The 67,408-nt window shown below is 33.2% G+C and overlaps 1 pseudogene; it reads right to left on the bottom strand.

Moving 5' to 3' along the window:
* Nucleotides 1–60,847: 60,847 nt before the first annotated feature.
* Nucleotides 60,848–66,578, bottom strand: LOC116125001 (annotated as a pseudogene).
* Between the last annotated feature and the right edge of the window lie 830 nt (nt 66,579–67,408).

The following is a 67,408-nucleotide window of genomic DNA, read 5'->3' as shown; positions in this document are numbered from 1 at the left end:
GTATTTCAAATCTTGATAGTAAGAACCCTATGATTACATATGGTGGCCATTCTAGAAATGTTCGCAGCCCTAGTATTATTTTGACTAAGGACACATATAATATGGTAAGACTTGATAGTGTTGAACGATCTTATCGAAAGGCAGTGACTAATCTGACTTGTCAAGGTTGTTTGCCGACAACCTGGTGCAACACATGGGTGCTTATTGTAGGCAAGTTCACTGGATTGACCCACCAGAGGATTCCATATAGATGGTAACCCTAGTGTCTATGGAATAAATCCTCTAATGAATGGTGGTGCATGTGATCTTTAGACTTGAGATCACCGGAGCGCCTTGTGCACCGATTGATGTAGTTTGACACTAGCCTAACGTAGTTCTATTTAGAGATATCAATACGGTAGTGATTGGCTACATCGAGGAGTGTATCAAGAATATGGTGGATCGACAAAGAATTCATCAATCTCGGGTATGGGAGAAGTTATCTCATGGCGCAATTCATTATATGGTAATGACACTAAAGTTGTGGCCATGGTGGGATTGAGTTGTTGCCCAATCCAATTTATTTTCAGGTCATTGGTCTAGTAACTGAATACAAAGGTATTGAGGATAACTGAGGTTGACATTATTTATATACCTCAGTCTTGATGAGATAATAAATGATGAAAGGATTTGATTGCACGGTAACCATATCGTTGATAGGAAGCTGTTTCGCTGAATCCGAATCTATCGGGTGGTCATGATGCCTTGCTAAAGGCCAATCTTAGTCTATGTGTAATGAAACGATTGATTGATGTCAATCGCGATACTACTCACTGTCGATATGATGAGGAGCCTATGGGTCACACACTTAAAAGACAGTTTAAAGATGGTAAATTTTGGAAGGGCATATTTGTCTTTTAGACGAATGGGCATATTGGTAATTTTGCTATGTAATTAAATTTACTGAGGTTGTAGCCTATGTCCAATTTTATTATTGGAGTAATTTAGCAAAATTACAAATTTAATTATTAGAATTAATATTAATATTTAACCAAATAATTAAATATGGACTAATATGTGATTCCACAAAAGTTTGTGTTGTTGCTAAACTTTGGGGGTGGAATGGAAATTTTGCTTTATTATATAAAGAAAGCAAAAAATAAGTTTTGAGAGATATTCTCTCATTTGAGTCATGGGTGACATTTTAAGAGAGAAAATTTCTCTCTTCATCTCTTCACTTTATCATCCTAAATACCATCCTTAAAGCCAAGAATTGATTCTAGCAAAATCAATCCTTGGTCTCTGACGTACTGTCTTCGTGTGGATGACGTAAGTTCGATTCCATTCTCGAATCGGTAGCGAATCTCATTCAGAGACACTAATGGAGTCTCCAAACACTGGTATAATTTAATCCTTGTATGGATTTTCACTGTTTCAATTTGAGCATGTAAAATATATATATATCAGACACTGATTTTGGGCTAATCAAAGTGATTGATGGGAAAAAATTTTGTTTTCCGTTTCATTTACCCCATCGATTTACTAACACCTTTCATATGTAAGATTCATACTTAGTCCTTTCTAGAAATGTCATCGGAATCTAGGGTGAATTTGGTATTTTCAATTTAAAAGAAGGGCATTTATGACTTTTCATCAGTCATAGGAAACCTTAGTATTTTCTCTTTTCTTGCTTCCCCTATTCTTTTTTCTTCTTCCTCTATCCGACTTCTTCTTTCTTTTCTCTTTCTCCCATCTTGTTCCTCCCTTCTCACCGTTGGCAATGCCTTAACAAGTTGACCCGAGGCCAAATTAGTTCTCTAACAGTTGAGTAAATGCTAAAGAAGGGCTCTAATAGTGTTAAGAGGGTCGAATCCAACCCCTCTCAATGACAAAAGGCTAGATTCAGCCTCTTCGGCATCGTGAGCCTGAACTGGCCTTCTAGTGTTGGTAGAGGCCAAGTCAGGCCTCTACAATGCCAAGTAGGCTAGATCAGTATTATTCTAACCAAGGGTACGTATAATATAGTAAGACTATCATAGTGTTGAACGACCTTGTCGAAAGATAGTGACTAATCTCACTTGTCAAGGTTGTTTGGTGACAACCTGGTGTAACACATAGGTGCTTACTATATGCAAGTTTATTGGACAGACTCACCAGAGGATTCCACATAGATGGTAACCCTATTGTTTATGGAATAAGTCCTCTAACGGATGGTGGTGCATGTGATCCTTAAACTTGAGATCCCTGGAGTGTATTGTATATGAATCGGTACTGTAGTTTGACACTAGCCCAACGTAGTCCCATTCAAGGCTATCAGAACGGTAGTGATTAACTACATCGAGAAGTGTATTAAGGCTATGGTGGATCAACAAATGATTCATCACTCTCAGATATAGGAGAAGTTATTTCACCGCGCAGTTAAGTTATATTGGCAAGGACAATAAATCTGTGGCCATAGTGGGATTGAGTTGTCGCTTAATCTAATTTATTATTTCGGTTGATTTGTCTGGTAACCGAATACCAACATATCAAGGATATCTAAGGTTGACACTATTTTGTACCTCAGCCTTGATGAGATAACAGTTGATGAAATGATTCAATTGCACAGTAACCATATCGTTGACATGTATCAATACTTCACTAATCCCTATATGTTAGGTGACCATGATGCTTGGTCAGAGCCCAATCTTGGTCTGTGTATAGTGAGATGATTAATTGGTGGTTAATCACGATACTACTCACTGCCAACATATTAGGGAGCCTATGGGTTACACACATAGGAGGTAGTTTGAGGATTTTGGTTTAAGGGGCATTTTCATCTTCCTGGATGTGAGGGCAATTTGGTAATTTTGCTGTGCAATTAAATTTGCGGAGGTTTTTGCCCATATCCAATTTTATATTGGAATTTAATTAGCAAAATTACGTATTTTAATTTAAGGGTATTTTGGTAATTTGTTGTGCAATTAAATTTGCTAAGGTTGTTACCTGTATCCAATTTTATATTGGAATTAAATTTAGCAAATTACATATTTATAATTATGTTTATATTAATGTGAATATTTATATTATATTAATAATTTTAATTAAAATTAAAAAATACCTTTAATGCCATTCCACTTAGGAATAGGTTAACCCTATTCTACTCTGGAATAGGGTTAAGGTTTTGCTATAAAAGCAAAACTTTAGCAAAAAATATTTATTGAGAGAGAAAAAAAAAAAATAAAAAAGAGAGTTGCTGCTCATTTTTGCTCAAGCCGCTCTTCCCTTTGTGAGAATTGTTTTTCAATTCTATAGTAAAATCCAAAGAGCAATTGAATTAATTTAGTCAATTAATTCAATTGTGAGGGTTCCTACCCTCGTGTGGATATCATATGTGCAGTCCTCTTCTTGGATTGATTAGCGAAGAGATCAGAGACATTAAAGGAGCCTCTATCGTTGGTGTGATCCATAATCCTTGTATGAATTATTTATTTTATAAATACATACATACATATATATATATATATTTATTTATACATATATACGCACACACATATACCTGACCTTGATAATGGGATTTGAGCAATCTATTAACCATTTTTTTTTTGTCTTATTATGTTGCCAAGGTTCATCGTTTACTTACAATAGTATCAGAGCCTAGGGTTTTGATTATATATTTTTTAATTTAATTTTAATTGAATTGATTGATTGATAACTTGTATTGTTTGCTAGAATTGCATGATTGGGTTTTCAATATGTTCAATTGATTTAATGGATTAATTTTTTATATTGAATGTGTGTTGGTTCATGTTTTTATTTAAATATAATGTTTTTGTTGAAATTGTTGTTTTGGCAAAAATTTTGCTATTGGATGTGTGTTGTTACAAGCGTTCCAGTTCTAGTCATGCTCAGGTGCATATGGTTTATTTTGGTTTCATATCATTGCGCATAAACTTGTGTGTTCGCGAATTAATTTTGTGAAATATGCGATTCTTGTTGCGACCCAACATGAGCTTCGTGAAAAGGAAATAGTGCTAAAAACCAGCGCACGCCACGGCGAAATAAGTATTCATTGTGGTGACGAGTTTTGGAATCAAGACAACAATAAAAACCTGTGCACGCCGCGACATAAGTTTTACTACCACGTCATGAGCACGAAAATTCTTTGCACATGCCCCGACAAAACAAAACTTTGTCACAGTGTGTAAACGTCATGAGATAGCGAGTTATTTGACTCCATCGCGGCGAAATAAAACTGCATCGTGCACATCTCTGTTTTCGTCAATTCGCCATGGCATAATAAAACTATGCCACAACGTGATAGGTGTTGTTTGGAGCATATCTCATTGTTGCGTAATGGCACTTAATTGCAGTGTTTTTAAAAGCATTGAAACAATAAATAATTATGCAATTCAGGAGGGTAATTTTAATTTCATCCACCTAATTCAAAATTGTTTGTTTTCAATGTATGTAATGATTCTTGTTTGAAAATTGCATGGTACCCAGTACATGAGCCTTAGACCTTTGGTTTGTTTAATTTTGGGTATGTTTGTAATTTTGAATAAAATAGGACTTGCATGTCCTGCCTTTCTTGTAAGAGTAGGTGCCCTAGAGTCAATCATATTGTTGTATATTGACTCTATGGATCGTGTTTATTTTATTTATAAAAGACATCGTTTATATTATGTAAAGCATATTCCATATGTATGTAATAATATATGCCCTTAGAGTGGTTGAACTGTGACGAGGGAATTAAGTAATGATAAGTCTTAATTGTGAGATCCATCTTATCACATATGATGGTCATTCTAGAAATGTCCGTAGCCCTAGTATTATCTTGACTTAGGGTACAAATAATACAGTAAGACTATCATAGGGTTAAACGACTCGACCGAAAGGTAGTGACAGATCTCACATGTCAAGGTTGTTTGGTGACAACTTGGTGTGACACATGGGTTCTTGTTATTCACGAGTTCACCGGACTAGCCCATTAAAGGATTTCATATAGATGGTAACCCCAATGTTCATGGAATACATTCATGAGTTCACAAATATTGATGTAGTTTGACATTAGCCAAATGTAATCCTGTTTAGGGTTATCAGTATGGTGGTGATTGGCTGCATTGAGAAGTACATCATGATTGTGGTGGATCGACAAATGATTCATCACTTTTGGGTCCAGGAGAAATTATGTTGGTGAGATATTCAGTAAGAGACAACGACCTTGAATTTGTGGCCACAGTGGAATTGAGTTAGTGCTCGATTGGTCCGATAACCAAATCTGAATATTTCAAGGTGGTTTATACTTGAAGCTGACATTATTTCTATGCTTTAAACCTTGATGAGATAATAGATAATGAAATGATTTGATTACACGGTAACCATACTGTTGACAAGTTGTGAATACGTTGAATCCAAATCTGTCGAGTGGCCATGATGTCTTGCTAGAGACCAATCTTGGTCTGTGTGTAATGAGAAGATTAATAGGGTGTTGATCACGATATTGATCACTGCCAATAAGATAAGGAGCCTACGGGTCACACACTTAAAAGACAATTTAAAGAAGATAACAAGTGAGTGGCATTTTTTTCATTTATTGATGAAAGGGTATTTGGTAAATCTTACGGAGCAATTAGATATGCTGGAAAGGTTGTTGCCTGGATCCAATCCTGTATTGGATTTAATTTGTAAGATTGATTATTTATTTAAATATATATATTGGTGTATATATGTTTTAAATATTGAAAGATCATTATTATTCTTGGATTGACTAACAAAGAGACCAGAGACATTGAAGGAGCCTTCATCACTTGTATGATCCATAATCCTTATGTATATGTGTGTGTGTGTGTGTGTGTGTGTGTGTCATGGGATTTGAGCAATCTATGAACCAAATTTTTGCTGCCAAGGTTCATTGTTTACTTACAGGTCGATGCCAAGAGGCTTTAAAATAATGACCTATATCCGAGCCTCTACACAGTTGTCGTGAGGCTCCAAGCCTTTGGTTGCTGTGGTGAGGTCTTCAGTGGCCTCTAGCGGTTCCCATTTAAAATGCAGTTTGAACTATAATTCTCCTTTCCACTTCAAGAATACTTTGGAAATCTTGAATTTGTATAATTCACATCAAATTAAGATGAATTGTTTCCAAATTTCTTTAATGGATCATCATACATAAACCTTGCTTTGATACCACTAAGGGTATGATTGGGAGTTTTTTTCCAAGTGGTTTTTTTTTTTGGGGGGGGGGGGGGGGGGGGGGGGGGTGTGGTTGGTTAATTAGACTTATTTTGAGGTGTTCTAAAACCATTACTTGTCAAATTTTTTATGTAGGTTTTGACTGGCTCAAAAATCTCCCAAAACCAGTGTAGTGTATTTTTTAGGGGTAGATAAAACCCCCCAAATCAAGGTGTTTTGGTTGGTTTAAAATTTTTTATTCCACAAATACCCTATCCACTACAAAGCTATCCCAATTATATCCAAAAATCACTATTACTGATAAAAAAAGGCACAAAATAGAAGGAAAGAGAAAAAAACTTGACTTCTTTTCATTCGATTGTTCGCTCTTCAGCTTCTTCAATTCTCTCAACAAGGTCTCTCTTTCTCTCTCGTTCTTTGTTTGGGTTTAATGGCATATCTACCATGCTTAAATGAAGGAAGGATCCTTCATTCTCTCGATAGAATCATTTAGGTTTTCCTTTTTTTTATTATTGGGTGCTTTATAATTGACTAAAATGATGGGTTATTCTTGATTTTTTTGGGCATTTACAAGCAATTTAAATTTTATTTCATTCCTGATACTACTTTGATTTGCCATAGATTTGCAAAAAGTTATTCTTTTTTTTTTTTTTTTACTCTAGTTATTTTTTCTGCATAAAGTTTCTATGGAGTGGTGGCTTGAAGGGTTTTGTATGCACTTTAGCTAAGCATTTTATTAGAATGATGATTTGATCATGTTACATACTTTTTGATAATAGCTCTTTTGTTCTGTGCTTGTTCTTATTTATTAGACGGTTGACCATGATGACTTCGATAATGATGATTTGATCATGTACGTTATCATTTGTATACATCATATTCATATGATGTTTCTACTACTAGTTGGATGTGTTTTAGCACAACAACCCACAACACGAACTACTTCACGTTTGAATAGAATTAATCATGCAATACACTTGCAAATTGAGCAAATTCAGGATGAAATAATGCAACGTATTGTTGGACCAAGTGGTCGATATTTGATTTGAATGGGTCCCACATCATTTGTAGAATTTTAGCAACGAAAGGGGGGCTTTGTTTAACTCAATAAGCTACAGTTGAAGAAAAAGTTGGTAAATTCCTTTGGATTATAGGTCAAAACACTAGGCATAGTGCTTGTTCATTGCTTTTCCATTGGTCCGGTGAGACGGTTAGTCGCCACTTTCATAAACTGTTGGAAGCAATCATAAAGTTAGAGGATAAATACCTCTTACAACCAAATGGACTCCAAGTGTCACTTGAAATACAAAACCACAATAGATTCTATCTATACTTTAAGGTGTACATTGCAAACACAACACTTTAAATACTTATACTATTACCTTCACCTAATTAGATAAATAATGGCAAGATTGTGTTGGGGCAATAGATGGCACGCATATTCGAATTAAAGTATCAGTTGTACCTGCTGCTAGGTACCATGGCAGGAAGGAATATCCAACTATGAATGTTTTGGCTGCTTGCACATTTGACTTAAAATACACATGTGTTGATTGGGTGGGAAGGAACTGCTTCTGACTCTAGGATAACGAAAAATGCCCAAACACGAGATTATCCAGTCCATATTCCAATAGGTATTAGTTAGAAACTCGGTTTGTTTTATATTTGAAACTATTGTGTTGCCGATATATGTGGTAACATAGGAATATTTTGTTGATATGGGTTTCATGCTTCAAAGTGGTCTCATCACACCTTACAGAGGAGAGCATTATCACATTAAAGAGTAGTTACAACGAAACCCTCCTAGAAATGCTCGTGAGCTATTCAATCATCGACACTCTTCATTGTGCAATGCAATAGAGAGAGCATTTGGTATACTCAAGAAACGCTTCCCCATTATTGGAAGTGGGACTGAACTGATGTACAACATTCAAACACTAAAACTAATTGTGTCTGCTTGTTGCATAGTTCATAATTTTCTGATGGGAATGGATCCGGGTAAATTTCTCATTTCCGAGGTGGATGTGAAAATTGCTAGGGAACCTACAAAGCATACAAACCATGACCATAATTTAGATAATCACGAGGATGTAAGAAAAGGAGAGTTAATTTGAAACTCAATAGCAAATGCAATGCGGGCAGCATATAATTTGAACCAGCATTGAATGCCAATTACATATGTGTTGTACTTTTTCAATGTAATTCTTTTTTTGTTAACATTAACTAGTGTGATGTGGTGTAGTGACTTGTTATTACTGCTTTATATTAAGTGTTATCATTTGTATTGTATTAGGTAAGATTTGTAATCCTAATATAAATTATGTTTGTTTATAAACTTTTTCTTTTTTGGATAACTATTCCTTACAGGAAAGTGATGTCTCCCAAGGTGAAGAAAGATCCAAATATGTGCTAGATGTTGGAGTAAGTGCCCTAGAGCTAATCAATTATTGTGGAATTGACTATTTGTAATAATGTTTATTAATCAATAAAAGGTATTTTCTACTATATCATGTAAATCATAATTGTATGTATTGATATATGTCCTTAGGATGGTAGAACATGACGAGGGTATAAAGTGTTTCAAATCTTAATAATGAGAACCCTATGATCACATATGGTGGCCATTCTAGAAATGTCCGTAACCCTAATATTATTTTGACCAAGGGCACAGATAATACGATAAGACTATCATAGTGTTGAATGACCCTGTCGAAAGGCAGTGACTGATCTCACTTGTCAAGGTTGTTTGCCGACAATCTGGTGCAACACATGAGTGCTTGCTATAGGCAAGTTCATTGGATTGACCCACCAGAGAATTCCATCTAGATGGTAACCCTAATGTCTATGGAACAAATCCTCTAACGAATGGTGGTGCATGTGATCCTTAGACTTGAGATCATCGGAGCGCCTTGTGCACCTATTGGTGTAGTTTGACACTAGCCTAATGTAGTTCTATTTATAGCTATCAATACGGTAGCGATTGACTGCATCGAAGAGTGTATCAAGACTATAGTGGATTGAAAAAGGATTCATCACTCTCAAGTATGTGAGAAGTTATCTCACGACGCAATTCAGTATATGGCAATGACACTAAAGCTGTGGCCACAGTGGGATTGAGTTTTTGCCCAATCTAATTTATTATTCTAGTCATTGGTCCAGTAACTGAATACAAAGATATCGAGAAAAACTAAGGTTGACACTATTTCTATACCTCAGTCTCGATGAGATAACAGATGATGAAATGATTTAATTGCATAGTAATCATATCGTTGATAGGTAACTATTTCGCTGAATCCGAATCTATTGGGTGGCCATGATATCTTGCTAGGGGTCAATCTTGGTCTGTGTGTAGTGAGACGATTAATTGGTATCAATTGCGATATTACTCACTGTCGGTATGATGAGGAGCCTATGGGTCAAGCACTTAGAAGACAGTTTAAGGATGGTTAACTATGGAATGATATATTCGTCTTTTAGACGAAATGGCATATTGGTAATTTTGTTGTGTAATTAAATTTACTGAGTTGTAGCCTGTATCCAATTTTATTATTGGAGTAATTTAGCAAAATAACGAATTTAATTATTGAAGTTAATATTAATATTTAATTAAATAATTAAACAGGGACCTGTGTGCGATTCGACCTAAGTTTGGGTTGTTGCTAAACTTTGGGGGTGGAATGGATATTTTGCTTTTCTATATAAAGAAAGCAACAATAGGTTTTGATATACAATTTCATTTTATGTGTGCCGTGGGTGAACTTTTGAGAGAAATATTTTCTCTATTCTTCTCTTCACTCTTTCTTCCAAACCTTCAATATTTAAAGCCAATGATTGATTCTAGCAAAATCAATCTTTGGTCTTTGTCGTACTGTCTTTGTGTGGACGACGTGAGTTCGATTCTTCTCTTGGATCAGTAGCAAAATCGCGTTAAGAGATATTGACGAAGCCTCCAAACTCTAGTATAATGTAATCCTTGTTTGGATCTATGTTATTTCAATTTAAGCATGTAATATCTCTCTCTCTCTCTCTCTCTCTCTCTCTATATATATATATATATATATATATATATATATATATATATATATATATATATATATATATATATATCAGACCTGATCTTGGTGAAATCAAAATAATTGATGGGCAATAATTTTGTTTTCACAGCCTGTGCTCATTGATTTACTTACACTAGACCCAATTAATGGATAATACTCTCATTGATGCCTATTTGCATGAGCATGTGCAAGGAAACAGGGTGGGAAGGACCTTCACATACAAGCCTATGACCATATTGCAAACAATGAAGAAAAAGTTTCCAAATATTGTAGGGAGAAAGAAAAGATCCAAAATCACATGAAATTTATCAAGAAATCATGAGTATCTTGTCATGATATTTTTAAGGATGGATTGAATGGTTTTGCATATGATCAACACTTTGGCATGGCATGCTGAACCATAAGTGTGGGACAAACTTGTCGGTGGGCTCATGTTTAATTGTTTACATACACTTTAAATATGCTTGTTGGAGAAGGATATGTTTACTTACAATGTGTGTATTTTATATAGTCAAATCTAGTGTTGATGAATGGAGGAGCAAGCCTGTATATACTACGCAAGTTACGTGAGCTCTTTGCAAAAGATAAGGCGAATGGGGAAGATGGTGACACCTTAAGGAGATGAAGAGAAAAAGAGCTCATTTATCTTAAAACAATGTAGAATGTCCTAATTCAATTGAGGACATTGATAACATGGTAGCACAAAATCAAGCTTCATTGAATGCTGTTAATGTTGAAGGAAGTGAGAATGACTTGACTTCTCCAGGTTGCCAATCCGAAGTTACATCACACAAGTTGAAGAACAGACGCAAGGTTAAAGAGGACAAAAATCCTATAAAGGAGGCTATCAGTGTAGTAGATAGGGCAACACGTTACCTAGGTGACGTGTTACTGTTGTGTGCTAATAAAACTTCTTCAAAGGATAATAAATTGTTGGAGCATTTAGTTGAGATTGGGATCAAAGATGATGATGAGTTGCTACATGCTCAGACTTTCCTTCTTGATCCCACGAAGTTGAGTGTATTTTACTCATTTCCAACACATCGCCGCAAGAGTATCTTAATGAAAATGCTTGAAAATGCAGCGACTTAATTCCTTTACCAAGGTAAACCCCACAATAGTTGCTAGTTTTTTTGACTGTTTGGCTTGAAGAAATTTAAGAAGTTACTTTCAAGTATATATTTTAGATTTAGTGAGTTTTTGCTATTGCTTTTTATCAATGATAACCACTTATACCAGTTCCAAGGGCTGCTCACTTATGTACAAAAGCATATGAAAACAAGAATACTTGCTTATTAAGTATATTGACTTTATGTGATTTAGTTGCAGATCCTAATTAATTTTATTTTTATCTAGTGCAACATTCGGTTATTGAATACATCTTTACTTTATAGTTGTGCAATTTTTTTAGTAATAAGCATACCACCTCCAATGGGTAGAAACTAAGTATTAAATATCCCCACATGCTTTGTACTCTCTTAATAATTAATCCATGGTCTTATGCCCCATCTAATTAGGATTACTCCCTCCTAATAACATGATTTATCACATGAACTTACACCTTTGTACTCGTTTATTAATATGTTTTGCGTGTCTCCAACCATATTAAATATAAAATAATTTTAAGCAATCATAAAAAAAAAAAAAATATTAAAATCTCATTTCAAGATGCTTTCTTGGAGAAGTGGAGCTACAATTTTTTAATCATTCTAGATGTTTCAAAGAATGGCGAAGAAGGATAAAGAGACTTTATCACATTTGAAGTTATAAAATACTAATAAGTAGAAAACAAGTAAAGAACCTTTACCTTGTAATTGAAAAAACAAAACTCTCAAGTACTAGTTGAAGTGGGGTATTTTTATGGGCATATATGTAAATTTATTATTTTAAAAAACTGTCAGAACCACTAGAAAATAAACCCTCAAGCGCAGGTTGGGTGTTTTAAAAACTGCTACTAAAAACCCCTCAAAACCGCTAGGTGGTTTACCTTCATAACCGTTACCATGAAACTCCCAAGCGAACGCTAAAAGTGTGTTTGGTTGGGGGTTATATGGGATTATTAAGGTAATGTTATCTTACATTACTTGATTACCACGTTTACTTATCAAGTAATATAAGATTCTGACAATCTTTTAAATCAATAGTAATTACTGTTAGTAATATATGAGGTATTGATTACCTCCATTTTCTTAGGCATTTTAAGATTATTTGGTAATCTTAATTTTGTTACAATTTTACCCTTAACTATTAAATTTTTGGACAATAATACCTTTGTTCTGAAAAAAATTTACAAAAAATTCAAGGACTATTTTATCCTTCTATACAAATTTTTAGAGACGAAAATGCCCATGAACCTGAAAAATATTACGCATGAGTAGTGGTCGGATCTGGCTACCACCGCCAGACGGCGACGCTAAAATGGCTCATTTGGCCAGTTGTGCACCAATATGGCTGTTTCTGGCCACAACTATGGCCGAAAACGTCTAGATTGTCGTAGATCTGGCCGAAAATGACCAAATCTATTATAGTCGTTTCCGATCAGATCTACGACTTTTGGCCGTTAACGATGGCCAAATTATGGCCATCAACGACCAGAACTCTGGTAGTATATCTAGCCATTTTTGACTTGATCCATGATGGATATGATTGAAAATACTATATCGATGCACGCCTGGCCAGATCCAGCCAATCGTGCACCGTTATGGCCACTACCACCACCGCCAATGGTTGTGGCAGGCGGCCAACAATGGCTTGGGGTGGGTGGGGGTGATTTGGTTAGAAATTAAACTTTTATGTGGCTAGGGGTTTTAACAATATCTCAAACGTACGGGGTTAAAATAAATTATTAAAAAAATAATATTATGCAGTAAAACCTTTCTATGGTCATAATGGTGGGACTAAATAATTTTAGTACTATAAGGAGGTTATAACTTAATAGAGGTGTAGTTAAAAAAATTTTCTTATTTCATAATTAAAGTTTTAGTAGTACAATATTAGGATTTCAATTCATGTTTTAATAATATTAGGGTTTCAATTCATCACTTCAATTGCCTACTTTTGAAATGAATAGAAGATCATGTTTTAAAACCAACAAAGATAACTGTCCTTGATGGAATTGTAAATGTAGTTGTTGCATGGCAACTGGTGTGAAGCCACAAACAATTGTCAATTGTTTTAAGCATTACAAAATTACGACCCCTAATGTCGATGAATTGCAAGTTACAAATGAAGTAAATGAGGAGAATCAAAGAGTCATTGTAGAATTATGTGATCAGATTCTGATAACTTCACTACACTAATCAAATGAATATTAATGTTTTCCTTAATCATCCAAATGAGTAACAAGTCATGTATGCTTTAACAAAAGAAGAAATCATTTCTACAATTAAACAAGAAGAGAAATTAAATAATTATGAGGATGATAATATGAAAATACAAAAAATTTCATGTCAAAAAGCTTTAAATATGCTTGAGAAACTAGAAATGTTATGTCTTTAACAAGAAAATGTCCATACTAGCGAGTAATGTACCCACAAGTTAAAAGATGTGGTAATAACTCTAAAATATAAATTATTGTCCCAAATAACTTCAAATAAATATTTTATTTCATCTTAGACCTTTAATGTAACATACCATTTTTTTTTTTGCAATACACAGATAATTATTACTATGTAGAGACAACTTTCCTTAAGACGGGAATTAGAAAAATTATAGCTTATTACAATGTGGAGTTTATTCTTATTTATAACTATCCCAATTTGGGAATATAATTTTTTATGACTATGTAGAGTTTATTCATATATAGAATATCACTATAGAGAGGTTTTACTGTATTAATATTTAAAAAGGAGGGCAATTTAGTATTACATAACATACCCACCAACTTATTCCTCCCTCAAAAGAAAAGCAATCTCAAGGGAGGATAGGAAATCAACTCTATCTACTGATGCGGGAAAGGCTGTTGAGAAAGGGACATGTGATCAATTTGTCATCGTTTCTAACTGATCCATTGCGTGTCAAGTCTCCCTATCCATAGAGGAAGAAGGCGTATGTGAAAGTCTCAAATCTTTCCTACCAATTGGTAGTCTAGTAATTATAGCGTGCCTCCCTTCTTTGATGATGTTGTCACTTCTCTGAAACTAGAGCTTCAAACAACTATTGATGCAGGAACAAACCACTAGAAATAGGTCTCGCTACGTGTAAAAATTTTTATATGATTAATCTCCAGACACCAAACATATTGATATAACATAACATACCCGCCAATTTATTCCAACAAACCAAACACATTTCCTTAAACATTTCTAGTAACCTTCAAGGTAATATATCTTTCTATTAAAATAACATTCCCAGTAATACAACATTCCATGAACCAAATACACCCTAAAGAAAAATCTAACGTAAGATCTTAGACATCATTGTAATGCTAGTAGTGACATGCTAGTTTTTTGGAACACTTAAAGCACTTATAAGACTCTCAATGACAATACTTTTGTATGTGAGTAACTCTAATAAAAAATAATGAATGTCTAGAGTGCGTTTATGGTCTACTTTTATAGATCTTAAGCATAAATAATCCTTTGACAAGACACAATTGTTGTGTAACTTCCAATAACTGCTTGAGAGTTTATTAAGGATTATTTGTTTTGGTCAGGAAACATGATTCTTAGGCTAAGATGTAAAAGGTTTATCAACTTTATAACAGATGTTTTCAGCAGTGTTTTAAAACCCAGCCCAGTCCGGTAGGTTAAATTGATTCAACCGAGACTCGGGTCCTTCACCGGGTCAGGTTACAAATTTTCCTATTCGTTGAAAACCCTAGAATTTAGGACATTAATCCATAAATAATTGAAGGCTAGGATGTTAGGAGTTTTAAAAAGGAAGGGCCAGTAGTGGAATGGTGGCGATGGAGGTGATTTCTGGTGAGTGAATCGATAGAAAATCGCAAAACTAAGTCTCTGGAAAAAGCCTGCTATTGTTGGCGATTGGGGAGATGAATGGGGGAGGGGTGAGATGGGTTTTGGTTAAGAGGTTGAGGGGAGTGTTTTCGTGGTAAAGGGGAGTGTTGTCGTTACTGAAAACATACCCTATTTGCTGACATCGATGGTGGTGTTTGGGATATTTTTGCAAGATTTCAAACCTATAGAAACTTAAAGAATTTTTAGGGATATCTTTGTTACATTTTAAATCTTTAGACACTGGTTTGACCTACTGGTCAAACCAACTAATTTGATCAACCCGGGAACCGGCCACTTTGCCGGGTTTCACCCTAGGTTGGTTTCTAAAACACTAATTTTCACATCTTATCATTTGCAATGTTCCCATACGTATATAATCATATATTAGCAACTCACACTCTGGGTGTTCCGTACACTCGAACTAGAATGTACCAGCCTTAAATAATGTATGATAAAATAATGCTTGTACAAGCTGTACTCACAATATTTGTGATTAGTTTCTTATAACAATTTGTTTATTTTAGAATTTTGTTTGTCATTAAACTATTTAGTCATTCATTAATGATGACAAAAGAATATTCTCCTCAACAATCACCAAAACGTCATAATATAAGAAATTCGTTGCTGGTATTCCACAAATTGTGCAAATATTGTAACGTAGAAACTAGAATTGGCGTCTTGTAAACTAAGTTGACATGCAAGTGAGGTAGGCATGCAAAATACCAGTGGCTGAGACCTGCGAGGGCTAGGTTCATTGCAAAAGCACCCCAATCTTCCCGTGGTTTTGCTTGGTTTATATTAAAAAAAGTGGGCGCCTATCCACCTTCTATTTCTTACTAACATTAAATCCAATGACCTCATCACCCTTTCAATCTTTATTTCACTTCTTCATATTTCCATAAATCATACCAAATATGAGACTTTGTTGTAACATCAAAACCTATATATGGATAGCAGCTCAGCAACATAGCTGGACACGGAGTGAAACTAAAGAGTATCTGTAGGTAAATGCGAAGAAACATGTTAGGTATTCAAAAATAGGGTTGACGGTCCCATGTTTTTGGGAAAAATCTTTGAAAACAGTAAAAAGAGAATACGAGGGACTTGGACACAGTCAGTGGGCTGGGTTCAATGAACAATAGAAAATCAAAGGGGAAATGGAATGAATGGTGTGTATTCGTTTCGTTTACGTACCTAAGTTTTGGGCCGTTAATCACCTGGTAACTGATGTCAAACCATCCCACGTTGGCCTATGAGCTCACCACCTGCATGGGTTTGTAATTTCCAAATCGAACCTTCCTTTCGTACTTCAACAATCTTATGTCGGAGCAATTAGAAAAACATTTATATTATAGTTTTATTAATGAGTATTAGCATTTTGAGGATATTTCTANCCCTATAAATATGTTTTGATTGTGTAATTTCTTAAAGTTTGTAAATTATAAGTTTAGATCCTGCGTGATATTTTATATGCATGTTTTGGATATTATTATTATTATCCTTATACAGATTTTTTTTTGTTTTTCTAAATACAACTCGTTCTCCAGACATGTATCCTCGGGATTCTCATTGAGGGATATTCAGAGGATACCTGACTGGAGGGGGGTTTTACATGCCACACCAAGAAAACCTAGGAATTCTCTCAAGAATTCAAGGTGATATGTTTGGTTGTTTGAACGCCACAAGATTAACTTGATAAGTTCAAAAGTTCTTTTTAAGAACTAAGAGGAACACAAGACCTCACAAGATGATAATTTTCTGAATAACCAAATGTATCTTTAAATTTCGTAATACCTATCTATACACTTGGAACAACCCTCCAAGAATAGGCAAAGTCATAATTACAGATTTAAAAACAACACAAAAATTAACCTAAACAAGTCCCCACGTTTTTTAGGACTCTTGGACTTCTAAAGACAGCCAAAAATAGCTGAATGACTAGATTCAATGTATTTTAACATGCCCAGCCAGGACCGAGTCATTCTCCTATTTAATATCCTTGAAACTCAACAAATTCACACCCTTTAATGGTCAAACCATGCTGGTTACGAATTTGCATGCTAATTAGCCTCTTCAATTGCTTTGATGACATGGACTAGGCCTTGATTATTATTTGAGCCCATCTTGGTCTTTTTAGAATCAGCCCAATTCTCTTGGATAAGCCCATTTAGTGGTTCCTTGAAACATAAATCCCTATGCTAAATGGACTTCTAAAGAAAACCAAAAATAGTTAAATGACTAGATTCAATGTATTTTAACATGCCCAACCAGGACCAAGTCATTCTCCTATTTAATATCCTTGAAACTCAACAAATTCACATCCTTTAATGGTCAAACCATGCTAGTTACGAATTTGCATGCTAATTAGCCTCTTAAATTGCTTTGATGACATGGACTAGGCCTTGATTATTATTTGAGCCCATCTTGGTCTTTTTAGAATTAGCCCAATTCTCTTGGATTGGCCCATTTAGTGCTTCCTTGAAACGTTTGGCTCTAAGTCTTGTAATTGGGCCACCAGGAAGTGACAAAGGGTCTTGTGCAAATTCAGCTCCATTCCCACTTGTATGATTAACATGTCTAGCTCCTTGGTTTGCATCATTCTCCCCCTCTTGAGAAGGATTTGTCCTCAAATCATCACCTATATCAAAAGGAGACAAATCAGCAACATTAAAGCTTGCATTGACACCATACTCACCTGGTAAGTCAAGGTTGTAGGCATTATCATTGATGCGTTTGACTACTTGAAATGGTCCGTCACCCCGAGGTAGGAGTTTTGAACGCCGTTTCTCCGGAAAACGGTCTTTCCTTAAGTGCAACCAAACCCAATCTCCTGGTTCAAACACTACCTTCTCGCGTCCCTTGTTGGCTTGTTGGACATATTGTTTAGTCCTCCTTTCAATGTTCAGCCATGCCTTTTCATGAATCATCTTTACAAATTCTGCTTTCTTTTTGCCATCTAAGTTCACATGTTCACTCAAAGGTAAAGAAGTTAAATCCAAAGGTGACAATGGGTTAAGCAATAAACAATTTTCAAATGGTGAAAACTTAGATGCATAATGTATACTGACAAATTGATCACATGTCCCCTTCTCAACAGCCTTTCCCGCATCAGTAGATAGAGTTGATTTCCTATCCTCNTGTTAAATTATTACTTTGTTATGGAAATGTTGTTAGTAGAGAATACTAGTTCCATGATGATATCTTTATATGCCATAATGCATTCTTACATTTGAGTATTTGCATTTAGAAAGAATAGAAAAGAATGAGCATATTTACATGCACATATACATGCATGAAAACATTAAAGAATAAAGAGAAAGAAAAAAAAAACAATTAAATGTAGAATTATTGTTTTAAGAAATATAATTAAAGAACAATTCAAATCTGAAATTTTACTTAAAGAAATATACAAAGAGAAAAGAAGAGAAGGTCGTTGTGATGGGGAGCCCGTGAGTGATAGAGAATAATAACCCCGCATGCACGCCGCCTTTAGTGAGCGGCCTTAGAATAAGAAAGAAGAATTTGTATAGTCCGTAAGAAGTGCATGTGGATGAGGACTGTACCCAAGAAAGAATTTGAGAATACACTCACACGGCCGGGGTTCCAAATCCATGCCTCAACCGAGTCTGATCGGCAAAGAAATAATAGAAAAGAAAAGAAAAGAAAAGAAAGAAAATAATAGAAAAGAAAGAAAAGAATAGAAAAAGCAAGAAAGAATAGAAAAGCAAGAAAAACAGAAAAGAAAGAATAGAAACCAAAAAGAAAGAAGAGAAACAAAAAAAGAAAAAAACGCAGAAAAAGAAAGAAAACAGAAAAGAAAATGCATTGCACAGAAAAGTTTATGCATTTGTGCATATGCATCATGCTATTTCTACTATCTCGAGTTAGTTTTCCTATTTGTGCTTACATATCGGTAAGTGAGAAACTAGAATCATAGAAAATAGAGAAGAATAGAGAAGCTTGGTGTAAGAAAAGTAAATTTAGAATCTGAGTGACGGAGAAAGAATAGAAGTGTTGTGGGTTTACTTACTGAGCAATTAGTGCTCACCCCATTGATTTTACTGTTTTTGCAGGTAGTAGATGAGATGCGATCAGATGGGACGTCAAGTAGCAGAGGAGAAAGGCAACACTGTCGGACTGTATTTTTGAGTTTATTTTTGTGACTATGGTACTTGATGTAGAGATTTGTATATAAAAGTAATGCTATTTTTGGGCCCACTACCTTATACATATATCCATATATGTTTTTCTATGATATATTTAGTGATTTTTCATTTTATACCTCCCAAGTACACTAGCTAGAAAGAATATCACATTTTTGGTATCAGAGCATGGTTCTGGGATGTGACAGTGTGTCTCTCCCGCTGCATTGACGTACTGTAGCCGACCGTTGTAAGTTATTTCTTTCCTTACTGATAATAGATGAGTTAACTTAGTTGACTAATAATGTTGGTACTACATGTTTTAGATGAGATGTATGACCCGATCAAGTAAAAAGAATGCAGTGAGTACGGGGGAACCGTCCAATCCATCAGGACCTACTCCCCTTGTCCTCGATGAAGTGAGGATTCGTAGTATTGTACAACAGGTTGTGGCAGAAAGTCAGGGGAGACCGATATTAGAGCAAGTTAAGACACCAGTTGTGGTACCGACCAGCAAAGAGGAAAGAGAGAGGCCGGTATAGAGTCATCTTAAGCCTATATATGGGTTACCCAGTCAGCATCAGCCATCAGAATTTGCAGGTACGACGGACCCAATAGTAGCAGAAGAGTGGATTAGGTCCGTGGAGCATACGACGACATTGTTCCTTATATTAGATCGGGAGAAGATCCGTATGCTAGTTTTTTGTTTTGGGGTGATGCCCGAATTTGGTGGGAGTTGATGGAGGATGTGCACGAGGTAGCTACTATGACCTGGGGAGATTTCAGACGACCGTTTAAGGCAGAATATCGAATGGTTGATAGGGTTCATGAGAAGACCCAAGAATTTATTAGCTTGCAGCAGGGGTCTAGTTCGGTGAAGGAATATTTAGTGAGATTTAATTCCTTGGTGAGGTTCGCACTTGGTATAGTGAGCACACCAGAATTGAGGAGGGATAAGTTTGTGCATGGGCTGAAACCAAAAATAGCTCGAGATGTCATGGCAGATGCCCAGCCCCCTCAGACTTATAGTGAAGCTTTGGAACGGGCCTTATGGGCTGAAATATTCGTGAATAAGTTAACTTTAACCACTCCATCAATAGCAACACTTAGTGTCCCACCTCCTGCTCCACAGAGAGATAGAATTGATGCCCCTAGAAATAGAGAAGCGAGAAATAAGAACAGATTTTAGCCCAAGCAGAATAAAAGGGACTGGCAGAATAGTGACCAAGGACTACTAATTTTTCCCCATGTCAGAAGTGTGGGAGAAATCATCTGGGGGAGTGCCTAAGAGAGTTGGGCTGGAATGTATGTTACAGGTGTCGACAGCCGAGACATATGATGAAAGATTGCAAAGCCCCTCTTGCACCTGCAACACAAACATCCAAATGTACCAATCCTCAGGTGTTTACAATAGCACAGAGTGAAGCCGAGGCTAGCCCATCTGTTGTTACTAGTCAGTTATTATTTCATTCAGTTTCTCTTTATGCATTAATTGATTATGGATCCACACATTCATTTATCACACATGGGATTATAGAGATATTATGTTTGAAACCTATTATAGTGGACAACCTATTAAGATAGAATTGCCAAATGGGGTTAGTGTGGTAACCCAGGAGATGCTTCTAGGGGAGTCTGTACTGATCTATGGAAGGGAGTTGCCGGTAGATTTGATTATGTTTGATATGCCCGATTTTGATGTTATTTTAGGCATGGATTTTTTGGGGAGATATGAAGTAGAGATTGATTGCCGAAAGAAGAAAGCAAGATTTAATCTTGATGATGGTGATAAGTTTAGTTTTGGTGAGGACCAACAGCTTAGTATGCTAATTAGCAGTGTAAAGGCTAGAAAGATGCTAAGAAAGGGTGTTCTGGATACATTGCCCATGTAGTGCAAAATAGAGATGTCCTACAACCAGAGATTCAGAATGTGCTAGTAGTCCATGAGTTTCTAGATGTATTTTCAGAAGATTTGCCGGGTTTACCTCCAGAAAGAGAAGTGGAATTTAGTATTGAGTTGGCACCAGGGATAGCACCAATTTCAAAAGCCCTTATCGAATGGCCCCAGCCGAGCTTGAAGAATTAAAGAAACAGCTTTAGGAACTCTTAGATAAGGGCTTTATTCGACCCATCCACTCTCATTGGGATGCTCTAATCCTATTTGTGAAGAAGAAAGATGGATCCATATGGATGTGTATATATTACAGAGGGTTGAATAAAGTGACAGTGAAGAATAAGTACTCGTTACCTCGCATAGATGATTTATTTGATCAATTGAAAGGAGCAGCAGTGTTTTCAAAGATTTATTTGAGGTCGAGTTATCATCAAGTAAGAGTGGCAGAGCAAGATATTGCAAGACTGCATTTCGGACCAAATATGGGCATTATGAATTTGTGGTCATGCCTTTTAGGTTAACCAATGCCCCAACCGTCTTTATGGATTTAATGAACCGGGTGTTCCATGATTATCTTGATCGATTTATAGTGGTATTTATTGATGACATCCTGGTTTATTCTAAGACAAGAAAGGAGCATGAAGAACATTTGAGATTTGTGCTATAGCAATTAAGAGATAAGAAGTTGTTTGCTAAATTTTCTAAGTGTGAGTTTTGGTTGGATCAAGTTATTTTCCTAGGTCATACTGTTTTAAAGGAAGGTATATCAGTGGATCCTAGTAAGGTGAAAGCAATTCTCGAGTGGCAAAAGCCAAAGATAGTAAAGGAGGTTAGAAGTTTCTTGGGGCTAGCAGGCTATTATAGACGATTTGTAGCAGGATTTGCTCAGTTGGCTAGGCCGCTTACAGCTCTTACCAAATAAAGAACGCCTTTCATATGGTTGGATGCCTGTGAAGAAAGTTTTCAGGAGCTGAAAAGAAGATTAACCACAACTTTTATCTGATAATCAGAGGATTATACTGTTTTATTGAGGCTTTTTGGCCGGATTTTGGATACTTTTTATGTCATTTTGCCTGAAATGCATTTTAATTGCATATGTTTTATGTTTCAAGCCAAAACATGCACTTTGAGCAAATAATCAGTGGAATCGAGTTTCTGGACCCAGAAGCAAGCGAATCTCATAATTTGGGGAAGTTCTGAAGTGGATTTGTAGCACTATGAAGCTTGTTCCCATTGGAGAGCATCGAAGATTGAAGATTCGAGCAAGGAAGCAAGCTGAGGGCAATTCCGTAAATTCAGAATTGTTCAAGAAGGTTTGCCGCTGTGAAATTCTTTCTTCGCCGCGGCTATAAACTCTCGGGAATTTGTTGCCACGGTAAAGTCTGTGATTTTCAGTTTTTAATTAAAACACACAGTTTTATTTTAGGGAAGTTTTTAGGTTTTTGGACCGACTATATAAGAAAAACTTAGACATTTTGATTAGGGGTCGTCACTTTTAGAGTAAGTTTAGCTTTTGGGAAAGAAGGAGAGAAGATTGAGATTGAACTTTGTGGATTCATCAATAGGGAAGATCTTTATTCTCTTTTCTTAGTTTCAATATGTTGAATGCATTGCTCACTGATTTACTTCGATTTGTGTTAATTTTAATATGAACTAACTCATCTTGGGTTAGGGTTTTGATGTAATTTGGGATTTCTATGTTTAATCAATGAATTAGTGTTGTTTCTACATTCTATTGCATGGATTTTGGGATTTCTCTTGTTTTTCTTGAAAGTATTTGTTGAACATGATGAGATTGAGAAATGAATCATGTATGCTTCTTAGGGAATTCACCATTGTTGTATTGAATGCTAGAGATAGGTTTGAGAATCAATGAAATCAATCTAGGATTCCATTAGCTTAATGAACTTGGATCTATTAATCTTCAAATTGTTGGGTGTAGAAGCTTAATAGGGAAAAGTAGGAATTCATAGCTTGAGAAGGTATGTTTTACACATTAGGGAGTTCGATTTACAATCCATGCATGTGAGTGTAGAAGTAGCATAATTCGTAGATTAATTCATAGAATCCTAATGAAGTCAAAACCCTAACTGTTTGTTTTACTTGATATTACTCTCGCTTTAATCTTGCTTTCATTAATTAGCCTTTTAATTACATAGAATTTTGCTTTCATTTTAGTTTAAGTTTCTCCCGTAAATCCAACTACTTTTTGGTTTCCCCAACTTGAAAACAATTAGGAAAATCAGTGCTTAACAACCAATCCTTGTGGGAACGATACTCCACTTATCACTTTATTACTTTTTGCGATTAGTGCACTTGCTATACATTGCATGTTTATGAAATCAAGCAACACTATCCTAGTGTTACCATAAGAGGGTGTAGACCATGATATTTATACAGATGCCTTACTTCAGGGACTTGGTGCAGTACTGATGCAGTTGGGTAGGGTAATAGCTTATGCTTCTTGACAGTTGAAAGAGTATGAGACGAGATACCCTATGCATGATTTAGAGCAATATTTAGAGGCATTACTTGTATGAAGCAAAGAGCAATATTTATACCGATCATAAGAGTTTGAAGTATTTCTTCACCCAGAAAGAGCTGAATATGAGACAAAGGAGATGGTCAGAGCTGGTAAAAGATCATGATTGTGAGATTAAGTATCAACCTGTAAAAGGTAATGTAGTAGCTGATGCCTTGAGTAGAAATGCCTATTTGTCCCGACTCACAATGCAGAAAGAATTATTGAATGAATTGTGCAAGGAACAAATTGAGGTGATACCAGGAAGGATTGCCAAGTTGGAAATTGTAATGACTTCTTTATACTAATATGCTCATAAAATATACTTGATAAAAATACATATATATTGACTAAAAAGTAGTTGGCCCCAAGTTTTTTTTTTTTTTTTTTTTTTACTTAATATATACATTCTTTATACAGTACGAAAATAACATATACAAAAACATGGAAAGCAACGGGGTGAGCACAAAAATGCTCAGTAAGTAAATCCTCTACTCCGCTATCCCCTTGCATCACTCTTTGATTTTTTCCTTATTCTACTCTTTCTCTTCTTTTTCTTTCTCTGTTTCTTACTGTCACTGTTCTTTTCTTTCTTTCTACTTCTCCTCTATTCTTTCTTTCTTATTCTTTCTATTCTTCCTAACCATGATGAAATTCATGGCAATGTGCATGAATAAAATGCATATGCAATAATGCACAAAAATGCTTTTTCTTTCTTATCTTTATTTTCTTGGTCTATTTCTTTTCTTTTCTCATTCTTTCTTTTCTTATTCTTTACTGATCGGACTCGGTTGATGTATGGATTCGAAACCTTGGCCATGTGAGTGAGTACAGTCCTCATCTACATGCACTCTTGCGGACCGTACAAATTCTTCTTTCTTCTTAGGCCACTCAATTAAGGTGACGTGCATGTAGGAATTCTTCTTAGTACAACCCTCATCCACATACACTCTTACAGGTTGTACAATTCTTCTTCTTCTTATGCCACCCAATTAAGGTGACGTGTATGTGGGAATTTCTTCTTAACACTCACGGTTCCCCATCACACCAACCGATTCTTTACTTTTCTTTAACACTCTTTAATTCTTTAATGCTTATTCTTCCTTTCTTTTTATTCTTAGAGTGTTTTATTCTTTCTTTCTTTATTCTTTATTCTTTAGTCTTTATTCTTTATTCTTTCTTATGTTTCTACACATACACAATTATATGCATATGGATGGCACATGCTTAAAATTTCTTACTTAAATGTACTTATGAAATGCACAAATGCAATGGTACATCAAAGATAGTCATTCTGCGCAGGTCACACTAAAAAGGGCATAACTTGCGTTATACACATCGGATTGCAACGGTTTTGGTCTTGTTTTAAAGCTTAAAAACAGGGATACAATTTTATGTTTTGGTCTCAGCATAGTTCAATCCGTAAGATGCCAAAAATTCACTTAGAAAGTCACGGCTGTGATAGGGAAGATTTCACTTAGGCATTTCCTCAAATAACTCATGTGCATACCAAGGCTCTACTTATCTATAACTCTACTCTTCTCTTTAATCATCCAAAATGAGAGGAAAACTCCCTCATACACTCTAATTTACTGTCAAGGCAAAACACTCCCATAGGGTTTGCTCATAACTCCCTCCAACTTCAATCAAACTCAACTCATCATCATACAATCACAACACTTCTCATAACCCAATTAAATTCATATCAACATAGATACATACTCATAACATCTCAATTTTTCAGCATAATACATACATATACATACACAATTTCTACTCAAATAAATTCTTAAATCTCAATTTAGTTTGGATTTACTTACCTTTTGCTTGAGTAGTCTCTCCTAAGCTCTCTACTCTTGTTGGATTCAAATTTTCTCTTAACCCTAAGCATAAACTTCATAAGAACTCAACTTTTACACAAATAAAACATGAATAAAGAGCATGAATCCTTACCTTTTGATGCCTTGAATCAAAACCCTATGAAAATCTACTCAAAAGCCCTCAAATTCCTTGGAAAAGTGAATGAAAATTTGAGAGAAAAAGGAGGAGGAGTGTGGGGGTGGTATGAACGAAATAAGGGTTTCAAACCCTTAACATTTTAGTTTATAAACTCACTTTCCCATTTTGCCCTTACTCTTTCTTAGAAATTCCATCTCTGTCCCTTAGAAAGAAATTCCATCTTTTTCCCTTAATCAATTGCCAAAATGCCTTCACTTTTATTGAATTCTTTATGATTTTCTATCTCTTTTCACTCCCCACAAAATCAACTAGTTTTGAGTGAAAAGACTATTTTACCCTTAATGCAAGTTTAAGGCATTTTCTTCATATTCTCTTAAAATAATTCTAACAAAATTTAACTAAGGGCTATACAACATAATTTAAATCATCTACCTTAATGTTGGGTGTTACAGAAATTCAACCCACTTTACTGGAAGAGATTAAAGAAAAGCAAGTTGTCGACGAGTGGTGTCAGAAAATAAGTCGACAAGTGTTGGAAGGCGAGATATCAGAATTTCATCTTTTAGATGGTGTCCTCCGTTTCTGGAATCGCATATGCATTCCTCAAGATGTTGAGTTGAAGAAGAAGATCTTTGAGGAGGCTCATAACACACCATATACGACTCATCCTGGAGGAACCAAGATGTATCAAGATCTAAAGAAGAATTATTGGTGGCCAGGTATGAAGAAAGATATCAGAGATTATGTAGCTAAATGTCTGATTTGTCAACAAGTTAAGGCAGAGCACCAAAGGCCATCAGGATTGCTTCAGACACTCAACATTCTTGAATGGAAATGGGAAAATATATCAATGGATTTCACTACAGGCCTTCCAAGAGTTCAAATAGGGTATAATGCAATCTGGGTAATAGTAGACAAATTAACCAAATCTGCCCATTTTCTTCCAGTAAAGGATAGTACCACAACAGATCAGTTGGCCCAGATTTATATCAGGGAGATAGTAAGACTCCATGGGGTGCCCAAGACCATAGTATTAGATAGAGATTCCAGATTTGTTTCAGTTTTCTAGACCAGTTTACAGAGAAGCTTAGGTACCAGGTTAGCATTTAGCACAGCATACCACCCTCAAACGGATGGCCAAACTGAGAGAACAAATCAGGTACTTGAGGACATGTTGAGAGCATGTTGTATGGATTATAAAATGACCTGGCATGAGATGTTGCCATTGGTAGAATTTGCTTATAATAATAGTTATCAGTCCACAATTAAGATGACTCTTTATGAAGCTCTGTATGGTAGACGATGTAGGTCCCCACTGCATTAGGATTAAGTAGGAGAGAAAGATGCTCTGGAAACAGCTCTTGGGCCCGAGATCACTTAGAAAATGATAAAAGATATCAAGTTGATCAGAAATAGAATGAAACAAGCCCAAGACAAACAAAATAGTTATGCAGATTTAAAGAGAAAAGAGGTAGAATTTGAAGTGGGTGATAAGGTGTTTATTAAAATTCCCCCCCACAAGCGAGTAATGCATTTCGATAGAAAAGGAAAGCTAGCTCTGAGATATATTGGTCCCTTTGAAGTATTACAACGAGTGGGAAAGGTAGCTTACAAATTAGCGCTAGCACTAAATATGGATAAAGTGCATAATGTATTCCATGTCTCCATGCTTCGAAGGTATGTTAGTGATCCGTCCCATACATTAAAAGTATAAGAAGTGGACTTAGAAGAGAATCTTGTTTATGAGGAGCGTCCAATACAGATATTGGATAGAAAGAGTAAAGAGCTCCGAAACAAGAGTATTCCATTAGTAAAAGTCCTATGGAGGAATCATAAAGTAGAAGAAGCTACACGGGAAGTAGAACAAGATATGCGGAGCCGCTATCTTAAGTTGGTCGTTTGAATTTCGGGGACAAAATTCTTTTTTGGGGGGGGGGGGGGGAGAGAGAATTTGCAACACCCCACTTGAGGTACGTAGTAAATTATGTTGTATGTGTGAATGTTTATTGTTTTGCTCTTATTTGAGATGGTATATTGTTAATATTGTTTAGTTAGCCCTTGGTGGAATGGATGCATTGGTTTGGTTGAGTGGTTGGACTGAAATTGTAAAGACTTGGCGAAATCTTGGTGTTATAGACTTCGTCGAGGCAAAGAATAATCTTCGCCGCGACGACGAGGTTCTGAAACCAAAGAGGTAGGCTCTGTAATTTTTCGCTGCGGCGAAGAGCCGAATAAAATGAGTCATGAGTTTCTAGAGAATTCTTTCCATAGGGGCAAAATGACCTTTCTACCCTTAGTTAGTAGGAAAAGTGGGGAGTAAAATGTAAGAGAATTTTATGGAGAATATGTTAGAGTGGGGGTGTAATTGTAATGATTTAAAGGACAAAGATGAAATTTTCAAGAAAGAGCAAGGGCAATTTGGGAATGAATGAAGAGAGTTTGAGCTAAAAAGGAGATAAGCTTCATAAACCCTTCATTCATTCTTCTTCCACCACCTCTTCCATTCTCCATTTCCTCTCAACTTTTCTTTCAATCTTTCAAGGATCTTTGAGGTTTTTTTAGTTGGATCTTGGTAGAACATTAATCTAAGGCATCCTAAGGTAAGGATTCTTGCATTAGATGTGAAGTTTTGTAGCTATTTGTATATTAAACTCTTATGGTGTTATTGTTTAAAGGGTAGAGAAGAGACAAGCATTTTAAAGGAAGGGAAAGTGCAAGTGTAATCTCTCCATTGCAAGGTAAGTAAATCCATCCCAAGTTGAACTTTGAGAAAACTTTTGAGTAGAGATTAAGTAGAGATTTACTTATGCATGTGTATGATATATTGAAGAATTGGGTTGAGATGAGTATTTGTTGTATAGTTGTTGAGTACACTTCATTGATGAGAAGTGTTAATATGTGATGAATATGTGATGAGAGGATGTAATTTGAAATGAAGTTGGAGGAGATTGAGTAATTTCTTTGGGAATGTTCTTTTAGACAAGCATCATAGTTATGTGAGGGAGTTTCCTCCCATTTTGGATGGTTCAAGAGAGAGTTAGAACTATAGAAAGTAGAGTGTATGTATGCACACTAGATGTTCGATGAAATGCCATGAGTAGTAAACCTTAATTCTTGCAACATTGCATGTTGGCATTTCATGAGTGTATTAGTGGAGAAGATTAATTGTGCATTGAGAAGTGGCTTGAGAAAGAGTAGAAAACTTTGTGGATGAACTACTCTAAGAGTAGAGAGAATGAAAAAAACACTAAAAATGGGTTGGTGCTTTGTGATCTCCACCCGAAAGCTATGAAAAGCGGGTTGGTGCTTTGTGATCTCCACCCGAAAGTCACGGAGAGTGGGATGGTGCTACGTGAACTCCACCCGGTCGTGCCTCCGGTAAGATGAGGCCGTGACATATAGTAGAAGTTAAGTAAAGAGAGCTGTGTGAAAGATGAGAATTGTAAGGAAAGAATTAGAGAGAGTTACGGGGACAGTCGAGTAGAGGATTTACTTACTGAGCATTATTTCATGCTCACCCCGTTGTTTTTTCTTTGTGGTTGCAGGATCTAGGTGAGAATGCGATTGGATGGGCGTCGGCAAGCGAAGAGCAATAGCTACACTGTCCGCTGTTTTAATGGCATTTTGTAAATGATACTTTATTTTGTATAAAAAATGTTTATATGTAATAAAAGGAAATTTTGGGCCCATTTACTTTTTTAATATAAATATATTCTACTTGATATATTTCTATGAGTATCCTAGTATAAAGCAGTTATTAAATTTTGGGTTCGACTGGTGGGGAAGGCGAAAGAAATCCCTTGGGGGGGATATTCCTAGTGAGTCACGAAGAGTGGGTTGGTGCTGTGTGAACTCCACTCGGCCATGCCTCCGGTAAGATGGGGCCGTGACAGAATTGTAATGCCCATATCAAGGTACGTAGCTTTATTTATGCCCTAATACCCTTAGTTGAATTTTGTTAAAGTTATCTTGGACAAGTGTTAAGGAAATTCTTTAAAATATTATTAGGGGTAAAATGGTCTTTTCACTCATAATTAGTTGAAAAAGTGGGGAGTGAAAAGAAGTAGAATAACATGGAGAAGTTAATAAAAATAAGGGCATTTTTGTAATTGACTAAAGGACATAGATGAAATTTTTAGAAAGTGCAAGGGTAAAATGGGAAACTACATACATATATTATTATGTAATAAGAGTTCAAGAAGAGAAACCCTAGCCACTCTACCCATAGTTCATGCCACCTTCACCCTAAATTCTCTCAAATTTATTCACTCAATTTTCAAGGAAATTCATAGGATTTTAGTTCAATTTTGATAGATTTTCAATCCTAAGCATCCAAAGGTAAGATTCTTGCACCAAGATATGAGATTAAATTTTAAAGTTTTGAATTCTTATGGTTTTATATGCTTAGGGTTTAAGAGGAAAGGGAATTCTACCAAAGAGAGATTATAGTGTTGGAGTTGCTCAAATTCAAGGTAAGTAAATCCAACTTTAGCTTTGATTGGATAAATACTTATGTAAAGAAATTATTATATGTTGTATGTGTGTTTGGATGATGAGAATTATGGATTGAAAATTGAGGTTGTTTGATATGTGAATTTCATGGCCCTGAGAAGTAATTTATTATATGTGATGAGAAGTAATTTATTAGTATGTGATGAGAAGTTACATGTTAGTATGTGATGAGAAGTGACATGTTAGTATGTGATGAGAATTGATTTATTAATATATGATGAGAATTGATTTATTGGTATGTGATGAGAAGTGATGTATTTGTATGTGTTGAGTTGATGGGATTTTGGATGAAAAATGAAAGAATGGATGTGGAAAGGTGGAGGATGAAATTCGGCTAGGTTGATTGTTGGCTTTAGGTAGTTGATTGCTCCAATTTTGGTGACTTGAAAGATATGTGGAACTGTAACCAATTTAGGGTTTCTATGTGCATGTAAGGTGTTTGATGAAATGTCAAAGAAAGTGCAGATACATGAGTATGTTAAATTATTACTTTGTTATGGAAATGTTGTTAGTAGAGAATACTAGTTCCATGATGATATCTTTATATGCCATAATGCATTCTTACATTTGAGCATTTGCATTTAGAAAGAATAGCAAAGAATGAGCATATTTACATGCACATATACATGCATGAGAACATTAAATAATAAAGAGAAAGAAAGAAAAGCAATTAAATGTAGAATTATTGTTTTAAGAAATATAATTAAAAAACAATTCAAATCTGAAATTTTACTTAAAGAGATATAAAAAGATAAGAGAAGAGAAGGTCGTTGCGATGGGGAGCCCGTAAGTGACAGAGAAGAATAACCCCATATGCACACCACCTTTAGTGAGCGGCCTCAGAATAAGAAAGAAGAATTTGTACAGTCCATAAGAAGCGCATATGGATGAGGACTGTACCGAGAAAGAATTTGAGAATACACTCACATGGCCAGGGTTCTGAATCCATGCCTCAACCGAGTCCGATCGGCAAAGAAAGAATAGGAAAGAAAAGAAAGAAAAGAATAGAAAAGAAAGAAAGAAAAGAATAGAAAAGAAAGAAAGAAAAGAATAGAAAAAAAAAAGAAAAACATAAAAGAAAGAAGAGAAACAGAAAAGAAAATGCATTGCATAGAAAAGTTTATGCATTCGTGCATATGCATCATGCTATTTCTACTATCCCGAGTTAGTTTCCCTATTTGTGCTTACATATCGGTAAGTGAGAAACTAGAATCATAGAAAACAGAGAAGAATAGAGAAGTTTGGTGTAAGGAAAGCAAATTCAGAATCTGAGTAACGGAGAAAGAATAGAAGTGTTGTGGGTTTACTTACTAAGCAATTAGTGCTCACCCTATTGATTTCACTGTTTTTGCAGGTAGTAGATGAGATGCGGTCGAATGGGACGTCAAGTAGCAGAGGAGAAAGGCAACATTGTCAGACTGTATTTTTGAGTTTATTTTTGTGACTATGGTACTTGATGTAGAGATTTGTATATAAAAGTAATGCTATTTTTGGGTTCACTACCTTATACAGTTATCCATATATGTTTTTCTATGATATATTTAGTGAGTTTTCATTTTATACCTCCCAAGTATACTAGCTAGAAAGAATATTATAGAGCAGTATAGGAACATATGTAAGTGTTAGGTTTATCATTATTGTACTATGGAATTATGATAGATCATGGTATCCTTGAGTTCGACATTTCATTTTCATTATAACTTACAAAAAATTGTCTAACGAATTGTATGAAATCGGTTGCCTAACCATTGTCCATAATTATAATTGTTCAAAGTCTGCTATTGTCGATAACTTCCCTACCAAACCATCAATTTGGCTATAGAATGGTAATAAGGAAAATACCGATCCATAATTTATCCATGAGTTAAGGATGGTTGGAATTTGGATAGATCAAGGTAACATTGAGGTCTAATTTTATTGCTAAACCGTTATCAAGATGTAATTAGTTGCATTTATAATTTGTTATAACTTTTCTAGGAACACTGCTAAACCGTGAATTTGACTATAGAATTGTAATAAGGCAAATAACAATCCATAATTTATCCATAGTTTAAATAGACAAAAGATTTCTTGTGTTAAAAATCTCGCTGCTGTGATCTTAATCTGACTTTACAAAATAAAATGTGGATGACCAATGTAGGAACTTTTTAGATCGTCAGGTTCGATCATGATTGTACTATAGAATTTAGATGGATGATTGTATCCTTTAGGTCAACATCTTACAGCCGAACTGTTAATTCTGTTGTAATTGTGATACAAGAATATAATAAACGTTTGGCTTAATCACAATGTGATATCAGCCAAGATGTCGAACTATAATATTAATAAAAAATTTAAGTGGCTCAATGTCTCTTTAAGTTGATATCAGCCAAGCTACCGAACTATAATATTAATAAAAAAATTGAAGTGGCTCAATGTCTCTTTCAGTTGAAAATTTCAATACCAGTCTATAAACGATAAAGTTTACGATTTGCATTATAATAAACCATTTGTTGTGTCGTAATTTATTCAATATATCAAAGGTGTGCTTTATTTCAGAAACTCAATGCTAAATCATGATATTTTATGCCAATGAATTGTAATAAACAAACTGCCAACCCAATCATGCTACCTGATTATGGATGACGATTTTTTACTTCCTTTGTCAGTATGACTGTATTCCATTGGCATTCCAAAGGTCTAACCATTTTGACACATCGGGTGTGTATTAATAGCAATTTTATAAATGCATTGCATTGGCATTTCAAAGGTCTAAATAAGGAGATATAAAAATTGGAATTAGTTTCTTCATAATATGATAAATTTGATGATTTGGATTGTAATAAACCATCTACTAAGCCATAAGTTATTCAATATATCAAAGGCGTGCTTTATTTCAAAAACTCAATTGTGAACCACAATATTTTATGCTAATGAATTGTAATAAAAAAACTGCCGAACCAATCATGCTATTTGATTATGAATGACTATTTGTTACTTCTTTTGTTAATATGGGTGCATTGCATTAGTATTCCAAAGGTCTAACTATTTTGACACGTTGGATGTGTATTAATAACAATTATATAGGTGCATTGCAATGGTATTGTAAAGGTCTAAATAAAAAGATATAAAGATTGGAGTTGGTCTCTTCATATCCTGTTTTGTAGCTTCATATCCTGTTTTGTAGCTTCATAATTGCTCCTTTTTGACGCGTTGGAGTTGTAGTTTAATGACATCTACGTAGAATTGCTATTAATAATTATATAGGTGCATTGTGTTGACATTGCAAATATTTATAGATATATATTTATCTAAAATTGATCAGTGCATTGTACTGTTATATGATATTTTTAATGTGAGATTACTATTAATGATCAGGATATTAGAATTTTGGTTTAATAATGGGTTAATGTACTTACTTTTCAATTGATGTGTTAGGTGTTTTGATGATGTTTGGTATTCTGATATTTAATGTCGTTCTTAATGGTGTTAGTCTCTTCATATCCTGTTTTGTAGCTTTACAATTGCTCCTTTTTGACGCGTCATATTTGTAGTTTAATGACATCTACGTAGGATTGCTATTAATAATTATATTAATAATTATATAGGAGCATTGAGTTGACATTGCAAGTGTTTATAGATATATATTTATCTAAAATTGATCGGTGCATTGTACTGTTATGTGATATTTTTAATGTGAGATATTACTATTAATGGTCAGGATATTAGAATTTTGGTATAATTATGGGTTACTGTACTTACTTTTTGATTGATGTGTTCGGTATTTTGATGATGTTTGGTATTCTAATATTTAATGTCGTTCTTAATGTAGTGCTTTGTTAAAGTGTTAATGAAATAAATGGTACTCTTTATGTAAATATTTATACGGTATTAATGGAACTCATAAAAGTAGATATTTATGTTAATGTAACGGGATTGTTGTATATTTGTTTTCGCTTCACCTTCTTGGGTACTTTCATGGTGTTTGATCTGTCGTTATTTAATTCTGTTATTATTGTTATGTTGTTTATGAAGTGTTATTGAAGTTAATGCAATTTGTAGATTGATATTTATCTGAAAGGGATTGATACATTGTATTTGCAATGTATTATTTTTAATACAAAATTAATGTGAATTGTGAGGAGTATTTATTTGAATGTGAAAGGTTTATACATAACTCTTGAAATTAATGTGTTTGTTATATATATGTAGATGATTATGTTATCGTACATGATTAAGAGAAATAACTAAAGGTAGTTAAAAGTACATGGTTAGATAATTGTTTTATGTGTTTGACTACTATGCTCTTATTATAAATATTTTTTATTGCATCTTGGTGTATGCATACTCGGTTGGAAAAAGAAAAGCAAATTGCTGGTATAGTTGAAATATAGTTCCTGTTATAGGTAATATAATACCTTCAATTGTTTTTACCTTTCTATTGTAATACTGTATATGTTGAAATATGAATTTGCCTATAAAAGCTATTGATTTGTGTATAATTATATTATAGAATTGTAATAAAGAAGCTGACGAACAATATTGTTGTGACCATTGTAAATTAGTAAGTTCTTGTAGTTTAAATTTCAGCACCGAACAAAAAATTCCACATACTATTAAATTGTGATAAGAAATATTTATACTATGAATTAGACCATAAAATTGAAACTTTATTTTATTTATTTATTTATAATTGTGATACACCGACATCTGCTTTAATTGTAAAATCTTGGTTGGGAATTGTTATTGCTTTTATCGAATTGTACTAAATATTAATTTCTTTTTACAGGCAAGTCATAACAATGTCTAATAATTCGCTTAAAGATATTGATGAATCAAGAGATGATTGGATAGTCACTGTTAGAGTATCTAAATTGTAGGAATGTAGGAATTTCAGAATGGGTGAGGAACTTATGAGCCTTGATATGATTTTGATTGATCAACAGGTATAAAAGATAATCTGAAAATATGTTAAGACTTTTATTTCCGATTTATACAGGTTTATTAAAGTTTGTAATTTTCATTGGTTTTTTAGAATCAAATTAATCATGGCTTGATATCAAAGAATAGGATTGCAAAGTTTAAAAATCAAATTCATGAAGGGTCGATATATTTGATCAGACATATAAAAGTCATACTGTCTGCTCCTTCTTACAGACCTATTGATGATATATATTGTATACAATTTCTCATGATCACGACTGTACAAGAAATAAAAGAACTGAGAATTGCTATTCTGAGATATGAATTTGAATTTGCTGGTCTTCATGATCTTCAGACTAGAACAAATGATACAAGGTTATTATCAGATATAGTTAATTTGAATATTTGTATTTTAAATGCATAAGAAATATCTTGTTACATCAAATATAATAAATTATATGCGGATATCATTGGAGTTTTGAATGCAATAGGAGAAATTGAAGAGATCAAATCAACAAAGACTAAAAAAAGAGACATCAGATTGCAAATGGCACAATGAGTTCTTTTGTTAATGTTTTTACGTTCTTCTTTAACTTTAAATAACTCACACCAATATTAATTTCAGAGAAACAATTGACATTACGTTATGGGGAAAATTTTCTAAAAAGATTAGTGAAGATTTGCAATCAGCAAATACCAACCCAATTGTGATAATAGTTACTTCAACAAATGTAAAAGATTTCCAAGGTAATAAAAATATATTATATGAAATTAATATATTTTCAATAAGTAATTTATATTTTTTTTTTCCATATAGGAAGATTATATCTCAATACAACTTTAGCATCTAGAAGTTATATAAATTTAGATATTGAGGAGGTTCATTCTCTATAGAAAGAGTACGTGTTTGACAGAAAGTATTTTAAAATAATTTCACAAGTAGATTCATATTTAACATTTTATATACTTTTTTTATTTTAAAAAAGGGCTTGTAATTCAATTGCAGCAGAAGATTCTGAATCAAGTTTCGATTGAGAAGGAAATGTTTGAGAATAGAACATCACTGAAACCTGTTACCAATCTTGTGTGGCATAATGTTGATGAGGTACAGTATTCACTAAAATGTTAAACTGATTACTATAACGTAGTTTGTGAACAAAAATTACATTTGAATAGGTGATGGAGTACACAATTAAGGCCAAGATAACTGAAGTTGATAGATATGATTGGTGTTACAATTCCTGCACCTATTGCAAGAAGAAAATTTTTGGTATCAATACCTATTTATATTGTGACAAATGCAACAAAGAATCGAAATCTCCTCAAATGAGGTATATTATTGTTTATTTTTTACTGTTTATAATTGCATATTATCAATGCAATAATAATTACATTCAATTACAGACATTGATTTATAATGTTTAGTTAATGTTATAACAGTTACAAGGTAGAGATGAGAGTGTCAGATGGAACTGTTGAAGCAACTTTTATATTGTTTGATACAGTCACCTAGAGATTGGTTGGGTTATCATGTTCTCAACTGTTGAACAAACAAGGTAATAATCAGAAAAATATCCCAAAAGCTTTGAATGAGTTGTCTGGACAAATGTTCATTTTCAAAATCAAGTTGAGAGTTATAGATCTGAAGGAAGGATATGAATGTTACATTGTGACAAAACTTTTTGCGATTGATGAGAAACTTGAAGATGAATATAAGTTGCAAGAATTGCAAAAGGTCGGTATAATTTTTAATCCTAAATAGTTAATTTTCATAATATTGAAGTGATATCAATGCTTTGTAAAAAACAACAAGCAATTAATGGAGAATATGGATCACAATCCTCGACATCAGACATGACTGAATATGAAACACTGACACCAAAAATCAAAGACGTGTCTGGAAAAATGGTAGCAAGGGTACAAGGTCCCAAAAACAGATTAGGCAATTCTTGTACAAACATGTTAGACACATCAAAAGAGAGGGAACGAGGAAATGAGCAGAAAGAAAGTGACGATGAGAATGTTTCAAGTAGCAATAAGGGTTAAAAAAGCAACCCAGAAAAAAAGTTGAAGTCTTGATAAAGTGATCATGTCACATTTGATAGATTAAGTATATAATGTAATTGGAACTTCATTTGTGAAAATGCTTTGTCTTGGTTGATGGATGCCAACATAAATAAATATAACATTAAACCACAATCCATCTACCTTCATAGATTTCAATATAACAATGAACAAATTATTTCACGTAAAATATATATATATATATATATATCACACTCTTCACTCAAGAATAACAAAATTGAACCTTTGACTCTATGAACAATAAAGTTGTATGGTTGGACTATGAAACATCCTCAAATTATATAACGCATAACAACAAAAGAAATACAAAAAGTCATTAATAATCAAGTATAATTCTAGGTTCAGCATATTGTTATTACAATTAGTATAAAACGTTATGTTTAGTTTTGTTATTTTGAATTGAAGCTGACAGTGAATTACTTCATAGATGTTACCGTAAAAGAATTAAATGCATATTGTCCCTTGAAATTCATTTAAGTATTTATCTATGTATTTATAAATGTGATGAATTTATGTCAATATTTATTTATAGGATCAGATTTGTTTGAATTATAGTTTATTGACAATAATACATTATTGAGGAAATACAATTTTTTAAGATAAATTATCACGACATTAATAGTTCGATATACTTTTATATTTGAAAATCTTTATTTAAAAAAAAAAAACAATAATGAAACTATGAAATTTCTAATTAATTATAGTTTTCAAATTATTAAGTTTTTTGTTACTATTTTAAATTAATAAAATAAGTATGACATATGTTTATGGCTCGTCCGACAATTGGACCATTCTCAATTTTAATTTTAGTAAAATATGTGAATATTTCCTTGAAAACATAGATAACAAAAATCAATCGATTTTCATATTAAGATTGTTAAGAAACAATTATTTATTCAAATAACAACTGTTGAGTGCAAAAGAAATCAGCCAAAAGTTAATTCATAGTTTCGTTATTGTTTACAAATGCAATAGGGAATCAAAATCTCCTCAAATAAGTTATATCATTGTTTATTAAGTTTATAATGATGTTTGATTAATGTTATAACAAGTAAAAGTTATATATGAGTATGTCGGACAGAATTGCCGAAGTAAATTTTATATTGTTTGATATAGTAGAACATAAATGAATTGGATTATTATGTTCTCAACTGTTAAACAACCAAGGCCTTTCAATGAACTGTGTAAATAGACGTTTGTTTTCAAAATTGAGCTGAGGGTTATTGATTTGAAAGAAATATATGAATCCTATATTGTGAGAAAAGTTTTAGCAATCAATGTTGAACTTGAAAATGAATATAAGATATAGAAATTGTAGAAGGTTAGTATAAATTTTAAGTTTAAATAGTTGATCTTGATAATATTCAGGTGATATTAAATATCATATACGATTCACTACAAAATATTGACACCGAATATCAAAGACATGTCTGCAAAGATAATATCAATTGTACAAAGTGATGATCTTGAAAATACAATTACCATTCTTACACAAACATGTTAGGCACATCACAAAAGAGGAAAAGAGGAAATGAACAGCAAAAAAGTGACTACGAGCACTTTTCAAGTAGATAAAAACTATAAAAGCAATTAAAAAGAAACAATATTGATATTTAGATAAAGTGTTCATCTCATATTCAATAGATTAAATACACAAACAAATTGGGACTTCATTTGTGAATATTCTTTCTCTTGCCTGATGGAGGTCTACCTCTGCAACGAGGTTGTTGCTCATGTGTTAATTGAGAGGATACACTGACTGCATCTTGAACTTCTATTAAATTTGGTGGCAAGATTGTGTCCTTCAGTTTGTTCATCAATTCCAAATATAATCTAGTGTATTTCTCTGTCTGCAAGCAAACAAAATAAACACAATTTTTCTGATCTTTTCAAGTGTTCAAATTCATATAACCAATATTATATATAAAATATAGTTTGTGGAAAGACATATTATTTTGCTATAAAAACATTTTAAAATTATAAAAGTGATACAACAGCATATCTGATTAATAATGTGCAAAAGTCATACTGCTTCAAGTTTCTTAGATGCATTTTCTAGCTTCAAAGCCAACTGATGATTTTCTTCTATTAAGGTTTCAACCTGCATTTGAGTGAAAACAAAATCATTAAAATCATTAACATTACTTAAATAGATATAGAATTTGAAGTTATCCAAAAAAGCGAATGATATTCTACCACACTCTCTATACCTTCTTTTGGGATTCGAAGTACAAATCTTTGTATTTGGTTTGCTGATTTTTTATTAGTTGTATTAGGTGGTCAACTTTTCCTTTCAAATTTTTAATTGTGTTACTTGGTTCAACCTGTTCCATCTGCTAAGATGATTGCAGTTCGTCATCTTGGTCGCTGTCAATGTAAACCACTGAATCTATCAAGCGTTGAATGTCGTCATTGTGACTATCCACAACTATTCCTTGAAGTCTTACAGAGCGCCTACCATGACCCCTAGCACCTTGCTTCCGTTTAATTTTCGAAGATAGATTCCTTGCATTTTCTTTCACCTTAGATTGTGATTGTACCATCTTTGATGATTGATTCATTTCTTCCATTCTGCCAAGATTGCATAATAAAGCATAACAAATATGAAAATGAAATATATTAAGAAGAAAAACAAACAGTTGAAAAAAAAAAAAAAAAAAACAGAACAAAACATCGTTATCTCAAACATGTAAATTCTGAAACAACGTTTTTTTTTTTTTTTTTTTTTTTTTTTTTTTTTTTGGGTCTCTGCCTTTTGTGACCCTTCAAGTATAATTTCTTATGAATGAGGAAAAAAAATCATAAACCTAGGTTTTCATTTTTTATAACGCTTGAACCAAATTTTTTTTATAGGTCTTATAATTGCATAAATATAACTTTGATTCATAGGAATGGCCATCAAATACGACTGTATACTATAACAATAAACAAATTTTAACGATAAATTGCACAAACAAATAGATGAAACTACTACCAAAAACAAAGAGTAGTATTAAAAAGAGGGATGTGATATAAAATAACTGAATCGGCAATGTAGAAGACATCAACACTAAAGTTCCAAGCCTCTTCAAAAGAAAATCAGCACTGACGTAAGAGAAAGCCGAAACGATTACACTAACAGCATGTTCGATAGAGAATGGGAATGAACAGAACTTAAAAAAATAGAAAATGCATTAAATAGACGAACATCATATAAATGAATATATTAATGAAACATAAATGACTATTAATCCGCTGACTGTAGAAAACCGATTGGACCGATGTTTTTGAAATAGCAGGTGTACTTTTTAATAAAATAATATTAATTTTTTTAGGACTACTCAGAACAACATTATTGTTAGATATTGCAAAAATAAGGTGGAATATTTTTAATTGAAATAAGTCAATTGGCCAAACATAAGTTGAATGAAATACTAAAATGTAGTTAGTGATTTAATACTTTATTTACCTAATTAATATAAAACCATCAACCAAATTAAAATAAAAAATTACTTTAACTTACAGTTTCATATTAATTAAGTTTGGTAATCTTTATAAACATTATATTGTTAATTGAACTATAACCCTTGGTCTATCAATTGAATTAATACTTTATTATAATACAATATTGTTGAGCAAATTGTTATGCTAATATCAAACTGTAACTACTGTATGAAACAACTGATTGATCAATCCAGTTATTAACATTGTTTCTTTACTATTATTAATTTAACAAAATATATATTATTGTTTCCTTTGAAATTATCCGATCAATTTTTTTTTTTATCAATATACTTATTTATTAGTATTTCTCTGTTGGTTTTCCAGGTGTAATCATCTATTAAACCAATGCAATGTTTCGAGCCAATACATATCACCTCGGTTGGCTTTTTGATATTTTGGGGTTCTTCAATCATTGTATTCATTTAATAGGACATGTCTATTTGATTTCCTTATGTTCGTTTTCTCTTCTTATTTAAGTTGTTCTCCAGACTGTATGTGCACATAAGTATCAATCCCAACTTCTATTCATATAGCTTTCATACGTTTGTAGACTTTCATTATCACTTTTACCTTTAATTGGTTCGATAATGGCTGAAGAAAAAGCAGACTTGAAGCGGATTCTGAAAGACATCGACCACAGTGTTACCAATATAAATACTACGAGAACAAAAATCAGAGAAGCCATGAATTCACTAATCGATGTCATGAATTCTATAGTTGTTGTTGTTTTAGATCTCAAAGCAAAGGACACTTTGCTTTCTGTAGATGAAGAGCGACTTGGAATGGGAAGGCATCAAGAGATGAGGTAATACAAATTTTGTGCAATATAATGCAACTTTTATTTCTAGCACGTTTAAATATTTATTGAAATTCATTGTTTTTTTAAACTTGTTGCTGCAGCAATGGGTGATAGACAAATGGAGTTCAAAGAAATACTACCCAATGTTCACAGCAACTTAGATAATCTAAATGGTACAAGACAAAATGCAACGATATGATTCATGCTTTGTTTGAAATTGTGGATGATGCATGCTATGCTTATTGTTGTTGATCTTAATAAACGGGAGTATTCAGTCGATCTCAAAAAAGAAGAATCGGAAACTTCTGATCAAATGAGTATAGAACCTAGACCTACAACATCGACTGCACGTTGATAAATATATACAGCAATGCACACATTTATTTTCATATTAAAATATATTAAATAAATCTCTATTCTCATATAAATTGTTTTTTTTCATTTACTGTTTGAAATTTTTTTGTGTTTGTTAAACAATTGGTTCGCAATATGGCAATAGCAGTATTTCAATATTTGCAAATACAACCTAAATTAATGTTCTTAAGAGTGAACCAGTCATTAATCAAATATAGCGGTTAGAATAGCTCCACACACAGTTTGGCAATAATATATTTGGAAACATTTTTACAAACATATCTAATATATTAACATTGACAATAAAAAATTATGAAAATTAGTTTGTACAAGTCTTATCGAATACGGTGCATTAGGGATGAGGAACATCAGACTAAACATTAGTAGTAAGACTGTTTGTCTCTTCATTTTGCAGAATCAAATTATCTAAGAAACTAAAATCTTCATTTGGAAATCTCGACTTAAATGCATTACAAGAGGCTTCTCGAGTATTCAAGAACATGCATGAGACAACATCAGAAGCTTTATCTCTTTCCTTTTCAACTGTAACAAGGGTAGATTTTACCTTGCTATTGGAGTCCAACAATTCTTTCTCATTTCTTTCAGGAACATCATTTTCTAACTTCGCATTTGAACATGATTGTTCAATAACTGATAATTTCTCGTTATTAACCTTTAACTCATTCACTGTTTCTACTAGCTGTTTTTCTATATCCTCTTTTCCACCGTAATTTTTTCCCTATGAACAACAAATCTTTTTTTGGTTGTTTCCAAATTTGCAATGACCTTATCGGAGACCATCCATCACCTCCTGGTTTCCAAATAAGCCATGAATCCCTATCCCGAAAACATGTCAACAACAACAAAAATAATATAAAAATTTTGAATAAAGTAAAAGTAAACCAAATATATCAATTTTAAATCACATAATTGACATGATCTGATGTAAGTTCTTCAAGATCTATTTTAGACATTGTCTTTAAACTGTTGTGAGGAATTTAAACTCCACCTTCTTCATTACACGCTTTTTTATGCTTGCTTCACCTAATCAATGGCAAGTCTTCTATATCTTCATCTTTGTCTTCGATTTCTAATGTATATGGTCCTGAAGAAACAGGATCAATCAATTTGGTTGTTGAAGTTGATATTGAAGCTATTGAATTTGGGGAAGCTTTTTCAAGATCCACTTTAAACAAAAAAAAAAAAAAAAAAGCTATGTAAGAAACAGTTAATAAATAAATGAAAATCAATCATATAAAAAATTACAATACCTCTTTTGAATTGAAGCATCGAGTATTTCTCCAACATATCGAAAACATCAAATGTTTGTTGATCACAAATAAAATTCTCCAATGTTTTGATGCCAGGTTCATTCACATCTATTTTACCGAAATCATTATGGGGTACTGTAGCTTTTGTCCATTCAGTGGGTAATCNTAAGTCAATAAATGTTATCACTAAATCAAAAGAATTTTTATTAGATATTATTGATAAAATTCAGGATGAAGATATTAAAAGAGAATATTTATTAAAACTTAAAGAATTAATTTTACTGAAGAAAAACACAAAGATGTAGATTCTTATAATGTAAAAAACATATTAAAAAGATTTGATAAACCCACACAAGTTACTCTAAGTGATTTACAAGAAGAAATTAATAGTATGAAAAATCAAGTCAAAGAATTACAAAAAGATAATTTTGAAATTAAGACAGATTTATCATATTAAAAAGCCTCTAAAAAACTATAGGACAACCATCAATCTCAAAATCAGATTTACAAATTATTGAAGAAACCGAAGAATCATTTATTAATGAAATCTCTAGAATACAATTTCAAAAATGGTATGTTTATATTAGGATTAATATTATTCATAAATTAGATATTATTACACAAGCCTTAGTAGACACAGGAGCAGATCAAAATTGTATAAGAGAAGGATTAATTCCAACAAAATATTATGAAAAAACAAAAGAAAGATTATATGCAGCTAACGGTCAACAATTAAACATTAATTATAAATTATCTAATGCTCATATATGTATACAAAATTTTTGTATTAAAAATACTTTTATTCTAGCAAAAGAGATCAAGATGTTATATTAGGTACCCCCTTTATTATTCAAATTTACCCTTTTCCAGTTAACAATAAAGGAATTACAAAAAATATTTTAGGATAAAAAGTAACATTTGAATTTGTTAATCCTCCATTAGTAAAAGACATTAGTAATTTAAAAAATATTTCAATATCTAAGATAAATACTATTACAAAATTTGTGAGTCTAGAAATTATTCCTACAAAAGAATGGCCCGATACTAGAAAAATTTTGGATGCTTGCATTACAAAAACGTGTTTTCAACTTTTTGCATTAAAATTTAAAAAGTTTCAAAATCATGTTTTCAATGAAATGCAAAGGTCAAAATTATTTTACTCTAATAGTCTCTCTCATAATAACTTTCAGAACAAGAATTTTCTGAGAGAAAGCGAGGAAAAGAGGGGCACTCCCATCAAACCCCAAAATAATCAAAAATCAAAAGCATCGTATGTGATGCTACCACCTCCACAACCTATTACCCCACAATCAAAACCTTCAAAACCCAATAAATGGAAAACCATTATTACCCAACCAAATCAGCTCACTCTTCTAGATGAAGAATATGTTTCTTCATCACCACCAAAAAATTACCAACAAGCCCTTACAATACCAACATCTTATTCACCTTCTCCATCAAAACCTATTAGCATTAATCCGACCTTTCAATACATTGAAAAAGAAATAACCCAATCAATTTGTATTATTGAACCCGAATTCTGGGGACAAACTTTTCAAGAAACCTTATAAAAAATTTTCTCTCCATATTTGTATTTTATTTCTGATGATCTATTAAAAACAAGAACTTTTTATGAATTTATTTTAGTTGATACCGATTCAATTGAAATTACCCATAATCTAGATAAAAATGATCCAAATAAAATTGCTTTGTCAAAATGCAAAATCAAAAAAGTCTTGAGACCACAAGATTGGCGTATTGGAATTTATAAAAAAATGCCAATTTTCTGAAACCTTTATTCCTCAAGAATTTTCCTATAAAGATTATCAAAAAGCCTAGTTTTATACTTTCTGTTGATTTCATACAACACATTCTTGGTTCTTTATATTTGACAAAACTTGTCCAAAAACTTTTCCAAAATGGTTTCAACAATGGTTCAATTTTTTCGGTTTAAATGAAAAAATTCTCCCACCTTCAGTTTGGGAAATTATTTGCCAAAATTTTCAATAACAGTGAAGAACCTTTGCTAGCATTTTCCAGCAATTTCTTAATAACATGGATAATGAGTTGGCAATTTTATATCACTACACCTCTTCCTCCAAAATTCAGAGAATTACAGAGAAAATTCTCTATTAAATGGTGGCCTAGCTTTTCCATCTAAAATGTTAGCCTACCAGCCGTGCAGATATGGATTTCTCAACACCCTCATTTATGTCAACCTCAACAAAATCAACATTTCTGACGCAAAAATTAAAACTTCTGGCTGAGTTGGCTCAATGCCAAACCCCTCAAGATATGGACAAAATCATTATGGCCATTGGATCTTCCTCATCTCAAAAAGCAGATTCAAACAACACTAAGTCACCAAGCAATCAAGACGAAGATGACTATTATGCAATGTTCCATAATCAATTATGATTTCAATAAAGGACAATGACTCAACACTAGCTTTATCATGTGTTCAATACTTTCGGTGGATATCAATTTTCAAGATTCTCCTTATCAGCAAGATCATTTTTTCGGCCAATATCAAGACAAGTTCTCAATAATTTATGACACGTAATCAAGACAGCTCATCAGTTTATCAACTACTTTATATTTTATTCTGTACTATAATAATGAAGATGGATTCAAATGTATTTGAAATCCGCTATTTTGTAGTATAAATATGTATCATTTAGATTGCAAGAGCAGAATGCGAAAAAAGAGAGAAAACAAGAGAGCAAAAAAGTGAGAGAGCAAAAATTTGTCCTTTGAAAAACATTTTGTAAAAACTCATCAAGCAATAACACGTTTCTTCATCAAAGCTTATACTTGTAAGTTGTTACTCATTATTTGATTTCTTTTCAGTATTTTACATTATTTCATTTCCTTTCACATTTATTATTACAAAATCATTTACTATTCATATCATTTATCTACTTTTGAAATATATATTTGAATTTATATTACATTCCTCAAGATTTTAATGATCCTACTTTATATGGTATCAGAGCCAAGAGAAATTAGAAGTGATGAATTAGGAACAAAAAAACCGCACAAATTAACATCCATTACCGTAGTCACTGTAGCAAAATACTATTCAAAATTACTGTTCATATTTATTATATGTATACAAATAAATAAATAAATATATATATACACACTTTTTAACTGCCCTATATATATATACACACACTTTTTAACTGCCCTACATATAAATTATCAATTTATCAACTATTTTATCTTTTATTCTGTACTGTAATAATGAAGACGAATTCAAATGTATTTGAAATCTGTTCTTTTGTAGTATAAATATGTATCACTTAGAATGCAAGAGCAGAATGCAAAAACAGAGAAAAAAACAAGAGATCAAAAAGTGAGAGAGCAAAATTTTAGTGTCCTTTGAAAATACTTTATAAAAAAGTCATCAAGCAATAAACGTTTCTTCATCAAAACTTCGATACTTGTAAGTTTCCTTCAGTATTTTTGTTTCATCATTACTTTTTATATTCATCTCATTTTATTTTCCATATTTATCAAAACATACACATTTTATTACATCTTCATTCATTTTACTTATCATCACTTGAATTTATATTTTCTTCAATTTTTAATGATCCTAGCCTATATGGTATCAGAGCCAAGAGTCATTAGAAGTGAGGAATTAGGAATTAAAAACTTCAAAAATTAACTGTCATTACCAAAGTACTATAGCAAATACTGTTCAAAATTACTGTTCTCAGTCACTGTTTATCATTGTTCACTGTTACTGTTCATGCCTGTAGCAGTTTACTGTTTGAACACTGTAGCAGTTTACTGTTCATCCATGCACTGTTCATTCTTAGTTAAATTAAGGATTAGGTAAATCTAGAAGGTTTTAATCTAGAAGAACTCTAAAATTGATTCTAGGTTGTGCTTGGTCAGCCTGGAACTATTGGTCAGCCGTGTTAGGTGGTCCTAGAGGTGGTCCCATACCTTGGTGGTCCCGTGATCTAGGAGAGAAACTGAAACTTTTAGGTTAGAATTGTTTTAAAGATGTCTAATTTCTTAAGGAGATTAGGAAGTAGCAGTAAGCGAGTTGATAGTAGTAGTAGTAGTAATGCTATTAGAATTAATAATCATTATATATGTCTCTNAAAAAAAAGCTATAGAAGAAACAGTTAATAAATAAATGAAAACCGATCATATAAAAAATTGCAATACCTCTTTTGAATTGAAGAATTAAGTATTTCTCCAACATATCGAAAACATCAAATGTTTGTTGATCACGAATAACATTCTCCAATGTCTTATGCTAGGTTCGTTCACATCTATTTTACCGAAATTGTTGTGGGGTATTGTAGCTTTTGTCCATTTAGTGGGTAATCCCCCCCATCCTCTTTTGCAACCCAATAAAAAATATCTAACATTCCATCCTCACACTTTACTAGACAATCCTGTTAACAATACTCGCCCCTTTCTACCCTTGATAAAATAAAATGGACTATTCGACCTCTTTTTCAGTACATAAAAGTAGTTAAAAATATAAAACATGGTTAGAATATCATGCATCAAACATAGAGCTTCAAAATCCAAAACTATTTTTTAGGCATTGGGATAGAGTTGGCTGGGTTTAACATTATAAGAAATCATAACTTCTTTGACAAAAGAAGAGAAAGGAGGAGCAAGACCACACCGCAGAAAAGTTTCAAAAAACGTAAAAAACCTAGGCGGGGGCTTTGAATTTATAAAAAATTTAAAACCATCGCATGGAAACAAATCAAAATCGTTGGGGATATTGTAATCTTTTCGGAATTCCAAAAGATCCTCACAAGTAACTGTGCTAGGAATTTCTATAATTGACATGGTCAGACATAAAAATGAAATATAAATAAAACCCAATGGGAAAAACTAAACTTACCCACAAATTGTTTGTTAATGCAGGTCCCAATCAGTAAAGAGACAAATACTCAGTCTGGCCATAGTGACTGCGATGCTTTTATTCCAACTGGTGACAAGTCTCCTCCTAGTACTCCCACAGTTGACTTTGGTGAATCTGTGAGCCGGTAAAAACAATCAATTTAGTCAATAAAGTAATGTAATTCAATTTGTTGATAAATACAAAAGCTTTTGAAGTACAACTCTAATTACAAAGTCAACAAAAAAAATGCCCTTAATCCCTAATTTGCTTTTAAAGACGATGAACATGTTAAATGGCAATGTTTTAATCAAGCGAAAAATGTCCAACTCTGGACATAATTACACCTGATAAAAAACTTATTGTAGTCGTTTAAAACAGTAACAAAATATTTAATAATTTAACAACTATAATTAATAATGAACTTCATGGTTTCGTTATTGTTTAAGAAAAAATATAAAGATTTTAAAATATAAAGATATATTGAACTATTAATTTCCTGATGATTTATTTTGTAAAATTTAATTTCCTCATTAATACATTGGTCTTAATAAACTGTAATTGAGATGAATCTGATCCTATAAATAAATGCTGATGTAAAATTCATGGCATTTATAAATACATATATAAATAGTTATGTGAATTTCAGAGGACTCATACATTGTATATGTTACAGAATATTGTGTTTGACTGATTATTGAAATTATATATATATGTGTGTGTGTGTGTGTGTGTGTGTGTGTGTGTGTGTGTGTTGGGGATTGGTTAAGACCACTTTGGTTTTGGGTTACCCATTTTAATGTGCAACGGAATATTACCAAGTTGATTAAAAGATTTCCAGCTTTAATCATAACAAACATAAGTGTAGAAAGTAAAGAACATAGCCATATACATGGTTCGGCTAATCCACTTTTAGACTACATCCATGGGACCTTGTCCCGATCGAAGCAAGCCACTAAGTTAAAAACACATTACAAGATATAGTTCAAAGCTGATCTAAGTTACAGTAAAAAGAACTCCCTGTTCAACTTTACACTAAGCACTACACTTTGAATCCTTAACAAGTAGCAACTCCTTGGGGCTTCCTCACGCCGGGAACACACCCGAAAACAGCTTGTAAACCACCAAACTTCAAGCACCAACGCCACGCACCAACATCAGCAAAGGAACCATGTTCCAAGAGCCATCAAGTCTTTGTTTGATATGGTGAGGTTTTGGCACAAAATGGAAAATGAACCTTGAACCTTAAGAGAAGGAATGCTCTAAGAAATTCAGAGTAAGGTGAAATAAAAGATCAAAAGGTTAGATACATTTATGCAAGAAAGAGTCTTATATAATGAAAGTTTTCTTGCTCAACAAAACAGTGCCACGTCAGCCAACAAGGGGCTGACCCATGTTTGTCCAAATAAAGAAAGTATTCCTTCTTTTGGTTTGGACTAAAAAACAAATTAGGAAAGATAAATTTATTCCCTAGGACCACTTAAGGAAAAAATGACACATGTAAAAAGGTCCTAAATATCAAGAGACAAAGATAAATACGATCTTTTTGTCTTTATCATGCATGCAACTCGTGTTGGGTTGCAAAAAGTTTGAAGCGAGAGTGTAAGCACAGACCATTGTGCACACTCACCACTCACTCGAGATGAAACAAGCCAAGACAGATGTCTAGCAAATTGTGTGCACTAAGAATTGATGTGCACACACACAACAGATGAGACAAGCCAAATAAAAGTTGCAGCAAGTGTGCACACTAACTGTTGTACACACACACACACAATTCTAAGTTTGACAAAAAAAAAAAAAAAAAAAATATAATATATATATATATATCTATATATAATATATTATATAGAGAGAGAGAGAAGAGAGAAGAGTTATACTAAATCTTAGACTACTATTATCTTATGTATGGTTTATTTGATCTACTTTAAGGTTTAGATTTTCTTTTTTTCTTTATATCATACTGCTTTTGTTTTTTAAATAATTTATGCATAATAATATATATATATACTTTTACTAGTGTATTTCTCTTACTCTTTATTTATTGTTCGTATAGTATTACAGTTGGATGAAACGATTGCTCCCTATAGTTACAGTTAGTTCCTATTAAACGTAATAAATATATTCTTTTTGTGAACTATTTTTGTATAATTGTTAAATTGAATATTGATTGTGATATCAAATTCAAATCACTCAAGTTTTTTAATATAAGTGACTTTGGCGATCCTAATTTTTGAAAATATTTATATAAATTCTTGGAAAACCAATAAAGGACAAATTGAAAACTTCATGGTTCATCATAATTTTGCATTAGAATTGTAATCCATTAAGTTTTCCATGAGATCAAAATTTAATTGATGAACCATTTATTTATATATAATGGGCTTGTAAAATTGTGACTAGTCAATTAGAATACCATAACATAAGTATAATTGTAATATATGCAGGTATCTTTTTGGTTATAATGTCAGAGTCAAACTTATTCTCAGTTGTCAAACCAACAAATGGATGATATACTTTTGATAGACCATTGCCGAACCAACAATTTATTCATAGTTTTGTTGCCGAACTATTTTAATGCGTGGCTGTAACATATGAAGCTTTGTTTTGGTTCAAATCTTGCTGCAAAACCATAATATTCTATGCTATAAAGTTATAATAAAACATTTATCGATCCATAAATTTATATAAAAAACTGTAGTAAATCATTTGTCATCAATCAATTTTTGCATACAATTATAATAATCTAGACTCGGCGAAGGTAAAAAAAAAAAGAATGGAATTAATAAATATATTTTTTGTTTTGGTCAGGTACAAGATTGTAAGATGGTTCTTACAGATGAAGATGCAGTAGCTATAGAGTCATATATTCAGGAATTATACTTGCAAGTGACTAAAAACTATAGATTGGAATATGATTTTGGAAAAATAAGTATCATTGATTTGAGAACAAAAGTATGCAAGGAGAATTGAAAATTGAGAATGTTCATATGGAACAAAAAAAGACCTAAATTTCCAAAGCCAATCAGAAAGTCAATCTCCAAAAGGAAAAAAGGTATTTAATATTAGAATGTCATATAATTATTATCTAGAGAGTAAACAAGTTCAATTTATATATTTGTTGTGTTAGTTTGTTTTAGTTATCTGTAAACTATAAATTGGTGTTTTGACATAAGAACTTCATAGCAAAATGATCCATAATAAAGTTTTGAACGAAAGTTACTAGCTTCTTTGTTTTGGTATAGTCATACAATTATTTTGTATATTACATGGTTGTCAATACTTTTTTCATAGATATGAAATAGTTGTCAAGCGAATTAATTATTGTTTTTTTTAATGATATAATTTGTTGTGTAACATAGTCTCAATCATATTATTATTATTTTGAATTCCAGGCGAGGAATTTGACAAGCGAAAACAATGTGTATCGAAGACAAAGAAAGATCCAATAATTTCTTTAAATGCTTCTATAAATATAAATGAGATATTTAATTACTGTTTTTGTCTTTTGGTTAAGTTTTTTGATGATATAATTTGTTGCATGATATAGTCGTAATCATGTTATTATTATTTTAAAATCCAGATGAGAAATCTAAAAAGCAGAAACAATGTGTATCAAAGACAGACAAGGGTTCAACAAGTTCTTCGAATGCTTTTGTAAATGTAAACGAGATATGCGAGGAAAATAGAACAGAGAGAATGTCTAAATTAAAAAGGAAGAGAGGTAAAAGATATCATATTAGTGGTTACCTATGTTTTGTAGATTATCATTAGTTAAATTGGCTTACTAAACGTATGTTTTTAAGGTGTTTCTCCATGTGCAGAGCCTGATTCTAATATTCCAGTTATTGATGCAGAACAATGCAATTGTGAGTTTTGAATTTGACAACATACATCTAAACATCCAGTTTGTTATATTTTAAAAACATAATAGTATTTCATTGCATCGTGAAAATAAAGGTGTGGAACTTTGCCGAACCATTTTTAACATTGCAAGTGTTGTTGAATATCGTGATGATCTTTTTTTATTATTTTCATTTCTAGGTCACACATTGAAAAAACAAAAGAAATCTTTATCAAAGACAAATAAAGGTTCAAAATCTCACTCAACAGAAAGAGGTAACAAATGTCATATTGTTGCTTAGATATGTTTAAATGTTAACTAAAATGTTAAAGTTACTCAGATAAAAGAATGGCATCGTGACTTTCCAAATTAACAGAACACATCTAAGTATTAAACTTTATTACTTTCTAAAAATGTCACGTTATTTCTTTGTACAGTGGAAAAAGAGCCCTGGAACTTGGTGAACCATCTTACAAGTGCATTCATTGTGGATCAGTTATGTGGTACGAAGAGCGAATTGTTAAGAACTGACATCCAATCATTCCTTTTGTTTTCATTATATTGTATGTGTAAGAACAACATGCATGAGGAGTGGTGGAAATGAAGAATCAAAGCATGAAAGGATGGATTTAAAAAACGGTTTTCAAACAAAGCTTGGAAAAGAGATTATACCTACTCCTTTGCTTTGGATTGATGAAGATTAGCCTCAAAATGATGAGACCTCCACACTTTAACACCACCTTGAGAGGGTTGGAGAGTGGTCGTGGCTAGGGAGAGGGAGCTTTTAGTTTGTTTTGAGTGAACAAGTGAATAATGAACTAAAATGCAACCTTTTGCATTTATATATACTTGGGCAATTTTGCAATTATTTGTTTTTCACTTCCAAGCCCAATAAAATCTTATTTTAAAAAGGGACTCCACGAATTTATTATGCTACCCTTTGAATAATCAATATTATTCAAGGGCCCATGTAAACTAAACTAGTTTACATTAACAACCCATAAATTTACCCTTTTACCTTTTAACTATTAAAAGGTTATTTTCGTTCATCTCATTAATCTTAACGCTTTAAGATATAATAATTAAATATCATTAATTATTGCTTGACCATTTTAACCCTTAAAATGTCACAAACAATTATCTATGTAACTATTACCATCGAAATCCCGTCATTACCCTTGGAAGGTGCTAGCCCTCTTCGGATAATCATTTCTTTATCTCATCATTCTCTAACTTCTCAAGGCTATTGGTGTGACCATGTAGGTCCACCGTGGATTAGCCGTGAGCCGGTTCTGGATGAATTCAGAAACTTGTCCGGTAATCCATACTAATGCCCCAGTGACATGACTATCATCATCATCCATACTTATAAAAACTCATGATATCTTTCGAAAGCATCTGATATGCCTACTGTGCAATATAGTTGCCCAAATTATATTGCTTCAGTAGGGAACCCTTTTCGATAATTCATTTACTGATTAAATGAATCATCTGGACAATTCATATACATACTTTATTTTAAATGCATGACTGAATAAAAGAAGTAATTCATATATATGAATTGAAGAACTCTTTCTAGATACAAGACAAAATGCCGTGAAACCGACAACACGAATGGTTTCTAGGGCATGCACTAATATACACTAACAAACTCCCACTTGTATTAAAGCCATTCGATGTTGTATCTCATACCCATCTTCTCAAGATGATAGTCCAATTGCTTCAATGTCATCGCCTTAGTCAGTGGATCAGCTACATTTTCTGTTGAAGGAGTCTTCAAAATCATAATCTCTCCAGCTCTATGGAATTCTCTCAAAATGTGATACTTACGGTGAATGTGTTTGGATTTTTGGTGTGCCTTTGGTTTCTTTGCTTGTGCAATAGCTCTAGTATTGTCACAGAACATGCTGTTAGAGTCATGAAAGTGACTCTATTTTGTTGATAAAAATACCCATGTCTGATTAAATTGGAGTATATTGAGACAATTAAAAAAATTTAGGAATTTATTCACGAAAATCGCTTCCTAATATTTTTCTTATGAATTTAACGTGTTTGGAATGATTTTGGAAAGGATATGAGTTGATATTAGGTTGTGGTTTATGGATTAGGGGTCAGTTTGTCTCATTTATGCTATTTAGGGGGTAAACTGTCATATTTATAAGGGTTGATTTTGTCACTTTTTAATTAGGTAGGGACCAAAGTAAATTGTTTTAGTTTGTCTATAAAAAGAAGACGAAAGGTCGCGTACAGGGGAGCTGTTCACCCAGTTTTCCGGCAAGCTCCAGCGACCCTTTGTCTCCCTCCAGTGACGATTCATCTTCCCCGACCATCTATCATTTTCATCAGCCGTCAACGCCACTGTGGGAAGTGAAGAGCTACTGCTACGTTTCATCTTCCACCACCACGATACTTCGCATTCTTGGCCAGAATTTGCCATTTTTCAGTGATGTTTCAGCTCCCTAAGATTGATCTTCATTCCCCACGGCCGGATCTAGCATTTCCAAGCTTCAGCCGTCGCAAAAACAACCAGAATCCGCCATTTTGCCGGCACGCCTCTTCATCTTCCAGCTGAGATCCTACTCATTTCCGATGACTTTTCACCTCCCCAAGACCTGATCTGAACTCCTCATCACCAGAGCTTTCCATCGGTACCTTCGGATCCCATTTTCGCCACCATTTTTCGGAAGACCCACCGGAAAATTAATGTTTTCTGGCGAGTGCGACTGTTCGTATTCTGAGCTGTTCGTTGATCGTTTTTGGCCCTTCTTTGCATCATATCACTGTCGGTTACCTCCTCTCTGCCATGATCAGCTCCGTTTCCACCGTTTCAGCCTCCGTCATCACCATCATCAGCGGCTGAGTTCCCGGTTGTCTGTTACGGTGTAGGCGAGATCGAGATTGACTCCATTGGTCTCCTCATCAGCTCTCGACTAGTTGGATGAGCCCGAATGTTGGACATTTGGTTAAGTTTCTTATATTAAAATTATATTTGTTTTAGTTTAAGTTTGTTTGCAATGATTTAATATTATTCTGATGCTCGACGTGTTGAATTGATAATGTCCATTGAGAACGTTTATTGATATATAACTTTTCGCATAATTGAATGTCGGTTTGAGATTATTGAATGTTGATTATGACTTTAAATTGCTTCGGTACTAATTGCAATCAAGTTGTAGTAGCGTTTAATATCATTTCTACTAGGAATGCATTTATTGTGTAATTAGTTGATTGGATGATACAGGTTGATAGGTTCTACTTGTTAATGTTGTACCAACTAGTGGTGTTTAAGGGTTTAGCATTTTTCGGTTAGTCAATGATAGTCTTTAACCAATCGATCTGTAACTAAGACGACAGGGAGACAGGATAGATTATACCTAGACTGCCGAGAGATATTTCTATTGATTTGCCTAGCCTTGTAGGTTTAGGAAATTGAAGAGCAAAGACAGGAATTGTGAGAGTTGGTCTTGAGTCAAACCGAACCCGTAGTGACAATGCTTTTAATATTGTGTTTTAGTTATCAATTTATTTAATGCTTTTAATTTCCTGCAAGTAATTAGTTTCGTTAGTTTTAATCAATTATTTTGCCAATTTCTCTTTCGTTAACTCAAATAAACATTAGGTCGTTAGTCTTACTCTTTGTGGATTCGACCCTGCTTACCGCTAACTATGGTATTTAGGTTTAATTTTGTGACCGTGATGACTGGTTTGACAAAATTTTGACACCGTTGCCAGGGAGCAACGTGCTTTTGACTTTTTGTGTGTTTGGGTTGTAAATACTTTAAGTTTATTTTTTTTGTTATGTTCTTGAATTTTTATTAGGACAATTTAATTTGCGTATGTTTTTATTTTGCAAGAAGATTGCAATTGGGGAAACGCTGCAGTGTGTCTCTCCTCGCCGCGGCGAAGTTTGGATTTCCAACTTCACCAAAACTCAACCCATTTCAAGGCAACAATTCAACCAACTCAACATACAAACTCAATTTAAGTTGAAACAATAAACTTTTAACCAATACAACAAATCTTAAATACGTACCTCAAGTGGGATATTACAGGTCCCCACAACAAAAATCAAGGTGTATTGGCAGGGTGTATTTTGCATTTCCAAGTAGCGGTGAGAAACATTATTTGCAAATGCTTTTGAACTTAGAAAGAGGAGCAACATCATTTGAAGATATTCGAACTGTGAACGGAGAAATATTCAGTATATTTAAAGATGCATGTCATGCATTAGGATTGCTAGATATGATAAAGAGTGGAATGATTGCTTGGATGAAACATCAACATGGGCTACTAGAAGACAATTAAGACAACTTTTTGTAACCATTCTTGTACATAATAGAGTGGTAAGTCCAAGAGACTTGTGGAGAAAAAATGTTGAATGCCTATCTGATGACATTCCCTACATTCTTAAACAGAAAATGTAGATGACATAATTGAGATGCATTGAGGAGTAAATTCAAAATCATGCATTGTTCGAAATTGAAAAGTTGATGAAAAAGCCAGGAAAATCCTTAGCTGATTTCCCTAGAATGCCAGTTCCAAACTATTCCATTTTTGAGAATTCACATAATAGATTAATTGCCGAGGAATTAGATTATGATATCGACAACATGAAAACACTGCACAGTGATTTATACAAGGGTCTCAACAATGGCCAGAGACACATATACGATTCAATCATTGATTCCGTCAACAATCAAAGTGGAACACCATTTTTTGTTTACAGACATGGTGGAATAGGTACAACCTTCCTATGGTCAACAATCATGGCCAAATTAAGATCCGAGAGAAAAATTGTACTGGCTATAGCTACATCAGGAATTGTTGCATTGCTACTGTTCAGTGGAAGAACAACACATTCTCGTTTTCGAATCCCTTTAGATATCCTTGAGGAAAGTACATGTGATATAAAAAATGGGACACAATTGGCAAAACTACTTGAGCAAACAGCTTTGATCATTTGGGATGAAGCACCCATGGCAAATAGGTATTGCATTGAAACTCTTGACAAAACTCTAAAAGATATTTTATCTGAAAAAGATCAATCAAATGCAGGTAGAATATTTGGAGGCCTCACTATTGCCGTGGGTGGTGATTTCAGACATAATACAGGTTTGTTTATAATCATCTACCCTTTGGAAACATGTAATAATGTTGAGACTTACAGAGAACATGAGATTGAAGAGAAACTTGGTAAACCCAACAGAATTGGATAACTTGAAAATTGTTGACAAATGGTTACTTGATATTGGAGAAGGAAGGGACACAGCAGAAGATGAGAGTTACATTCAAATACCTAAAGACTTCAAAATTGATCAATATACCAATGACGAAGAACAATTATGAATGTTGTTTTTCCAGATTTATCTGCTCAAATAAAGAATATTGACTATATGAGAGAAAGAGCAATATTGACACCCAAAAATGAGATAGTACATAGATTGAATGACTATATCACCCACAGTTTGCCAACAGATGGAAAGACGTATTTAAGCTCAGACAACACTTGTAAAGCAGCAGGTATCTCAAACGATTATGACATTCTTTATCCGACCAAATTTCTTAATTCTTTGATGTGCTCCAGCACGCCCAAACATGAATTGCATCTAAAAATTGGCATTCCAATTATGTTGCTACGTCATTTGAATCAATCTGATGGTCTTTGCAATGGAACCAGACTGATTATAACCCATTTAGGAAAGTGGTCCATACAAGCGATGATTATTATCGTGTCAAATATTGGGGATTCTGTTACAATTCCCAGAATAATAATGTCAAATGCCGATATGAAGTGGCCTTTCATGTTAAAGAGAAGACAATTACCTGTGACAGTTAGCTTTTGTATGACAATAAGAAAACAAGCCAGGGTCAATCACTGAAAACAGTGGGATTGTATATGAAACATCAGATCTTTACACATGGTCAATTATACGTTGCACTATCAAGAGTAACGTTAAGACAAGGTATCAAGATTCTGCTACCCCTGCAACAAGATGAACCGGGAGAAACATTGACAAACATTGTTTCCAAAGAAGTGTTTAATTAAAGGGATTGAAATGTTATATATAATAAAAAGCATTCTTTGTAACAAAAAGGATTGATACATTGTAGATAATATAAGAAATTGTTTATGAGAGATCAAGGTGAAAAATTGAAGATATTTATAAGAATATGAAAAGGTCACATTAAATGTTCAAATATATATAGAAACATAAATTCCATGATACAAAGATATTTAAAGGTTCTATATTATTATTGTCAGGCCATATAAAGAGGGCTACAAAGTGACATCATCCAGAAGAAAAAAAACAAAGAAAAAATGGAAAAAGAGAAAGAGAGAGAGAGAGAGAGAAATCATGAAAATCAAGGGTGGTGATTGTCTTTGTATGCCCCCTTTGTATGTGTCTTTGTAAAACTAGCATTGCTCATTTTTTACATATGCAACTCAACCACAAACTCTTGCACAACAGACATCATTAAGATATTTAACATCAATAGTACTATTAAACACTTTAAATATTTACAAAAGCAACATTACATGGGCTGGAGAGTTTTTTTCGTATACACAAAAAGTAGCATCAACAGAATGCTTCCACATCTGTAATAATAACACAACTATAAAAACTTGCGTGGCAAATATTGTCAAAATATTTAACAAACGGTTTAAAAATTTAAAGAAACTGCATTAAGTGGACCAGGGAAAGTTACAACAGCATTGCAGTCAATATAATCTCTATTAGCCAGCATCTTCTCATTTTTCAACACAATTGTCTCTAAAAAACTAGAATTTTCGTTTGGAAATCTGTTCTTGAATTCTTTGACATAAGCTTTTCTGGTGGCCAAAAACATTTCTAACACCAAATCATAAGCCTCTTCTGTATCTTTCTCAGCTTGTGCAATTAAATATTTGATGTTATCATTTTCTTCAGACAATTCATTACTTTTCTTTTTAAAGACTTCTGTTTGCTGCCGCTCATTTGCAAAATACTGTTCAGCATTTCTAAACGATTCTTGACAGTGTTTCAATTCGGTTTTGACCTTTTCAAACGCCTCCTTTGATATTTTCAAATATTCTTCCAATTTGTGAACTTTGGAAATCACATGTTCATTTTCTTTTTTCAAATCTGAGATCACCTCTTCTGAAACAAGCCAACATTCTCTGATTTCTAACAAACCTTCATAAACCTATTTCAAAAACAATGAAACCATGTTAACATCGTCATGCCAAATAAAGTATATATTCACATGATAAACTAAAAAAATGTTACCTCTTTCCCTAGACCAAATGTTTTGTTGCTAGCTCTTCTTTAGAAAAATTTTTCCACTTTCGTTTAGAACTCGTATTTGAACCCTTTTACTGACAGCTTTTTTGCCGTTTCACTAATCTATGTAATGGAATTTCTTCTGACTGATTATCTTCTTCTTCAATCAATTTAACATGGCAGGAACCAGAATCAGGTTTCACAGAATTGGAGGCTGAAGTTGGTAAAACAGAAGTCTATAAAGGAATTAACAATTCTAACTTGGAATCATTGCTTGATCCTCTTTTATACAGAAATTCGGAATCAAGTCTTTGAATAAATTTCATCAACTTTTTGGGAGCCATTACTACCATGAAAAAATAATATCATCAAATAAATAAAAATATTGAAAACAGACAATCATTCAACTTAATAGAAATTGTAAATCTTTGTTATTAGTTGGAAGACATTTATTCTTCCTGATATGTGATAGAGACACAAATTAAAACAATAATATCTCAGACGTGCTACAGAGAATACCAAAACCTTGACAATTGTTCCGAAAAATAAATAGATGATAACAATCATGGTAACTTCTAAAGCATTTGTAACACTGGCATTTCATAACATCAATTCATAAATCAACAATAGTATTACTATAAACACTAAATACAACAAGATAATAAACAAAATCATAATGAGAAAAACACCAATTCCAGCAGTAGATTTACCAAGAAAGTAGTGTGCAATGTGACTACTAGGACAACAAATAAACAACCTAACCTGAATAAACAAAATCGTAGTAAGAAAGACACCAATTTCAACAGTAAACTTATCGAGAAAGTAATCTACAACATGACTACCAGAGAAACCAATAAACAACCTGAGCATAACAAATTATCAGCACTACCATCTAACAGCAACTTCTTATAACAATAATAACAAATCTTAGAACTCTGTAACAATAACATGCACTTTAATCAAAGTGAAAATCGATGACAAAATAATTAGACCAATGTAAAATAAAAAATAACATTGTCACTGTAACTGAAGAAAATTTACTTTACTTATCTCAACATCAATCAACGAGAAAACACGGATGTGGAAAACACAACAAATGGACTGGGACAAATGCCTTTAAAGCAGAAATTGACAGAGAAAACCCTAAATCCCCAAATTTACTTTAAGTAAAATACTAAATATTAATTCCGCATGTTTTCTTTAAGTATCAACAACATTTTAAACGACAACATTTTTCATCATTTACAAATTTTACAAAGCCAAAATGACAGTACGTAGTAAAACTTTAATATTACCACTTCAGCGGAACAATGTCACTGTAACTTAATCATCAAAGTATAAAAGAAGCAAAACTCAAAGATTCCTTCAAAATCTCACTATCAAATACTAAACCTGACAATAGAAATGAATTTCACAATAACAATTACAAAATAAATAACATGAATTGAAATATATAAAATACTTAATTGCATATTAGTTTGAAACCACTTCATTTTGAAATAACATTAATGAATAACAAAAGTGAAATTTGAAACAACAGAAAGTGAAATTTTAACATGTTTACATAATTATGCAGACAGATAACACTTTTCCCATAAGAGAAGATCATCATGCAAGCATTACAATGTTGACGACCTAAAACGAAAGCCTTAAGAGGATGACAACCTAAAACACAACAGACCAATTCTATATGTGCTTATTCAAAAACATATTATCTATATATTACGTACAACCAAAACAAAATATTAAAATTACAGTATCTACAGTGTCCTAATTAAAGAGCAAGAGACCTTGCCTCATCCATTTTCCATAGACCTTCCTCATACTTGTACCACCTCATAAAGCCTTTATCACTTCGAGTACGCTGGCACATGATGCATGAGTGCTCAATACATGTTAGAACTCACGTAATCGAGCAGCCTTTTCCAAGATAATTTTATGTAGCTTCTTAATAATTTTTTTGGGCATGAGTGGAGAAAGAAGTGGACCTTCTATAAGAAGACTATGTGATATGTTGAGGACTTCCAAATTTGGTAGGTCATCCAATATAAGCAATAGGCCATCCTTAACTATCACTGAGCATCTTGAGCTCAAAACCTTCAAATTTGGAAGAAATTTGACTATCGTAGAAGCAAAGAGAACATCAAAAGGACCCATGATCTTGAGTTCACTGAAGTTCTTGCAATTTATAGTTATTTCCTCTATAAGATAAGACGGATTTACTATACTAGGCATTGTCAGGGATTCAAGAGATCTTCATGTATGAATGGCCTTGCAAATTACATCCTTTTTTATTCTATTCCAAGCTGGCATAACGGGATGCCTCAGATGGGGGCACTTGCAGATAACAATATATGGTGCGTTACTTCCCAATTCACTATACCAAAAAGAAAATTAAAGGCCTTATTAGTGAAAACGCGTATTATACGCGAATTGTATGAACATCCGTATAATTCGCGTATAAAATGCACGTATACGTATTTTGTAAAATCTATCGTATAATTCACATATAATAAGGCTTCCCGTATAATTCGTGAACTATTCGCGAATTATTGAAAAAAAAAAAAATCTCACCCCCAAAACGACGTCCTTTTAGTGGGTTTTTACTAAAAATTAAAACAGATCTCTTTTCTTCGGTTCTTCTTCAGTTCTTCACTTCTTCTTCCTCAGTTCTTCTTCAGCTTTTCTTCCTTAGTTCTTCACGTTTTCAGCTTTTCTTCATCTCTTTTTCTTTTTTTCCAGGCTTCAACTTCAAGTTCGGGACTTTAAGGTACACACTTAACACTTGTTCTCTTCTTTTTGAATCTCATTGGTTGATTGCTTGTGTTTGTGTTGGTGTGACTTGTGAGTAGTAGTAGTAGGAGGGGCTGGTGGATTGATGGATTTGTTATGTTGGTGGGTTGATGGATTTGTTTGAAACATGTTTGATGAAATACTTGTGAGAGTTACATTTGTATATATGTATGAATTACTTATTATCTAATCAAATAGAGGTTTGCTGTTTATAATACTTTTCTTCTCAACAAGAATGGCAGATATAGAGGAAATCTAATTAGCAGAACTTCCAATGATTGTTGCAGTTTACACATGTTACGTAGGTTGTCATAGGTTCATCGGCACTCTTAGTCTGCATTTGATAGTAAGTGCATTTGCGTTGACCACACCGACCACACTTAAATTGATCAGTTGTAGCCTTTGGTGCAATACCTCGCTCACAATCAAATAGAGCTTTCTCTTTAATTTGGTTAATCTCCTGTTGCCTTGCATCACTTGCCATTTCTTCCCTTTTTTCCACCCGCACAGTTTTTGACCTTGAAAAACTGCCAGATTTCTCAATCATGACAGTTTCTTTTGTTGAAACCTTTTTAACCTTTACAGCCTTCTGAACCTTCTCAACTTTCACTTTAGTGCTACCATTTTTCTTTTTTCTCGTTGTCTCTTCTATGACTATTTTCTTCCAAATCTTAAGCAAGTCAGAAGCCACATTCTGTATCTTCTCTCTAGGATGTTTCGTGAGAGGCCAAAGACGTTTCCCAACCTGAAATATGATATAGAAATTTTAGCTGACTGTATAAAAAAGGATACAAAGTGTATATAAATGAACAAGGTCAACCTTTCCAATTCAATAATTTTCTTGTTCAAAGAATTAGTCTTTTTTTTTTTAATCTTTTAAATCTTACAAAGATGGAAAGCTTAGATGTACAATTAGCATGATGAAATGCATTAATTTCTGTAACTTTTTGGCTTTTCAATTGGATATGGTTTTAGAGTAAAAGGAAAAAGTTACAATTGTGAGATGCACTGCATGGTACAAGTTATAAAATTTAGAGAAAAATATTTCATTCACTTTATTAAAGTGCCTAGTTTAAGTTTAATACACACACTGAGTTTCACATTGTTTATTAATTTCATTTTCGCAGCCTTGTTTTGAGAGAATAGAAGAATCAAAATTTTGCTGTTTAATCTGAAAATTTTGATACAGACACTGTCGAGAAGATTTAAAGTTTATTTTATCACTAATTTTCGTCCAGAACCTTATAGATTAAAGACTGATCTCCCTCTGCACCTGACAAATAATTGTACGTTTCCTCTTTAACTCAAGGCCTCAAATCTATGGATTGCGTGGTAGATTAATTGATAATAATCTTAACTAAATTCATGTATACGTGTGACAAATCATACTTTTGTGGAAAATATAATATTCTTTTATTGCGAATTATTCTAAATAATGATATATTGAAAGTTGATTCTAATTTCTAAATTAAGGCTGATTATTCTAAATACAATGCGTAGGAAATAAAAAGATTATATGCTATAATGGAAAGAAAAAAGATTATATGCTAACTTTTTACCTTTTGTATTTGATGATGTTCTCTTTTATGTTCTTGTAAATACAGATTCAAATCAATATGGTACGAAAAAAAGATAAAATTTGGGAGCATGTTGAGGAGCTCCAAGGGAATAAATGGAAATGTAAATTTTGTCAAAAAGTATTTAGTGGTGGGGCTTACAGAATTAAAGCACACTTGTCGGGAATTACTGGCCATGATGTTGAGATTTGTAGTAAAGTCAATCATGAGACACAAGCATGTGCATTCTTAGCTATGTCTGGAAGTGGAAGTAACAAAAAATTAAAAAGTTCAGCCGGTTCTTCTACTGCTTTAAACTCTAATGATCATGAGGAGGAAACAGATTCACCATTTTCACTACTTTCTAAGGGTAGCCAAAGACGTCAAAGTCAAGCATCTTTACTAGAAATGAATAAGAAAAAAGACAAGGAGTTTGTTGATAAAATGCTTGCTAAGTGTTTTGTGGTGAACAATATTGCTTTTAATGTTGTTCAAACTGGTGCTTTTGGAGAATTTGTCAAGGCAGTGGCTGAATATGGTGCAGCATACAAGCTTCCATCTTATTCAACTCTTCGAACTAAGTTAATTCCAGAATCTAGAAAAGGTGTTGATGAGTATGTTGCTATGGTGAAGCATTCTTGGGATACATCTGGATCTGGTTGCACTATAATGTCTGATATATGGACTGATATAAGGCATCGATCTTTTATTAATCTTGTGGCATATTCACCTGGTGGTGCAGTGTTTATAAAATCATTGGATGTTTCTCGAGAAAGAAAAACTGGGATTTATCTGAAAGAAATTGTTGTTTCTGTTATTGAATCAATTGGACAAGAACATGTTGTGCAATTCATAACTGATAATGGTAGCAATTTCACATCTGCTGGTGACATGCTCATTGGATTGTATCCTCGAATGTATAAGACGAGGTGTGCTGCTCATGGAATTCAGCTTCTTTTGAAAGACATATATGAAGAAGTTAATTGGGTAAAAGTTGCCACAGATGAAGCAAGAATAATAGTTATGTTCATGACACGGTACACAGTTCTCATGCAGCAATGAAAGAGTTCACCAAAGATAGACAATTGAGACAACCTTGTGCCACAAGATTTGCTTCAAATTTTTTAATGCTTCAATCTGTGTTGGATTTGGAGAATGAACTTCGACTCTTTGTTGCTTCATCTGAATGAAGGGGTTTTGATTATTGTAAGACCGAATCAGGTAAAAGGGTCACTGAAATTGTTCAGAGTGATTTTTAGGCTAGAGGAAGGGAGGTTATAAAAACTATTGAGCCATTGGTTCGAGTTCTTAGTTTGGTTGATGGTGATGGATCTACTACTGGTTACTTATATGAAGCATTGATGAGGGCAAAAGTTGTAATCAAAGAAAGATGTAATAGTGAGGCAAGCAAGTATGGGAGAATTTGGGAATTGTTTGAGAATCGTCGGGTCAACAACATCATTCATCCTATACATGCTGCAGTTGCCTTTCTCAATCCAGCTTACTTTTTCTCACAAAATTTTAGAGAGGATGGGGAGATGAAAGATGGCATCAATTTCATTCATGAAAACCTGCTTCTAATAAAAGAAAAGCATCCATTTATGAGAGAGGTTCAGTTGTATCGTAGTAGGCCAGCTACCTTATTTACTGCAACGGCAAAAACGATGTTACAAACAAGTTATCCTCGTAAGTGTTTTAAAAAATTTCAATATCTTTTATGTGCATTGCTTCTCTCTTTATATTCAAGGAAGCTTTTTATGTCATTTGCAGGAATATGGTGGGATTACAATGAGGATGATCTTCTTATGCTCAAGAAGTATGCCATTCGAATTCTGAAACAACCTTGTATCGCTTCATCATGTGAGAGAAATTGGAGTGCCTTTGAAGCTGCTCAAACAAAAAAAAGGAATAGGTTGTCACATGAAATGCTAGATACACTTGCGTATGTGAGGATGAACACAATGATGATGGATAAATTCACCTCCACGATGAGTCGTGACTTGGAACCTATAGATCTTGAGAAATTGGGGGAGCTTCCAGACTATGACTATGAAGAAATTCATATGGACGAAGATGCTAATTTTACACCAACAGTTGAGGGTTCCATGGATGACTTAATGGATAATGATGACATTGCTTGGTTGGACGATGCTCTTTTTTGAGTTGTTATTGACTTATTGTTGTTTATGTACTTTGTGAGTTTTTGTTATAAACTATAATTTGAATCTTGGTTGTATTATTTGTATATTTTATTTGTTTGGAGCTCTTATTCGACTTTGAATTTTGGTTTTGTTATGACTTATGTGTTTGATTTGACACTATAGTTGAATCTTGGCTAAATATTGTGTTTGAGTCTGGAGACTATAATTTGAATATCAGTTATATTTATATATTGTGTATTTGTGTTATTGGTTAATTGAATACTTTGCATTTGAAATGTTATATTGATTTTAACCAGGTAGTCCATAAAAGTGTTAAGACTAAGATTGATATTGTTGTATTTTTCAAATCGTATTATTGACAATGCACTGTATTAAACCCGTATATACCCGTACCATATTTTTTCCGTATCCGAATTTTATGACCGAATTTTTATAAACATATTTTTCACCGTTTTCCGTATTATACCCATAAAATTCCCGTACCCTTTTTTTGCCGTACCCGTATTTACTAACTAGGATTAAAGGTGATGATCACTAGTACCAAAGGCAATGGCAAAGACTTAGTCAATAAATAGCGAGAATAAAAAAACAAAATTACCTTTCAACAAGGCTTTAAACATAAACATAAAAAAATTACCTTTCAGCAATATAAGTAAATTGTTCGTCCCCTGCATACAAATTGAAGTGAAAAATCAAGGTTTTTATCTGTCCCCGACTGAGACTCAACGAAATTTTCAACAAACGAGTCAATGCCTTATCAGAACACTCATCCACGTAAGCATATGGCTCTAATGAGATTTTGATAAAATTTGATCTCAACATTGACAAATCAAGAGTTTTCCAAAGCAGGATCATGGCACGCTAAACGCCATGAACTACAAACATGAGCAATACCTGAAGTCAACTGCAAAACGTCAAAACACAGGAAGATTTTCACCAATAAGTCAGTATCCAAATCCTCCCATCTTCTTATAGCAGAGGCACCCTCTTTCATTTGACCAGTTGCCCAATTATCTCATAGAACTTTCAGAGCATCAGACACCTACATAAGATATGCACATAATTCATGTACGATGCAGAAAATATCATCCAATACATTAAGTTATATGAATTTAAAAAGATTCGTATTAATCGAATGTATCAAATACTTAATATACCTGCATAGAGATATAGATGAATGCAAACCGTTTACACTTAAGATAAATTAATACTTAACATTAAATGATTATGAACAAAAAAGTTTATATTCGTTGAATAGAATAATCAATTTTTCTTGGTAGAATAAACAATGAAGGAATGATATCTGATATTTATAACAAAATCAAATAATTAATGTTCAACAAAATAAAAATACCATCATTAATTTAGAAAAATACTAGTTTCAAAAATAACAACGCTAATTCTCAATAATAATTAACACGATAATATCCACCAAACCCAAACACACAGAAAATTGTTCGCTAACCAAAATCTACACAAAAATTATATAAACCACTAACACCATAACAACTTTATAATTTCAATATACTTACACCAAAAAAACGTCACCAGAACAGCATGATTCCTTACAAAAGAATAAAAGCACAACCCACAAATCTGTTACAATTACCATCACAAATATTGCAATGAATCATTACAAAAGCAATTTAGAATAACAACACCACTCTTTTCAAGCAATACGATTAACGTAAGTTTTACTAATATCATCATCTTTTGTTAATCTATTGATTTCATTGTTTTGTTAGTCATATAGAAAACCGTATTTCGACTCCCAACAATTGAAACGGATTATGCCAAATCACTTGTGTCTTTAATTCTTAACAG

Source organism: Pistacia vera, unplaced genomic scaffold (assembly GCF_008641045.1).
Source record: "Pistacia vera cultivar Batoury unplaced genomic scaffold, PisVer_v2 Contig1585, whole genome shotgun sequence".
Lineage (NCBI taxonomy): Eukaryota > Viridiplantae > Streptophyta > Magnoliopsida > Sapindales > Anacardiaceae > Pistacia > Pistacia vera.
Note: the sequence above shows the minus strand (reverse complement) of the source record. Positions and strands in the feature narration are given on the sequence as shown.